The sequence below is a fragment of the Balaenoptera physalus genome, assembly GCF_965194825.1.
Source record: "Balaenoptera physalus genome assembly, chromosome: 4".
In the NCBI taxonomy this organism is placed as follows: Eukaryota; Metazoa; Chordata; class Mammalia; order Artiodactyla; family Balaenopteridae; genus Balaenoptera; species Balaenoptera physalus.
Genome location: NC_138891.1, coordinates 103548510 through 103620598, shown reverse-complemented (window position 1 = coordinate 103620598; position 72089 = coordinate 103548510). Strand labels below are relative to the sequence as shown.

The 72089-nt window shown below is 37.5% G+C and overlaps 1 pseudogene across 1 annotated transcript; it reads right to left on the bottom strand.

Annotated features, from left to right (window-relative positions):
- Positions 1–18623: 18623 nt before the first annotated feature.
- LOC309660100 (ras-related protein Rab-28 pseudogene) lies at positions 18624–33361 on the bottom strand (annotated as a pseudogene). The gene has a single exon. The product of its transcript is annotated as a ras-related protein Rab-28 pseudogene (transcript).
- Positions 33362–72089: the final 38728 nt, after the last annotated feature.

Genomic DNA, 72089 nt, shown 5'->3' with positions numbered 1-72089 from the left:
TGTTACGAGGAAGGAATGTGATAGTATAATAAACTCCCTCTTTAGGGGCATTTGAATACAGAAAAGTATACCGCAGAGGAAGGCAAGGCTTTACACGAAGAAATAAACTGCTAGTGATAGAATTTCAGGAATCAGTTGAGATATTTATGGGCAAAATGGGTTTCCTAACATACCTTACAATTAAATAAATGTATTTGTTGAGCTTATACCATGTCCACAACCAGTGCCAGGCCAGGGTGAAACCAGCAAAGTTCCTAGGACACAAAATTTAAGAAGGCATCTACTCTCAGGGCCACGCCAGTATAGAGAGTGAAAGCCATCTTAAATTTTGTGCCCCACACCTATATACGATGGACTATTACTCAGCCATAAAAAGAAACAAAATTAAGTTATCTGTAGTGAGGTGGATGGACCTAGAGTCTGTCATACAGAGTGAAATAAGTCAGAAAAAGAAAAACAAGTACCATATGCTAACACATATATATGGAATCTAAAAAGAAAAATGGTTCTGAAGAACCTAGGGGCAGGACAGGAATAAAGACGCAGATGTAGAGAATGGACTTGAGGACGTGGGGCGGGGGAAGGGTAAGCTGGGACGAAGTGAAAGAATGGCATGGACATATATACACTACCAAATATAAAATAGATAGCTAGTGGGAGGCAGCCGCATAGTACAGGGAGATCAGCTCGGTGCTTTGTGACCACCTAGAAGGGTGGGATGGGGAGGGTGAGAGGGAGAACAAAGAGTGAGGGGATATGGAGATATATGTATACGTATAGTTGATTCACATACAGCAGCAACTAACACAACAATGTAAAGCAATTATACTCCAATAAAGATGTTAAGAAAAAAAAAAAATTGTGTGCCCCAGGCACCCTGATTTCAGCCCTTGTTTGCAGCATTATGCAGACCATAGTACTTACTGATATTTGCTATGACTGTGGCAAGATGCTGTTGGTTGCAACACAAACAGCCATTTCTTTCCTTTTGGTCATGCTGATACACACCGAGTTCTGTTCAGTTGCCTCCACAGAGCTCTGTGTTCACAAATGGGTCCCTGCCCTCCTTTACAGAGTGAGTCATTATCTTTCTGAGGCAGGGTAAGTCTAAGGCAAACATGCTGCCCATGCCTCTTGCCAATGATTGGTTCCCATGAGCATGTGATCTAATCCTGGAGAGTGGGACCTGGAGGAATTATGCTGGTGTACTCCAGAAAAGGTACCCTCCCTAATCAAAAGGAATACACAGGAGGAAAGCCTCTGTTCTTTGCTAAACACAGTCTTGTTGGTAAATGATGCCTAGCCCTGCTACAACCATTTGCAATCGGGAGGAGTAGATTGTGGACATGCTAGAGATGGCAGATCAGAGCAATGTCAAGCACCTGAGTCCTTAATGGCAAGGCTGACCTGTTGAATTATTAACCAAAAGTGAGCTATACCTCTGGACTTCGAAAATATGAGATAAAGTTTTAAGCCACTTTTAGTCAAGTTTCGGTTAATTGAAGCTGAAAGTATATTTGATGCAACCGAATACTGTGAATTTGCAGAAAGAGAGTTTTTCCTGTGGGGGAGACTGCCACTGCTTTAATGCTTTAATTAAACAGCATACAGAATATCTCCTTTCATTTCAAGCATGGTTAAAGAGACAGCAAACAACTTACGAGATCTGAGATCTTATGAATCTATGTAATTTAATTTGTGAGGTGAGCTGCATAGCCACAGGCTTGATATTAATAAATGCAGAAAGGAACCTGCAATCTTTTGTTATAGAGATGGTATCTCAGGACACTGGGGTGAGAAACACAGGTACTAATAAGCAGAGTACCTCTGTTCTATATATGGGCACAAGAGGAGCAACATAGAAAATTGGTGGAGAAAAACGAGCCTCACTTATATTTAATCTACTGAGATACACATCAGCAATGATTTAGAAAAGCTTACTAAGTACTCACTTGATGGCCACTTTGCTATAGAAATAAGTCAAGAAGAGACATGTTCTGCTCATGGAGAGTTTATTTTTAAAAGAAATCAGAGATATAAGAAGACCAGATCTCTGCATTGGGAGTATGAAATCAGGAAGGAGTTACTAAAGGGAGAGCAGGGAAGCTAGAGAACTGGATAAGGAAAATACAACTCTAGAAACTATGAAAGCAGAAGAACAAAAATAGAATGCATTATGAAGGAGAGATGAGAGAGAATTAAAAAGACAGGGCAGCTGAGTGCCTGGAATGTGATCCAGGGAGAGCTGTGGAGCCCATTGTCAGTGTGGGCACTGTGGCTGCAGGTCTTACTGTGGCAGACATAGCCTGTGCACCAGGTGGTGCCACAGGAACACGCAGCAGCTAGATGCTGAGTCTTGGCAGTTAGGTCCTGGGCAGGAGTGTGCAGTGATTTGTTTCCCTGCAGAAGTGCCCTAGCTCTGCCCACTCCACACTTAAGCTTAGCATCAGATCTGGGGCAGACAGGTCCTGGGAGAAATCTTCCACAGAGGCAGTCCAGGGCCCAGGCAGCAGCACAGCCACCTAGATTCCTGCAGCCACAATGCCCTGAGCTCCAGCCTACTCCACACCACAGCTTTGCACTAGATCTGGGACAAACACAAGAGAAAGGAACATGACCTTGGATTGCTTCTGAGGAGAACCATAAACGCATACACAGGTGGCTCATAGGTTTGCTGTGACTTCACGGGCCTCACTTGCTTCAACAGTCACCACCCTTGGGGCAGGACATGTACTCAAGGGCAGTGGAACCTGATCAACCTGATCCTCAAGGCTTCTACTCCAACAACTGGGAAGAAGACCCTGCCTCCAACAGTTCATTGATAGCCACAGAGCAAAGAGGAGGCCCTGCCTCACATCCAGCACAGGCTCTGGACACCACAATGCCAATTACACCCCCTATCCAGGGGGGTAATGGCCAACACACTCTGAAGAAAGATGTAGCTGGCATCCATACTAAAAACAGCCCTTGCACCAAAGATACTGGACACACATAATCTGCACAGGGACACTCCCACATAAAAACACCCCTTTAAGACTACAGTAGATAACTATTTCTCCTAAATTCATAGAGACAGAGAAAGTTAAGTAAAATGAAAAAGGAGAGGAACTACTCTCGATTAAAAGAACAAAATAAATGCCCTGAAAGAACAAATAATAAAACAGACCTCTGCTAGACCGTGAGTTTAAAAAGGTTATAAAAATGCTAAAGGAATTAGGAAAGATTGTTGATAGAAATGCAGATCACTGTAACAAGAAACTAGAAACCATAGAGATGAACCAATCAAAATTAGACAACTCAGTTACTGAGGAAAAAACCAATAAATAGCTGACTAAATGACACAGAAGAACAAATAAGATAGAATAATGGAAATCACCCAATCAGAATAGCAGACAGAAAGACAAATGAAAAAAAATAAGAAAGCAACATAAGAGATCTATGGGATAATATAAAGCATGCCAACCTATATATAATAGGTGTTCCAGAAGCAGAAGAGGGAGAAAAGGGGATCAAAAATGTATTTGAAGAAATTATAGCTGAAAACTTCCCAAACCTAAAAAAGAAAACAGATATTCAGGTACAGAAAGCACAGAGGGTCCCATACCAGATGAACCCAAACACACCCACACCAATACATATCATAATTAAAGTGGCAAAAGTTAAAGAGTAGATTCTAAAGGCAGCAAGAGAAAAACAAAGAGTCAGTTACAAGGGAACCCTTATAAGGCTATCAGCTGATTTCTCTGCAGAAAATTTGCAGGCCAGAAGAGAGTGGCATGATATATTCAAAGTCCTGAAAGGGAAAACCCTGCAACTTAGGATACTACACAGCAAGATTATCATTTTGAATAGAAGGAGAGATAAAGAACTTCTTAGACAAGGAAAAACTAAAAGAATTTAGCAATACTAAACCTACCCAAAAAGGAATATTGAAAGGTCTTTTCTAAATAGAAAAGAAGCAAGAATCTATAGGAAAGAGAAAATCATAAAAGGAAAGGCAAATATATAAAAGGATTGAACATCACTTAAGTAAGCCAATACATAGATTACAAAACAATGAAAAAAATTTTGTAAAAGGGGTTACAGCTACAATTAACAGCAAAAGAATAAACATGAAGATGTAAAATAGGACATCAAAATCACAAAATGTGGGGAAGGGGAGTATAAAAATATAGATCTTTCAGAATGTGTTTGAACTTGTATTACTATCAGTTTATAGCAAGTAGGTATAGTTATGGATCAATATACTTGAACTCCATGGTAACCACAAATCAAAAACATACAATAGATTCACAAAAATCAAAAAGAAAGGAACTCCAGTGTACTATAAAAGAAAATCATTTAACTACAAAAGGACAAACAAAATAAGATATGAACAAAGAAGAACTACAAAAACAACTGGAAAACAAGGTTTAAAATGGCAATATACATACCTATCAACAATTACATTAAATGTCAATGGACTAAATACTCCAATCAAAGGACGCACAGTGGCAAATTGAATAAAAAAAACATGAACCTACAATATGCTGCCTACAACAGACTCATTTCAGGGTGAAAGAAACATACAGACTGAAAGTGAGGGGATGGAAAATGATATGTCATGCAAATGTCAATGACAAAAAAGTGGGAGTAGCACTACTCATATCAGACAAAATAGACTTTAAAACAAAGGCTGAAAAGAAAAAGAAGGACATTATATAATGATAAAGGGATCAGTACAAGAAGAGGATATTACACTCTTTAACAGAATACAAGAGCACCTAAATATATAAAACAAATACAGACAAAGGGAGAAACTGACAGGAATACAATAATAGTAGGAGACTTTAACACCACACTGACATCAATGGACAGACCATCCAGACAGAAAATCAATAAGGCAATAGAGGTCCTAAATGACACAATAAGCCAGTTGGACTTAATTGACACTACATCCAAAAAATGTACAATACACATTCTTCTCAAGTGCACATGGAATATTCTCTAGGATAGACCACATACTAGGTCACAAAACAAACCTCAACAAATTTAAGAGGATGGAAATTATTTCAAGCCTCTGTTCTGACCACAAACTTGGCATGAAACTAGAAATAACAGAAAGGAAAACAGGAAAAGAATGACCACATAGATTCTAAACAGCATGTACTAAAAAACCAATGGGTCAACAATGAAATCAAGGCATAAATCAGAAAATATCTCAAGACAAATGAAAATGAAAACACAACCTTACAAAATCTATGGAATGCAGCAAAAGCAGTTATAAGAGGGAAGCTCTTAGTGATAAAGACCTTCCTCAAGAAAGAAGAAAAATCTGAAATAAACAACCTAGCCTATCACCTAAAAGAATTAGAAAAAGAAGAATAAAACCCATAGTAAGCAGAGGAAGGAAATAATAAAGATCTGAGAGGAAATAAATAAAATAGAAATAAAAAAAATAGAAAAGATCAGTAAAACCAAGAGCTGATTTTTTTAAAAGATGAACAAAATCTTGGTGAGCCAGGCTCACCAAGAGGAGAGAGAGGACCCAAAGTAAGAAATGAAAGAGGAGAAATAATGACCAATACCACAGAAATACACAAAATCATAACAGAATACTGTTAACAGTTATATGCCAACAAATTGGACAATGTAGAAGAAATGGTGAAGTTTCTAGAGACATACAGGCTGCCAAAACTGAGTCAAGAGGAAACAGATAATTTGAACAGACTGATCACTAGAAGTGAAATAGAATCTGTAATAATAATAATAATAATTAAAACTCTTTGCAAACAAAAGTCCCTGCAGATGGCTTCACTGGGGAATTCTACCCAATATGCAAAGAACTTATACCTATCTTTATCAACTATTCCAAAACATTGAAGAGGAGGGAACACTCCCAAAAGCATTCTATGAATCAAATATCATCCTGATATCAAAACCAGACAGTGACACTACAAAAAAAAAAATTACAGGCCAATATCTTTGATGAATATACATGCAAAAATCCTCAACAAAGTATTAGCAAAATGAATCCAGCAGTACATAAAGATGATCATACACCATGATCATGTTAAATTCATTCCAGGGTGGCAAGGATGGTTCAACATACATAAATCAACCAATGTGATACACTGTATGATCATCTCAGTAGTGGCAGAAAAAAAGCATTTGACAAAATTCAACATCCATTCATAATAAAAACTCTCACCAAAGTGGGTATAGAGGGAACATATCTCAACATAATAAAAGCCATTTACAAGAAACCCACTGCCAACATAATGCTCAACAGTAAAAAGCTGAAAGCCTTCCTGCTAAATTCAGGAACAAGACAAGGATGCCCACTCTCACCACTTAAATTCAGCAGAGTATTGGGAGTCCTAGCCACAGCAATCAGACAATAAAAAGAAATAAAATGTATCCAAATTTGAAGGGAAGAGGTAAAAGTGTCACTATCTGCAGATGACATGATACAATATAGAGAACCCTAAAGTTGCCACACAAATACTATTAGAACTAATAAATGAATTCAGCAAGGTAGCAGGATACAAGATTAACATACAGAAATCTGTTTCATTTCTTTATACTAACAATGAACTATCAGAAAGTAAAAATCCTATTTAAAATCACATCAAAAAAAAAAAAAAATCACATCAATAAAACCCCAAAAACAAAAACTAGGAATAAACTTAACCAAGGAAGTGAAAGACCTATAATCTAGAAACTATAAAACATTGATAAAGGAAATTGAAGCTGATTCAAAGAAATGGAAAGAAATCCCATGCTCTTGGATTGGAAGAATTAATATCATTAAAATGACCATAATACCCAAAGCAATCTATAGATTTAAAGCAATCCCTATCAAAATACCCATGACATTTTTTGACAGAACTAAAACAAATAATCCTAAAATGTATATGGAAGAACAAAAGACACAGAATTACCAAAACAATCCTGAGGAAAAAAAAAAAATAAAAGCTGGAGGCGTAACCCGTCTGGACTTCAGACTATACTACAAAGCTACAGTAATCAAAACAGCATGGTATTGGGGGGGGAACAGACATAGAAAGCCCAGTAATAAACCTACACACTTATGGTCAATTAATCCACCACAAAGGAGGCAAGAAAATGCAATGGAGAAAAGACATTCTCTTCAATGAGTGGTGTTGGGAAAGGTGGACAGTTACATGTAAATCAATGAAATTAAAACATTCTCTAACACCATATACAAAAATAAACTCAAAATGGATTAAAGACTTAAATGGAAGACTGGATAGTATAAAACTCCTAGAGGAAAACAGAGGAACACTCTTTGACATAAATCACAGCAATATTTTTTGGATCTGTCTCCTGGAGTAATGGAAATAAAAACAAAAATAAACAAATGGAGCCAAATTAAACTTAAAAGCTTTTGCACAGCAAAGGAAACCATAAACAAAACAAAAAGGCAACCTACCAACTGGAAGACAATATTTGCCAACAATGCTACTGACAAGGGATTAATTTTGAAAATATACAAACGGCTCATACAGCTTAATATTAAAAAAAAAAAAAAAGTGAAAAAATTGGCACAAGACCTAAGTAGACATCTCTCCAAAGAAGACATACAGATGGCCGACAGGTACATGAAAAGATGCTCAATATCGCTAATTATTAGAGAAATGCAAATCACAGTCAGAATGGCTGTCATCAAAAAGTATAAATAATGAATGCTGGAGAGGGTATGGAGAAAAGAGAACCCTCCTACACTGTTGATGGGAATATAAATAGGTGCAGTCACTATGGAGAACAGTATGAAGGTTCCTTAACAAAAAATAGAGCTACCATATAATCTAGCAATCCCACTCCTGGGTATGTAACCAGAAAACACAAAAAGTCTAATCTGAAAAGATACATGCATCCCAATATCTGTAGCAGCACTGTTTACAATAGCAAAGACGTGGAAACAATCCAAGTGCCCATTAACAGACAATTGGCTTTAGAAGAAGTGGTATATATACGCAATAGAATATTACTCAGCCATAAAAAGAATGAAATATTGCCGTTTGTAGCAACATGGATCCATCTAGAGATTATCATACTAAGTGAAGTAAAATCAGAGAGAAAAAGACAACATATGGTCTCACTTACATGTGGAATCTAAAAAATGATACAAAGGAACTTATTTACAAAACAGATAAAGACTCACAGACATAGAAAACAAACTTACGGTTACCAAATGGGAAAGGGAGGGGGAGGGATAAATTAGAGTATGGGATTAACAGATACAAGCTACTACACATAAAATAGGTGAGCAGCAAAGATTTAGTGTATAGCACAGGCAACTGCATTCAATATCTTGTAGTAACCTAGAATGGAAAATAATCTGAAAAAATACATATAACTGAATCACTTTGCTGTACATCTATACTTCAATTTTTAAAAAATAGAGCAGGAAGGGAAAGAATGTTTATTGTCTACCTACCACATGCCAGGCCCTTTAACATGCTTCCTCATTTAATTTTCACAGCAATCTTGAAGGTATTTTAACCTCCATTTTACAGATAAAGAAACTAAGATTCAGTAAGCTTATGTGACTTGCCCATCTGGGTGATAGTATTGACAGTCAAATCCAGGTCCACTGTGTCACTTTGCCACAAATAAAAAGTCTTTGAGTTTATAAAGTGGGCTGCAAAGTCTGGGAGATAGGAGGAGAAAAATTAAATCTGCTACTAAATAAAACCTATATCTAGAATCCTTCATGTTGTGAGTGAAATGCAAGACCAAACAAACTGACTGATCTGGGGCAGTGGGACAGGCAGAGTTGGGAGAGGGAAGTTTATGGCATGAAGTGAGGGGAGAAAGAAAGGTGGGTTTCTCGGAGATGCAGATTCGACATGAATGTGGTCTTGAGTATTTCAATTCCATTTGAAGGGATTCTGCTATGAGGTAGGGAGACAGGAAAACAGGAGAGACCATAAGATGTGCTGAGATTGAGAGTATGGTTGGCCACCACATTGAGTCAATACCTGAAGCTGTCCCTCATGCAGTAGAAACAGGGAGACAGAAGTCATTGGGTGTGGTTCTGGGAGGCACCACATTTTATCTGCAACACAATCCTATTGTCCTCTCTTTGTCCCCCATCTGGAGCCCAGCTTTCTATCAAAGGTGGCAGAGGCTTCCTAGGAGGAAACCCATCAACTGCAAAGGGGTTATGTTTCTTCTTGGATTCTCTGGGTTAGTGCTTCCAGGGGCAGGTAGCCAGGAAGAGTTGCCACAAGCTATCAAAACAGGAGGAAGATGGTCGTCAAGAGAAACCCCAGAACATCAGTCTCATATAACCTCTATCTGCCAAACCATTTATCTTGGATGTTTCATAGGCACCTTACTTTCAACATGTCCCCAGCTGACCTCATTTTCTTCCCCTTTGCCCTGCTCTTTCTTGTCTTCATAATCATAGGCAATCATATCAAGGCATGCAATGCCCAAAACCATGGCATCATCCTGAACTCTTCCCTCTCCTTGTCTGAAATGTCACAGGTCCCTCCAGGCTTATCTCTTCAATCACTGGCTCACCTATTAACTCCTTTCATGCACACTGCCATTGCCCTGCATCATATCCTCACCATATTTCATCTGGACCCTTCTAGCTGGTCCCATCCTTCTCATCCAGTTCCTTTTCAGTTCATCCCCCACATTACCCAGAGTGAACTTTCTACCACACATTCCTGTTTTGATTAGCTCCTTGTGACCTACAGAATCAAACCCAAGCTCTTTAGCTACTCAGCATAGTACATAAGTCTCTCCAATATCTGGCCTTAGGTACTTCTTAATCCTTATCTTTTCCTACTCTCTGCTTTGAACTTTACTATTTAGCTATATGTAGCAGCTTGTGGTTCTCAGAACACACCGTACTGGCTAATGCCTTAGGTCTATGTTCATACCTGGATGCTTTTTCATGATTTACTGCCTTGCTAATTTAGTCATCCTCTCCAGTACATTAGTCATCTTCTTCTGCAGGAATCTTGAAGCAAAGATGAAGCTAAGTGCTGCCAACTCCTCCTTCACGTCTGTGCTCCAAATACAGACCTCATTATATCTCTAATTTAACACATTGAAATTATCTTTTTATGTGTCTGCTTTCCTCAGAAGATTATAGATTAGATGGCAGGGCCTGGGACTTGCTTAGTTTTGTATCCTCAGGTGCCTAAAATAACCGGCACATGGTAGGCAGATAATAAGTGTTTATTAAACCAAATGAAAATTCTCTTATACTTGTCAAAGTTCACTCTTTGCATTCACCATACACACAGTACACACACTCCATAAACATACTTTGAGCTGGAAGGATATTTCTAGGCTAGAGGCCTGGGCAATACTTGTTACACCATCTAATTAGTAATCCTCAACTTCTTATTGTTTAAAAAGAAGCAGACGGAGGTGTTCTTTTTAGAAATACCTTTTTAAAAGTGTGCAAACAAAATTTGGGGGACTAATGTCTAAATCACTATAAGAGGATATGCTGAAGTTATTTCTTTGTTAAATTATCACCTGCAAATTATCTCAACAGTGGACCTCCAGGGAACATCATTTTGAGGTCACTCCATATTTCCTTGTTTCTTTTTCCTTGTTCACCTCAAAAAGCTAATTTGAGCCATACCACATTGCAGACTAAATGTCAAGTCTGTGGGCTAGGCTTGAAGTCTTTAACAATCTGGGAAAATATTTTTTCTGAACTTTCAGTGGACTAATTTACATCATTTAGGCCTGTTGATAAGGCCTTTTGGACTGAGTTTTAAGAGCTTACAAAGTGGATGACTTACAGCCATCATGCTTTCCTTGATATCAAGTGTAGTTGAAAAATGGATGTTTTCTCTTGCAAAAATAGACTGTTTGCACACTATGATACTGGAGGAAATGAATTTTGTACAGTTTATGCTGCAGGCACAGGTATAAGGTGTTTTTTTCCATTTTATTTAGAAAGATTGTCTTTTTGCCAATCTACATGTAGGCTTTCAATTGGTTTCTTAATAGGTGTGAAATTATATCAAATAATGATTATACACCCAGAGAGCAGTGAGTGCCCTGAGTATATGTGGACCCAATAAATGTTGGTTGTTGACAGTGCAATGTTTTTAACCCTCTCATTACAGTGAGTGGAAAGTCACTGGAGTTGGAAGACCTCATTTCTAGCCTTGGCTCTATAGCTAATAAGCTTTGTACCCTTAGAAAAGCCAGCTCTATTCTCTGGGCCTCAGTTTTTTCATCTGTAAAATGCAAGGTTTGAACTTTATGGCCTAAAACTGTCTCTCTGGTTATAAAATTTTATATTTGATAATAAAATATTAAAAGTTTTAATGCTTGGATGATGGATTTTTTTTTATCATTTTTATTTTTCTACTTTTCTGTATTTTCCAATTTTTCTCAGTATTTTTTATTGGCTTGTTCTAGAAAGCAAAAATAATTATGGAATTACATCGCTTCTATGAAAAAATTTAAATAACATTATTTAAAAATCATTATATATGCCATGGTACCAATACATAAATTATCCCATTTAATTATCACATCTACACTGAGAGTTAGAGATTATCATCCCCACTTATGGTAAGGAACTTAAGGCACAGAGAGATGAAATAACTTTCCCATCACAACTAGTTAAGTTACAGAATCAGGATGCTAAGCTCTACATAAAAATTCCTAGTAGACTATGCTGCTTCTGTTTAAAACATTTTAAGAAAATGACAATTCCTTATACATATTTTAAAATAAAATATACACAGAACTGGAGAATAAGGACTGGTCTAAGGAAGTTAGCTGGACTATTAAGGACAGTGCTAAAATAGGCTTTGATTAAAACACTCTAGGGTATTTTCTGTTTTCTAGTGGTCGAATTTTAAAAAATTAGCAATATCATAGCTGGCTGAAAGTACATTTGCCATCTGTTGTTAAAATCTCCATCTTCTGGCTGTCCTTTTCGAATCAAGTAGTGTATGCAGGTCTCATCCTTAGTGATGTATGCTGTGCTTTCTATGAGCCACCGATCTGCCATCAATCCAGCTTCTCTACTAGCTGTTACCCAGCATCAGTGACAGATTTCAAGCAAAATTCTACAGACTTGGCCTACTACCAGTTCACGCTGTCTAACTTTAATTGCTTCTTAATCCTTTCATTAATCTCCTGTTGATCCTCTAACACAGTCTGCAAAAGAGCTATTCCAAACCTTCACTCACTTCCAATGCAGGGTCCAATTCTTCCCTCTCATTCTGAAGTGGACAGCTTCCCTTCTTTAATCAAGAAGTTAAGAGACAATCCTATGTGAGCTTTTTAAAATCTCCTCTCCACATTACATGTCCTTTTATCCTTTTTTTTTTTTTTTTTTTTTTACAGTCTGAGAATAAAAATTGCCTTTCTTTAGGACTGACGCTTCCACTTGAGCCCCAGGTGTCATGCCTTAAGCACCTATCCCTAGAGCATCATTAGTCTTTTTCTCTCTACTTCATCCTTACTTCCACCATGTTGAAATATACATTCCTTAACCCTGCACTCTGCATCACCCAACTTCCGTTAAATATCTCTTCTGTCTTTAACTTCCAAAAATTGTTCTATTTATCTGTATTTGTTATCTCCAAATTTGCACCATTCATCCCCTCTCCAATTCCTAACAATATTGATTTTGAAGTTCCATATTGTAGTGAAGCTACTCTCTCAAAAGGCCCCAGTGACTATTTTCCATTTTCTTATGAGATATAATGACCTTTAATAGTTCTTCTTTTTGACATTTCTTAAGCATTTGACTTGGTTTTTAATTCTTTTCTTTTTTTAATTTTATTTATTTATTTATTTATTTATTTATTTATTTATTTATTTATGGCTATGTTGGGTCTTCGTTTCTGTGCGAGGGCTTTCTCTAGTTGCGGCAAGCGGGGGCCACTCTTCATCGCGGTGCGCGGGCCTCTCACTATCACGGCCTCCCTTGTTGCGGAGCACAGGCTCCAGACGCGCAGGCTCAGCAATTGTGGCTCACGGGCCTAGTTGCTCTGTGGCATGTGGGATCTTCCCAGACCAGGGCTCGAACCCATGTCCCCTGCATTGGCAGGCAGATTCTCAACCACTGCGCCACCAGGGAAGCCCCTTAATTCTTTTTTTTATGAGTTTTTTCCTCATTTCCAAGACTTTTTCATTCCATCCAAAAATAATTTTTATTCCTTCACTATTTTTCATTTTCCTCATGTCTTGAGTGATAGAAATAGCACCACCAGTGCCCCATTTACCCAAGTTTCTCTTCATTTGAATGCAAGCAACTATCAAACACCTATCTAATTGCACTGGTTTTCTATGCCTCATAACAAATTACCACACATTTAGCAGCTTAAAACAACATACATTTATCATTTCACATCTTCTCTTGGTTAGGACTCCAGGCCTGGCTTAACTGGGTCCTCTGCTTGGAGGTCTCATAAGTCTACAGTAAAGATACTGGCTGAGAGTGAGGTCTCATCTGAAGACTCAATTGGGAAATGATCCACGTCTGTGGTCCCACAGTTTGTTTTTATAATTCAGTTTTTTTTGGTAGTTTTAGAATTTATGGTGGCTTAGTTCTTCAGTGTCAGTGTGAAAGTGAATTTGCTAGGAGATCTGTTATCTATCTACCTATCTTAATCAAGAAAGTAGCATCCAGTCACTCTTAGCATATTCTTTTGGCTAGAGGCAAGTCATAGGTCCTGCCCACATGCAAAGAATAGGGATTACACAGGGCATAACACCAGAGGACTACTTAGAATTTAGTCTACCATATTGTTCTTTCTGTAGCACTCAGGGGAGGGAAAGAAATATCTTTTATCCATGCTATAGGAGCAATTTTGGAGCCAAATTGGATAAACATACGAAATACACAAAAGAGGCTTTAGTTCGCTGTTGTGATCCTAGGAAGGGAATAAAACTGGGTTTAGAAAAACAGGTAAGAAGGAATAGTAGGAGGTGAGAATGAGCCAAAGAGGAACTGCCATAAACACTGTCTCCAAATGGTCTAATTCTGTGTTTAAGCTACCCGTAGGATTTTTGTTTGTTTTTTTGTTTGCTTTTAACACATCCAATCTATTACAGACCAAAACTTTTGTAAAAGTAAAAAACCGAAACAAAACCCAAAAAACTAAAAAAAAGAAATAAAAAATAAAACAAAGGCATATAAAATGAGTCCAACTTCTTTATATTTGATAAAAACAGATGTAAAATTACTGTTGCATTGCTATAAAACTTTCCAAATGCTTACTTTTAATATCTGTACTTATTCCATTGAGGACAGGTGACAGTTTGAGCAGTACACAGTGTGTGCAGTACACACTCTGAGCAGAACTGATCTAATGTATTCCCACAGCATATATTCTCCTGGGTATATAGTATTAATTCCCTTTTCTAGATCTAAGTCCGGATCTCTTTTCTTTTCTTTTCTTTTTTTTTTTTTGCCGGTTATGGAATTCTGGGTAGACAGTGGTTTTAAAAATTTTTTAAATTTATTTATTTTTGGCTGCATTGGGTCTTCGTTGCTGCGTGCGGGCTTTCTCTAGTTGAGGTGAGCGGGGACTACTCTTCGTTGAGGTGTGTGGGCTTCTCATTGCGGGGGCTTCTCTTGTTGTGGAGCACAGGCTCTAGGCGCGTGACTTCAGTAGTTGTAGCACGCAGGCTCAGTAGTTGTGGATCGCGGGCTCTAGAGCGCAGGCTCAGTAGTTGGGGGCACACAGGCTTAGTTGCTCCGCGGCATGTGGGATCTTCCCGGACCAGGGCTCGAACCCATGTCCCCTGCATTGGCAGGCGGGTTCTTAACCACTGTGCCACCAGGGAAGCCCCCAGATCTCTTTTCTGAGCTGCTTTTGTTCATTCATTCATGAATGAATTATTGAGCACTTACTGTGGGTCAGGCACCACACAGGACTAGACAAAATGCTAAATAAATTGACGGCTTCTCTTTGCACACCTTTATCTCAGGATTCAAATGATCTCACACACAGCATGTCAAAGAATGAACTTACTATCCTACCTCTAGCCTACTACCCCTCCTGTATCTTTTAGTTTTACATTTGTCACTTCCACCCACAAGTTGCCAAAGTCAGAATGTTACTTATCTACTCCTTACTCCCTCATATTTTCTTTCCAAAATATCAAATCCATTTACATACATCTCCAGTGCTCCCACATTTGTTCACCCACCATTTCTCATTGGGACCTCTATATCAGTCTCCTGAGTGTTCTCCTTGACATCATTCTTGCTCCTCTCCATTTAATCACCACAGTACATTTAGGAGGATCTTTCTAAACTCTAAACCTCACTGTGTCACTGCTTTGCTTAAAACTCTCAGAGGTTCCTCATAGCTTAACAATGAACCTGAAAATTTATCAAGGTCTACATGTCCTTTATGGACTGATTATGTCTTCTTCTTTTGTCTCACTTCCTCTTTGAAGCTTTACTCAAGCCCGAGTGAATTATTTACAATTCTTAGGACTTGCCATACTGTCTCTTGCCTCAGGTCTTGGTGTTTGCTGCTTCTCCTCCCTTGACACATCTTTCACATGTTCTTTTATCTGGGTATTTCTTTTGGCTTCAGCAATGAATCACCTTTTTCCAGAAAAACTTCCCTGCTGCATCCCCATTCCCTGTCTGTATCTACCTTTATCGGAGTGCTGTCAAATAGGGTTGTAATACAGAGAGGAGATGGCTGAAATATTTTCTCATTAGACTGAATACTTGAAATTAGAAACTCTATCACATTTTCATTGATATTTTGAAATGGATAAATGGAAAGGATTCTAGAGAATGAGTAATTACACATATTTTGGGGACAAGCCCAACCCATTTAATGGGGCCAAATTGGCCTGTCCTTCCTCTTCTGTTCTTTCTGTCACCGCCCCCCCCACCCCCCCAGTTTAAGATCTTGTCATAGCATTTCTGGAGTAATACTACAATGGTCTAATTTCCTCCTGGACTCTACTCACTTCCTTGGAATCCATTTAAATGCCTTTTCTGAGGCTTTAACTCTGGATTCAGAGATAATCAAATAAATGTTTGGTTAAATACATTTATTTTTTCAACAACAACAAAAAATTTGAGCATCTACTCTGTGCCAGTCACTCTTCTTGATGCTTGGGCCACATCAGTGAACAAAGTAGAAAAAAAAAAACAATAACTCATACTCTTGTGGAACTTACATTTCCTTTATTACGCTTCTTTTCATGAAATTTCACTTATTCTCTACAGCTCAAGTTATATAGATGCAGTAGCATGATACTAGTAGAGAAAGCCATGGTTCCCCATGCATTTGCAAATGTTATGTCCACTATCTTATATCAGTTATGTATCACCACAGCAATACACTGTAACTGTGAATAAACCGTCTCAAGCTTAGTGGCACAAAAGAATAAACTAGTATTATTGCTCATGAGTCTGAGTCTGAGTCACCTGGACAATTCGATCTGGCACATGGACTCTTTTGGCATTTCCTACTGACCAAAGCAAATTATAAGGCTAGTCCATATTCATGGGGTAGAGAAATTGGTTCTACCATTGGAAGGGAGGAGGTGGTCACATTGCAAAAGGCATGAATAGGTGGTAAGGAATTGGGAACATTTTGGCAATCAATCTACCACTGTTTCTTTCTCTGCAGATTCAGCATCTGATAGAATGAATGCTTATACAGAGGTTTTTGCTTGCCAGTTATTTTACACAATTATCTTATTTCTGTATATATTTCCTAACTTTCTGTGATGCATAAAACTAAAAGATAAAACTTTAGGTTTCTGTGAGCTCCTTGAGGACAAGGAACATACCTAATCTGCCTCCTCATCTCCATGGCACATAGCACAGCACATTGTACAGAACAGACTATCAAAAACATTTGCTGAATCAATTATTCACTGAATCACTTATATGAATCTGCAATAAAGAACAGAGGAGTGTCATGTTGAGATGTCCTTTCACATCTACTTGGCTTAAAAGGAACATGAAAACATTGTAACTTAAAGTACTTTCCCCATATTATTTGGATAGCTGATATACTTCCCTATTTGATGGGGAAAAGAGCTGAAATACATTAAACTTGACTCACTAACAGTAATCTGGTGATTCTGAGAAGAAATAAGGATTGATTTCTTCAGATAGTTAAAATGCTGGCTAAAGAATAGCAACAAAACAAAACCAAAACTACCAGGAAGGGAAGCAGAGAGGCCAGAGGTCTTGTCCTATGCCACAGTCAAGTTAAACTAAGTAGAGCTAACCCATATAACCCTGTGCTTGGGGGAAGAGTGAAGGGGTGGTAAAAAAAAATTTATCAAACACTTGCCTTAAGTGAACTAAGCTAAGGACGTTAATAAAGGTGAAACAAACCTTTCAGGAAAAGCATCTAAAATACTCTCACGAGGCCCTAACTATCTGGAGATAAGGTCCAGATTAAAAGATAAAATACAGGTAAATTAGAATTTGAGGGAATGTTATTACTAGAAAACTCTGATATTAATGAAGGAGGTTTTTTTTCTCATTTTTTCCAAGGATATTTTATTTAAATATATTCACTGAGAGAAAATGGAAAAAAAAAAAAACAACAGGAAAGCTTTTTAGCTGTATTTGCTTTTTGCATTTGTAAATGTAACTGTCAACTTTGAAGAGTTGGAAGGAAATGAGATAGATATGTATGTTTTAAAAAAAGTAACTTTAGAAGAATTGGGGAGATGAATAATTTTTAGTTAGATTTTCGTTTATTAAAGAATATTCTATTTTTAAAGGATAGCCTATATTTTCTCATATTACTTTACAAGGGAAGATTGGGATTGTTTAAATTAAATTTGAATTTTAAGACTTTTTTTTAAAGCAATTCTTATTTATTTATTTATTTACTTATTTTTGGCTGTGTTGCTGCATGCGGGCTTTCTCTAGTTGTGGTGAGCGAGGGCTGCTTTTCGTTGTGGTGCATGGGCTCCTCACTGAGGTGGCTTCCCTTGTTGCGGAGCATGGGCTCTAGTTGCTCAGGCTTCAGTAGTTGTGGCACATGGGCTCAGTAGTTGTGGCTTGCAGGCTCTAGAGTGCAGTCTCAGTAGTTGTGGCTCATGGGCTTAGTTGCTCTGCGGCATGTGGGATCTTCCCTGACCAGGGCTTGAACCCATGTCTCCTGCATTGGCAGGCGGATTCTTAACCACTGCACCACCAGGGAAGTCCCTAAGACTTTGTTTTAAATGAAACCAACACCTAGGTATATTAAAAAAGGAGATTAGAATCTCTTTCATGGGTAGTATAGTATAATTATTACAGAGTATTAATTTAATCACAATAATCTGTAACATAAATGGAGTAAAGTGATAATATTGATGTAAACTATTGTATTCAAAGAAGTTCATCTTCCTTTTTTAATAGCATGGGCAGTCAGGTTTAGGTCTTACAATTCCAAATTTGTATTTTGCTCAAGCAATCCAGATCTTATTACATTAGGCAAACACTATTCAGGAGAACAGTGGATCATGTAAATACCTTTAATATTATTCATGAATTTTTACTCCCACAGTTGGTTGGAAATATGCTACAGATATTCTCTTATGAATGACCTTATTTAACTTCTGATATTGCATTTCTGCATTTTTTCATTACAATTTAAAGAGGCTCTGATATACTTCCCTGCTACAGATTTAGTGTTATTATGTTACCACTTTTTGCTCCAGTTTTCTTAACTATGTTCCTCCTCTGTATTTACCTTCCTGCTCTTTTTTCTCCATCCTTACAGGCCTCTTGGCACCAATTCATATCAGCATTCAGGGATGCAGGCTAAAGTTAATAAGTTTAGTGTTAGACAACACACAGACTTTAGTGTGTGTGTGTGTGTGTGTGTGTGTATTTTTTAATCAGCCTGTAATTTATGACTACTTCACAGTGTGTCATCCCCTGGCAGAAATGAGACCAGTAATGAGGCCACACAGCTTTGCTAAGCACTACTGCTCATATGATATTTGTAAGTATATTATTATCTCAGAAGAATGAAAAAAGAATATACAACATCGAAAACTAGACAAAACTACTTTTGTACTTCACATATTAACATATTTCCTAATCCCTATAAATAAGTTTTCCACTTTAGTAAAATAATATTCAGTTAAGCTGAGCATACTTAGGCAATAGGGTCAGGAATTCGAGTAAAGATCTAAAAAACATGTAATGAGATGGATTTCCCTTTATAGTTCAGTTATCCACAATCACATTCACTCATGCCATTCATTCATTCATTTATTCAATAAATATTTATTGAGTAGCCACAATGTTCCAAGTACTGTTCTAAGCACTGGGGATGGAACAGTGAACATAAAACCTTTTTTTTTTTTTATCTCTTGCAATTTATAATTTTAGTTGGGAGAAAAGAAATAGCAAATTGATCAGATGCTGATAAATGCTAAATGAAAGTAAATCAGGAGAGAGGCACACAATGACAGGTATGATTTTAGATAGTTTGGTCCTATCATTCCTGACAGATGATATTTGATCAGAGACCTGCATGAAATATAGGAGTGAACAATGTGATGTTCTGGAGGGAAGAGTGTGCTTCACAAAGCCATGTCCTTGGTGTGTTGAGAATGCCAGTTTGGCTGGAGAGAATGAGTGAGGGAAGAGTGGGAGGTGAGATAGGATGGTGGGTGTGGAGGTTGGTGTAGACCTTGTAGAGGGTAGTGGGGGTCGGTCATGCTTAGCCCTCTGGGCCATGGAAAAGGTTCAGGATTTTAGAGAGTACATTTGAAGTCATGGGATAATTTTTGAGTAGAGGAATTTCCACCATGATTTTTTTATTTTAATTTTTTTTTTTACCACTTCTAAGTGTGTAACTTAGTAACTTCAGTAGTATCAACTATATTCACATTGTTGTGCAACACATCTCTTGCAAAACTGAAATTGTATACCCATGGAATGAACAAAAACTCCCCATTTTCCTCTCCTATCAGCCCCTGGAAACCACTATTCTACTTCTTTTTTCTATGAGTTTGATTACTTTAGAACCTCATCTAAGTGGAATTATAGAGTATTTGCCATTTTGTGACATTTATTTCACTTTAAGATGATTTATATATATACATATATATATTTTATGTTTTTGTATTTTTTCTTTCCTTTTTAAAGTATAGTTAATTTACAATGTTGTATTAGTTTCAAGTGTACAGCAAAGTGATTCAGTTATACTCATATATATATTCTTTTTCAGACTCTTTTCCATTGTAGGTTATAACAAGATATTGAGTACAGTTTCCTGTGCTATACAGTAGGTCCTTGTTTACTTATTTTATATATAGTATTGTGTATCTCTTAATCCCAAACTCCTAATTTATCCACTCCCCCCCATCCCCTTTGGTAACCATAAGTTTGTTTTCTGTGTCTGTGAGTCTATTTCTGTTTTATAAATAACTTCATTTGTATCACTTTTTAAGATTCCACATATAAGCGATATCATATGGTATTTGTCTTTCTACTTCACTTAATGTGATAATCTCTAGGTCCATCCATGTTGCTGCAAATGGCATTATTTTATTCTTTTTTATAGCTGAGGAATATTCCATTGTATATATCTTCTTTATCCATTCATTTGTCAGTGGACATTTAGGTTGCTTCCATGTCTTGACTATTGTAAATAGTGCCACTATGAACATTGGGGTGCATGTATCTTTTGAAATTAGAATTTTCTCTGGATATAGGCCCTGGAGTGCTAGATCATACGGCAGTGCTATTTTTAGTTTTTTAAGGAATACTGTTCCCCATAGTGACTCTACCAATATACATTACCACCAACAGTGTAAGAGAGTTTCTTTTCCTCCACACCCTCTCCAGCATTTATTATTTGTAGACTTTTTAATGATGGCCATTCTGACTGGTGTGAATTGATACCTCATTGTAATTTTGATTTGCATTTCTCTAATAATTAGCGATTTTGAGCATCTTTTCATGTGCCCGCTGGCCATCTGTATGTCTTCTTTAGAGAGATGTTTATTTAGGTCTTCTGCCCATTTTTTGATTGGGTTGTATTTTTTTTGATGTTAAGCTGTATGAGCTGTTTGTATATTTTGGAAATTAACCCCTTGTTGGTCACATCGTTTGCAAATATTTTCTCGCATTCTGAAGGTTGTCTTTTTGTTTGTTTATGGTTTCCTTTGCTGTGCAAAAACTTTTAAATTTAATTAGGTTCCATTTGTTTATTTTTATTTCCATTACTCTAGGAGATGGATCCAAAACAGTATTCTGCCTATGTTTTCCTCTAGGAGTTTTATAGTATCCGGTATCCCATTTAGGTCTTTAATTTATTTTGAATTTATTTTTGTATATGGTGTTAGAGGATGTTCTAATTTCATTCTTTTACATGTAGCTGTCCAGTTTTCCCAGCACCTTTTATTGAAGAGACTATCTTTTCTCCATTGTGTATTCTTGCCTCCTTTGTTGTAGATTAATTGACCATAAATGCATGGGTTTATTTCTGGGCTTTCTATCCTGTTCCGTTGATCTATATGTCTGTTTTGTGCCAGTACCATACTGTTTTCATTACTGTAGCTTTGTAGTATAGTCTGAAGTCAGGGAGCATGATTCCTCCAGCTCTGTGCTTCTTTCTCAAGATTGTTTAGGGTATGCAGGGTCTTTTGTGTTTCCATAGAAATTTAAAATTTTTTTGTTACAGTTCTGTGACAAATGCCATTGATACTTTGATAGGGATTGCATTGAATCTGTAGATTGCCTTGGGTACTATAGTCATTTTAACAATATTGATTTTTCCAATCCAAGAACACAGTATATCTTTCAATTTGTGTCATCTTCAATTTCTTTGAGATGATTTTTATATTTTTACTTAATTATTACATTATTTTTATGTTATGGCTTCTGTGTGAAAGGGATATAGACTAAGAGAGGGGCAGAGGTGGAAGCAGAGGTACAAATTTTGAGGCTATTGCGGTTCTATAGGCTTGAGATGACCATACCTTGAACATGGCTGTAGCAGTAGTGATGGTAACAAGTAGATAGACTCTGAATAGATTTTTAAGGTAAAGCCAATGGGATTTGCTGATATTTACACACATGTGACATGAGAGAAAGAGGAATAGGATATGAATCATTATATAGTGAATTTTTGAATAACTTAATCATCAATCCTTTATCCATCATTGAGAGTAATAGTTGTAAAATCCCCTTAAATGCTACATGCCTTCTATAATATTGTGCTGGTGCTAAATCAGCCTATTTGATGGCTCAGGATTATTGTTTTGAGCTTGAGTTTTTATATAGGTGTGGATAGTATAAAACTTAAGGTGTGGGTATGTCAGAAAGATATGGAAATCTGCCAATAACGAACATATCCATGTAGAAGAAAAGAATGTCTGATTTTGACAGCAAGTTGGCTCCACCCCACAAAATATTTTGGAATTTGTCTAGGTGCTATATTGTAAACTGCTTCCTCTGTCCTCCTTATAAGGTCTATGCATCATTATCTGAGTGTGATGAGTTTTTAGAAACTTGAGACCCAGTGAAGCTAGAGAAAGTGGGGAAAACAGAGGGAAGAATCCTACTTTCCTCTTGACTTTTAGGTTAATATAAGAGGCAAAAGGAAAAGAAGAATTCTATAGCCAGATTTTTTTTTGTTAAAATGTATAAGAATATTAAACATAACCATTGAGGAATATCTCTAAGTGCTTAAAAGCTATTGTTTATTATTTGAAACTATGCAATGAAAAACCAATTCTATGAGGTTTGAGATTTTTTAAAAATCTGGTTATTTGTGGCATGCCACATTCTTTATGGGACCATAAGAGATGTAATGAAAGAGCACATGGCCTCAGGCTGTGCTTCTCTTCCTATGTCATCATGTCCTGTATTTTCTTGATTGACAAGAAGAGACTCAGTGTGTGTTGGGGAGCTGTATGCAGGTCATGTGTACTTTTTTTTTTTTTTTTTGTAATTTAAATAAATTTTTTTGCCGGAGAAAAACATCTGAACCTCAGGTACAGTTCACAATGATCCAACAATGGTCATAACTCATTCTGGGAGTACTCTTACACAGTTTGCAGGAGAAAGTCCACATGGAGCATCAGCTGAACATTTATCAGAATTCACAAAGCCATCTAACCTGAGTATTACACAATACATAATGACCATGATATAATAAGAAAAATACAATATCAAATACTCACTACTTTGTGAGCTACAGCTAAAATGTAAAGAATTTAGGCTCTTTTTTAAAAAATGAAAAAAAACCATTTCTATTATACCTTTATTTCAAGCATTTTCAGCTAGATACAGCTTTATATATTTTCACTCACAATAGACAGCAAAAGAATGCCTTCTTAAGTATCTGTAGATAAAGTATATTACTCGTTTAAATGTTTGCACTATGAAGCATACTTTGCCAGGTATGAGTTCAGGTAAGAGTATGAAACTGTGCTGTGGCAAAATCCTGGCTGATGATCAAGACTTGGATAGTTTTCATATTTGTTTAAAAAAACTTACATCAGGGAAAAAAGAAGTGAGGACATAAAGAGAACCAACATTATTCTTTTTCAGTGAAGCAGTCTAATTCCAGAGAATGGGCTTTCCATTTTGAATTCAAAGTGTGTTGTCCCAAAGTTGAATTCTTTGCAGCTCAAGGAGCTGCCTACGGCTGAGGCAGCATGCAATGATGAAGCGAGTTGAGAGGAAAGCGTTAACTGAACTACAGAGATGGTCACTGATAAAACAAATTCCTAGAGGTCCTCGGGCCCACACAGAGGCGAAGAGCAGCCAGAACTATCAATACAGAAGAAAAATGCGCTCACTGAACTGCACGCATAGAGCTTCTAGGAGGGTTAACAGTTCTTGGCATAGGTTCCTGGTTGTAGTTTACAATATCTTCCTTCACCACCCTCTGTGACTGTTCTATTTCGGCTTTGTTTAACTTAATTCCAAGGATTTCAGCAGCAACTTGCTGAAAACACAGGAAGACAGAGTCTCCTGTCTTTGCTGAGACAAAGTGGCTACTAAAACCATTTTCCTGGCAAAACCTTAAGTGTTTTTCAGGTTTTACCGTTTGCATATGCTCCAAATCAATTTTATTGCCCACCAAGGCAGCCATTGGCTGATTTTCTGATTCCTCCCTCACTTTCTTCACCACAGAATACCAATCTTCTAAATTCTCAAAGCTTTGATAATTTGTAATATCATATACCAAGAGGATTCCCTGTGCTCCATACATAAATTTATCCAACAGCCTGCCTCCCATTGTCTGCCCTCCTACGTCCCAAACTTAAAGAGTAACATTCAAGTTTCCTGGCAACGTTATTCTTCTCAAAGAGAAATCCAGTCCTATAGTTTGTTTGTACTGTTTCCCAAAAGTTTCCTGAGCAAAACACGTAGCTAAGGAGGTCTGCCCTGAGGTGCCGCCCCCCAGCACGACGATTCTCAGTTGCTGGTCCGGGCTCTCCTCTTCAGAGTCCGACATGGTGTCCCAGGAACCAGGCCCGCAGGAACTAGGCGTGCCTCCCCTCCCTTCCCTTCCCACCCACCCCTACCCGAGGTAGGAGGAAGGGAATGGGGGGGGTCTCTGGGGGCAGGGGAGAGGAGGAAGGGCGGCAGGGCGGGCAGCACCCCCTGCCCCGGTGGCTCAGCAGTCGCTGGAGGTATCCGGGGAGAATCGCTCACCGAGTGTCATCTTGCCCACCTCCCTTCCCCCTGCGCCCATGTGTACTTTTTTTTGACCATTCTTAAAGCATGTCAGACAGAGTTTTGTAATTAGCTGAAAAGGCAAGCAATTCAGTTTCACTTTGCTGAACCCAATCTGTAGGATTGACAGCATGCCTTTAATAGATTCCTTCAGTAGATAATTAGCCCAGTTTAATGCAAGTACTGCATGAATTAACATTTGCACTTGAGTATGAACATTCAGGGCTACAGTGTTTTCTGCAGTGAGTTGTTTCCCTAGAATTTGCAGGCGTGCCTATTAGGTGCTTGTAATGTATTGATTAGTACGGAATGGCACCAATTAGAGGGTGTGGGACCATCCCTGGAGTCAGAGATGATATGCTTGTTGGTGATACTTAATGCTTTTTCCTGTAAGCTCTAACCCAGACAACAGATAGCCTGCTTCAGTTTCGATGTGAATTTTACTTTAAATTGCCAGGTAGAAAAGTACTAAGATTCCTGGCCTTTCCTGGAATTATGCCGTCTGTTCGCTTTTCCACTCTTTATGAGACTTTTCATTTGTAAGATTAACTCAAAAGATCATATGCTCTAGGTGTTATAAATAAATAATGGAACAAATAAAAGAATCATCAGGCCATTGAAACTTGCCTTTTGTAGTGATAAAAATTGCTTTGGCACAGCTTGCTAGTATATCAAATATTGATTCAAAATTTTATTTGCATTTATTGGGGAATTTCAAAGAACTTTATGCTATATTCAAAATCAGCTCTGAAAAAATAAAAATTTAAATGTATGTACCATTAGGATAAACCTTGTCAGGGAACTTGGAGGTGGAGGGAGGGAGGGACTGGGTAACTTAGAATAAATCAAGTTAATGTCTCTGTATGTGGATTTAAAAGAAAAATTAAATTTTAATTGTTTTCTGAAAACTGAAAGAGGTTGTATAATATGGTGGTTAAGAGCATGAACTCTGAATCCAGAATGCCTGGGTATGGAGAAAGCTTTACCACTCGTTTACTAGCTGTGTGACCTTGGGTCAGTTACCTAACCTCTCAGTTCAGTCTGTCAATAGTATGATAACAGTAGTACCCACTTTATAAGGTTGTGAGGATTAAGGGAGTTTCATATATGTGAAACACTTAGAGCAGTGCCTAGTACTATGTAAGCCCTATGTGTTTGCTCTTTATATTTGCTCATTTATATATATATACACACACACACGTATGTATGTGTATATATATATATATTTATACAGTATAGATATTTTGAAATGATCTTTTCTAAAGTATATAAAACATTGAATGTAAACTTTAAATATTTCAAATAGTTCTTACTTGTAAGAGGTGACAACTATTCACAGTGGAGTAAACCTTGGATCTCCTTCCCTTCCAGGATTAGCAAGTTCCTGAGCCTTGTCCTCTGCTCCTGTGCCCTGTGCAAGATTGAAAATGCATTTTTTTGAAGTATAGTTGACTTACAATATTGCATTAGTTTCAGGTGTACAACATAGTGATTCTGAAGGTTAATGTTAGGTCTAGCTCACAGGTAGTATGTTCATGGTTTGGAAGGCAACCAGATGATTTGAAGTGTACCCTCTCCATGATTTTCAACGTTCCAACCATTCATTTTCGTAATGCAGCAAAGGTGCACATATAGATTGTGTATGAGTACCAGCTTCCAATCTGTGTGTTGTCCTATCCAGGGTTTAGGGATTTGGATCAAGAATTGGAAAGAATGTTGAAAACTTTCTGTCTGCTGTAATTGAAAATGCCCCCAGGCCCGCATCTCAGTAAGAGAAGACCCATGCTGCTGTCAATAAAAGTGAGAGGGAAAGTAGAACCCCTCCGTGGAAAAATAAGTGGATTCCCTACACAGCAGAAATGAAGAGTTGTGTTACTGCTGAGGTAATTTAGGAATAGCCTGAAGGCCACCTATTCTTTCTTTATGGAATTTTCTTTATGGGTTTTCTAAGTGTTACATAAATAAAAGTTGCTCAAATTGAGTTGGTGAGAGACCTCAGTTCTCAGAGTTCTAATGAACACTGTCTGCCAGTGAGAGCACAGGTGTCCTTCTTCTTATATGTTCTTCTAATTAAAGAATTCTCACTTTTTGAAACACTGCTTTTGCAGACATGAGAGCTGGGTGAGGCTGTGTTCCCAATACATCTAAGAGAATTGAAGGGTGCTTTCTGACCAATACAAATTACATTAAACGGAGTTTATCTGTGGCTTTTTAAATTGGGATTCATCAGATATAGTATAATCATACCTTTTTTTTCTTTAATAGTGCACAACGAATGCCAGTGTCTTGTATCTGTAGTGAAGTCATTCATTTTAACCAGCATACTGCACATTGTTAAATCTAAAACTCCTGCTCTTCAGTAAAAATAGTGCCATGTTATTCAAGTATTTGTTTATTTGGGGAGATTTCTTTTAGGGGGTTGAAACAATTGATTTTATACAGGAAGTGCTTCAGTTGAGATGAGTGCTGTGATAATAATACAGGATGAGTGCCATGGGGTATTCCAGAGGTCTTCTGTGAGAAAGGCACAGAAGGTACCCTCTGTGTGTGGTGGGGAGGGACAGGAAGGGGGACACTTTTAACTTGGTCTCAGATTGAAAATAACCACCCTATATGCATCAGTGTCAGGATTCTGGAGGATGCCTTTTGTCAGAGCCTGGTTAAAACTGATTTCCCACAGCATAGATAAATAAGAATGAAGATTTGCTTTTCAAATATCTGTCAGATGAGATGAGAATGTCAGCATCACTTCTGCTCTTAAATTTTTCTCTTTAGTCTTATATGTGCAAACAGAAAGAGAAAACTTTCTGTCTCCCAAGTGTAAATCAGCTAGGATTTTTCTAGTTTCTTTCTCTTCTGACTTTAATTTTGCCATTTTGTAAATTGAATTTGTGAAATATAAAAACGATTAGCATTCTGTGAATTTCAAGAATTTCCTATAAGAATTAGGGCACTGCATATATTTTAAGAGCACGTTGTGATGTTGGAGGAAAAGTAGGAAATATATTATTAAAATAAAGAAAGATAGGGAATTCATAATCAGCTGATTTAAGATTTGGAATTTGTCAATGCTGCCTTATTGTGGGGGGAAAAAGACTGGGGAAAACTTGCAAAATTTTTATGTTGCTCTGCCTACTTCATTCAAATGCCAAGTTAAAGAGTAACCATTTTTATAGGAAACTTAACTATAGCTGTACACTTCAGCATGATACTGCATTGAGTATTATAAGGGGATAATTCTCTTTTAAAAATGATGACTTTATGATTAAATTCCAACATGAAAAAATCCGAAAGTGTGATCAACAAAGGGAATCTAGAAAGTTGGAACAAATGAAGCCATCCATTTATTTCTAACAAAAAGTATGTGCATTCTCCTCCTGCTGCTCCAGTTTCATTAACACTACGTGTGAGAACAGATATTATAACTGACAGCTAAATCTATTACTTAAGATTTTGTCTTTCATATGGGCGTGTGGGATGCGAGTTATGTGTTAGAAATTGTCATTATTGTTCTTAAGTGCATATTCCCCGATGTACAGCATTGTTTTCTAAGCTCTCATTTTCCCTTTTATTTTTCTCTCCCATTTATTTCTCAAGGTACATACTCATTAGTAAGTTAAAGTTGTTTTTCTTTTTTTTTTTTAATTTAAGGCAGAATGTGTACCTGAAAATATCTTTTCCGTAAGCCTATTTGAAAAGTTTTATGTATGAAACTTTGAGAAGTTTTACAAAGTATGAATGGCCCCTGAGTTGAAAATTATGTGAAAATGTTACAAAACAATATCCTCATTTCCTTCCTGATTGCTTCATGTGTTTCCCTGTAAAAGATGTAAATTTTGAACCAGGTATTTCTTCCAGACCTGAGACTAGGAGTACCTTGCATTATAGGGAACCTAGCAAGGTCATGTATCACTAACATGTGGAAATCTGGTGGAGAACCTCAAACCTGAATGAGAAAAAACATGATGTCAAACAAATCAGCCTGCACATTTCAGGGTCAAAACTTATTATCTAGGTAACCTTGGTCAAGATACTCAACTTTTATGAAACACGGCTTTTTCTGTGATGTGGAGATGTTATACTACCCCTATTTCCTAAGATTGTTATTGCAGATTGAATGAAATGCCTTTGGCTAAGCGCTTTGCATAGTGACTGATCCATTACAGGTACTCAGCAAATGGTAGTTAGTCCCTTCTTTCCTCCCAAGGGAAAGAATTTGAACAAGGTTGCTGCTGGTGTCAGTACTCTTGTGTTTTCTAGCTTCTATTTTTCTTAATTAAAATTAAAAAAATTTTTCTTTTGTTTTTATGGGGAAACCGGAGAACCATTTTAAGTGAATGGCAACTTGACTATATTGTGGGTAGGAATACATACTGGTTCAACGTTTGGAATGATACTCTGGCAATATGTAGTAAGAGACTTAAAATCTATGTCTTCTTCAAACTCCTTAAACTAAGGAATTAATCAGAGAAGTAAATAAATGTTCATATAGCATTGTTTATAATATTGAGGAGTTGGAAGCAAACTAACTGTATATTATTAGGGAATTAGTTAAAAATATTTAATGCATGTCCATAATGAAATATTTTGTGGCCATTAAAAATAATGTTGCGACATTCATAAAGTTATATGGAAAGATGATCATTATGTATTATTAAAAGAAAGAAATATATAACAAAACAATATTAGCCAAGTTAAAAGTATTTTCACAATTTAAATAAATATGTACATACTAATGTTCTCAACTGACATCTCTAGATGGTGGAATTTGTTTCTATTTTGTATCTGTTGGTATTGTCTGAATTTTAAAAAACAGTAAGCAGGTGTGGCTTGTGTTTACTTAATTGAAATGATGTTCATTATTTAAAAAATTCTTTCATGAATGTATAAAATTACTAAGGTAGCACATGCTATTTGGAAATTCAAACTATAAAATATATAAAGTAAGAAATGAGAGTTAATGCCACCTCCCCTATATATTTAATTTATAAGCAGTAAAAAACACTAAAAATTTTCCCATTAATAAAAATAATCAGATCCTTACTAATCTAAATTGCTATCATGAGAGCAAGCAGCAGAAATAGAGCACAGTATAGCAAGTTTCCTCCTTAAATGGTTTGGTGGACAAAGCCAAGATTTCTGAGGAACCGTGACTATCATTGTTAACTTTTTCCTGTGATATTTACCATTGTAACCTCATTTGATGCTTTAAATGAATTCAGAATAAAAAACCTGTTGCATTGGCAAACAAGAGCCTTTCCTAATATGTAGAACACACATGCCCGCCCATTGTGTGAAATTGCACTGACAAGATTCTATTGGAAGCTTGCTGTGCCACAGTAAGCTGAAATGTATGCCAATCTACCTAGACCAGACTGAACTCAGTGGTGCTATATGGAAAGGGTCTGCAGGAGATTTGGCTAAACACAGCCAGGAAATCACACCTGGTTTAAACATCCATAATCACAATTAAGGTTGCTTTCTCTTAATTGACACAGAACCATCTGAAAGGTGTCTGTTATATAATCCTCCTGAAGAGCAAATTCTTCAAAGTACACATGGTAGGGAGCAATGTTTATTTTTGTTCTTAGATTACAAAAATGGATCTCAAGGGATTTTAATCATGAAGGAACAGAAAATTATGCTTTTTAGCAGCTTTGAGAAGTAAGATAATAGAAATTTCATCACTAGTTTCTTTGAGCAGGATGCAATCACTATCAGTAAATGGTATTTTACCACATTATCCTAATAATTAGGTTTCACTCTCTTTGAGCCACCTTCACTTGAGGAGCATGAAAAATCTGTAGTATTCATAGGAAGCTGCCTAACAGGAGAATGGGGTCTTAGGGGCCCTCCATATCTTAACAAGGGAGATGGCAAGGGAACTGCTGAAGTCACCGAGCTTGGGATTTGCCTTTCCACCTTGCACAAGCTCCTCCACCTCTCTATTTGGAAAAGCGGGTTGACTTGTACCAGAAGTGGGGTTCGAACCCAAGAGGATGTAATTCATTGGATCTTAAGTCCAACACCTTAACCACTCAGGCATTCTGGTACCTGCTGCTCCTCCACCTCTCTAAACCTTGGCTTTCACGTCTGTGAAATGTGGATACGTTGTTGCTATAATATTTATTGAGCTCCTACTATATATCAGGCACTCCACTAAGTGTAAGAAAAGAAAGCAAATGCAACAACCATAGTCTTTATCCTCAAGGAATGTAACTGTGTCAAAAGGCAGCATTAGGCAGAGGTTATGGGGATCCTAAGTATAACTCCTTAGTTCATCACTCAGAGTTGTGAATGGGAAGAACTCAAGTACTTAAAGCATCAGTGTTTTATTTATCCTCTTTCGATGGAAGCTGTAAAATAACCAACAGTATAAGACAGCATGCTATCAGTGCTCCATTGTTTTGAATATAAGGACTTCTCATAAATTTTGTGATGCACCCAGCATGGTTTGGAATTGTAATAGAAATCTCAAGAAATGGGTTGTTGGGAAAATTAACTGCCCATAATCTCATTAAGTACTTAGTAACTTGCTCTCTGCCATGTTCACTATTTTCTCATTGCAAAAATCTATTATATAGGTTAAGGTCAAAGAATCTCAAACATAGGAACTAAAAATAAATCCACGTACTTATGTAGAAGACCTCCCTAATATATAACATTTTTCATGATTAAAGTGTATAATATCTAGTTGAGCTAATATTTGTGAAGGATGTAAGGTCTGTCCCTAGTTTCTTTTTTTTTTTTTTTTTGGCATGTAAGTGTCCAGTTGTTTCAACACTATATGTTGAAAATACTATCTTTGTTCTATTGTACTTCCTCTGCTCCTTTATCAAAGATCAGTTGACTGTATTTATTTTCATCTATTTCTGGGCTCTCTATTCTCTTCCACTGATCTATTTGTTTATGCTTTCAGCTATACCACACTGTCTTGATTACTGTAGCTTTATAGTAAGTCTTGATGTCCAGTAGTGTAAATCCTCCAACTTTGTTCCTCTTTTTTCAATAATGAGTTGGCTATTCTGGGTCTTTTGCTACTCCATATAAACTTTAGAATTGTTTTGTTGATAGTCATAAAATAGCTTGTTGAGATTTTGATTTGGAGTGTGTTGAATCTATAGATCAAGCTGGGAAGAATGACATCTTGACAATATTGAGTCTTCCTGTCAATAAACATGGGATATCTCTCCATTTATTTAGTTCTCCATTGATAGCTTTCATCAGAGTTTTGTAGTTTTCCTCAAAGATTTTGTACACATTTTTTATAAGATTCATACCTACCTAAGTATTTCTTTTTTGTGGGAGAGGGTGCTAATGTAAAATGATAATGTGTTTTTGATTTCAAATTCCACTTGTTCATTGCTAGTATATAGGAAAGGGATTGACTTTTGCACATTAACCTTGTATCCTGAAAACTTGTGATAATTGCTTATTCTGGAAATTTTTTGTTCAGTTCTCTCAGGTTTTCTACGTAGACCATCATGTCATCTGTGAATAAGGACAGTTTTATTTCTTCATTCTCATATGTATACCTTTTATTTCCTTTTACTGCCTTATCACATTAACTAGGATTTCCAGTATGATGGTAAAGGCAGTGGTGAGAAGGGACATTCTTGCCTTGTTCCTGATCTTAGCTGGAAAACTTTGAGTTTCTCATCATTAAGTGTGATGTTAGTTGCAGGTTTTTTTGTAGATGTTTTTTGTCAAGTCAAGGAAGTTCCCCTCTATTCCTAGTTTGCTGAGACTTTTTAAAAAAATCATGAATGGGTGTTAGATTTTGTTAAATGCTTTTTCTGCATCTATTGATATAATTGTGTGATTTCTCTTCTTTAGCCTGTTGATGTGATGATATACATTAATAGACTTTCAAATGTTGAACCAACCTTGCCTACCTCAGATAAATCCCGCTTGGGTATAATGTATAATTCTTTTTATGCATTGTTGCACTTGATTTGTTAACATTTTGTTGAGGACTTTACACCTGTGTTCATGAGAGATATTGATTTATAGTTTCTTTTCCTGTAAAGTCTTTGTCTAGTTTTGCTATTAGGATAATGCTTGCCTCATAGAATGAGTTAAGAAGTATTCCCTCTGCTTTTATCTTCTGAACAAGATTGTAGACAAATTACACCAATTCCTTCCTTAAATATTTCATAGAATTCACCAGTGAACCCATATAGTCTGGATGCGTTCTGATTTAAAGGTTATTATTTATCAACTCAAATTTCTTTAATAGTAATAGGCCTATTCTGATTGTCTACTTCTACTTCTGAGCTTTGGCAGATTGCATCTTTCAAGGTATTGGCTGATTTTTAACGATATTGCATTTAATTTAAAGCTCAGTTGGAGCATAATTGACATAATTATAAGAGTGAGTGTCTTTATCCATCAATATGGTGTATCTTTCCATTTATTTAGGTCTTTTAAAAAGCCTATAGCAATATATTATAATATTTTTATGGTGATCCTTTCTACTTTTGTTACATTTAGTCCTAGAGACTTTATTGTTTTTCATGAGATTGTTTAACATTTTTAAACATCTATTTTGTTATTACTGAATTATGAAATGCTGTTGATTCTATATGTTATGCCGACATCCAGAAAATTGATTGAACTTATTATTTCTAAGGGTATACCTGTTTATGCTATTTCCTTTTTGTATGCTGACAGTTATGTTGTATCCAAGAAAAAAAAAATGGTCTCTCTCTTTTATTTTTTTTAAAAAAAAAAATTTTTTTTTTTTAATGATATTCTTGTCTGCTTACATTCTTTTTATGTATGTATGTATGTATGTATGTATGTATGGCTGTGTTGGGTGTTCGTTTCTGTGCGAGGGCTTTCCCCAGTTGTGGCAAGCGGGGGCCACTCTTCATCGCGGTGCGTGGGCCTCACACTATCGCGGCCTCTCGTTGCCGCGCACAGGCTCCAGACGCGCAGGCTCAGTAATTGTGGCTCACGGGCCGAGTCGCTCCGCGGCACGCGGGACCCTCCCAGACCAGGGCCCGAACCCGCGTCCTCTGCACCGGAAGGCAGACTCTCAACCACTGCGCCACCAGGGAAGCCCGGTCTCTCTCTTTTAGTTATTATTTTCTTTATTTACTTTTATTACACTGATTAAGATTTTTAGACAGTTAACAAGTTGCATTGTACCTGGCTTTAATGTATCAAAAGTTTTGTAATTATTATGTTTGTTACAGGGTTTTGTTGTTGTTGTTGTTGTTAGATAAATGCCTTTTTTTAAAGTATGCTAAGGTTTTTTTTAAAAAAAATCATGAATAACTTTTGAAAATCATGAATTAAATTCAATTTTATTTAATGTTTTTGGTGTAGTTTTCTGATTTAATTATTAGTAATAAGGAAAAAGCAAATATTCCATGTGAAGAATATTTTAAAAACCCATGAAAAGAGTGTAACTGTTAGAGAGAGAACAATGATTATAGCAAAGAACAGACATAATCAAGAATGCTCATGTTGAAGAAAGTTCAGGTAGATTAGTGTTTTCTAAAATGTAGCAGGAATGGTGATTGAAGCCTTCAGATGACTCCAGCTCCTGTAACTGTTTGATCTTAGCCACATGAAAGACTGAGTGTGAGAACCACCTAGTCTAGTCCAATATCCCCAGAAGCCTGAGACATAATAATAGTATTATTGTATCAATGTTTATTTTTTGAGGTCATTAATTGTACCATGGTTACATAAGATATCAGCATTAGGAGATGTTCAGTGAATGGTATATAAAAGCTCTCTTTGCTATTTTTGCAACTTTTTGTAAGTTAAAGGTAACTTCAAATTAAATCCCCAGAACCATGACGCATAATAATAAATATTGTTGCTTTATGCCACTAAGATTGGAATGGTTTATCCACAGCAAAATGTATAACACAAAAGTAAAGTATTGTCAACTGAAGCTCATGGAGATAGGGGTGAAGATGGATTTATTATAAATTAGCTTTTAATTTGAAATCATCTTACACTTACTGAAATTTGCAAAAATAGTGCAGAGAGCTCTTATATGCCATTAACCCAACTTCTCGTAATGTTAACACCTTGTATAATCACAATAAAATTAATGACATCAAGTAATGAACATTTATACGGTGATGTTATTAATTAATCTAGAAACTTTGAATTTTGCCAGTTGTACCACTAATGCTGCTTTTCTAGTTCAAGGTTCAATGCAGAATCGCATTTTGCCTTTAGTTGTTATATTTTGTTAGCCTTCTCAATTCTATTATAATGCCTCTTTGTTTGTCTTTCATGACCTTGACATTTTGGAGAGCATGGACCAGCTATTTTGTAGAATGTCACTCAGTTTGGGTTTAGCTGATATTTCCTCACGTTTAAATTTAATTTATTCATTTTTTAGCAATAATATCATAGAAGTAATGTTGTAACCTTCTCAGTGTATCATATCAGGAGGTACAGCCTGACATGTCTTAACTCATGATGTCTTATTATGCAGTTTTAACTTTTATCACTTGGTTAAGGTGATGTCTGCCAGGTTTCTCCACTATAAGGTTATATTTTCATTTGTAATTAATAAGTATCTTGTGAGGAGATATTTTGAAACTATGCAAATGTCTTGTTTCTTATCATATTTTTATCTACTAATTTTAGCATCCATCTGTGACTCTTGCCTGATATAATTATTACTGTGGTGTTTGCCTAATGGTGATTTTCTATTTTCATAATTACTTCCACATTTATTAATTAGAATTTGACTGTAACAAAACCTGTCCCATCTCACTCATTTATTTATTCACTTATTTATTTATATCACTATGGACTATGGATTATAATCCAATATATCATTTATTTCATTGTTCAGGTTGACATAGATTTGGCCATTGAAATTCTCTAAATTGTTCTTCAGTTTGCTCCCATTTTCTTCCAGCATTTTCTTTCTTTATGCCACCACAGTATAATCGAGGATTATCTGGTATTTTCCCTGCCTCAGCCCTGGAGTCCACCATTCCTCCGGGAACCCTGGCTCCTTTTAATGGAGGACAGTATTTAGAAACTAAGATCTGGGAACTAGGTGTTCTCATTACTACTAGAACAGTATTGCTACTAGGGTCTCTAAGTGGCCAGAGATGTGAAATATACATATTTAAACTATGGTCTTCATATAGACATTTCTGTATTTGTTTCTATATCTACCTGTCTATGTTAAAACTGATATGTATATCTCTGATTCCAATCCACCACCACAGATTTCATCCTAGACTTCTTTCTTTCTTTATTTGTAAACTCATTTTTCTAACAGTGATAAAATTCACTCTCATTTCCACAATATCCTTACGTATGAAAATTGATTTTTGTTGGCACTCTCTTCTTTTGCCTCTCTATTCCCTACTTATAACTTGACTACTTTCCTTGCATTTCTGATCTCATAAAGGTAATTTTGTCAATAGAGACAAATGGAGACTATCAGTTCTGTAGAGTTATGCAGTTAAACAGTGCATAAGGATCAGGGCTGATAAACAAACATAGACATTTAATTAATGTTTTTAGCTAACTCCATTTTACTAGGCTAATTTCATACTGGTTTAAGAAAATCAATCATTTGATGGATTTTGTTGAGTGCAATGCTAACATGCTTCATCAGGATTTACAATAAAAATAGCAAATTGAGACTGAATATATTCAGTAATATATGTCAGACATGTCCTAGAAACTGAAAACACACAAAATTAATATTATACATTATTTTAATTTTGTAAGGGACGTTGGAACACTATTTCTGTGAATGATGCCATACAAAACCAGTTTGTACTGTTCTGGTTATATAGTGACAAGAATAAATAAGTATCAATTAGACGTGTTTTTCTTTTAAGCTTAAAAAGTTAGGTATAAAATTTGAATAATGTATGTACCTATTTTAACTAATAGTCTTATTTTTTTCTGCTACTTAGTTTAGAAATGATAATTTTAACTTTAGAGCATGTCTTGATTTGCAAATTTGTTATCCAGTCTCTTTTCTTTATAAATAGATTTCTAAATATCCATAACTTTAGAAGTAAAGTACTTCTGTTATGTTCATGACAGTCCTCATCAGTGAGTTGGATATCTTGCATGATTTTTTTTTTTAAATATAGAAACAATAGTTGCCATGGCAAGTGTGAGTTTTAGACTCAATATTCCTGTGAAGATCATCTTAGGAACTGTCTTCAAATACATAAAGGGTGAATGCTGGACAAATTGTACCGGCTTTTTGCAGATGGTTAAAGTATGCACAAGAGAGCCTGAGACTTAAATTAGAGTAAGGAATTTAAATTTAATTCTTAGGAGCAATTTTCTGATAGTGAGGGATGTTAAACCTCAGATATGCTCTTGAAGGTGAGGATTTAGAATTTTTTCTCTCAAGGTCTTTATAAACTAATAAATTTGTAATTCCAGGATAATTTAGGTGTGATCTCACCTTAATATAGAGACATAGACTTAACAAGTCCCCCAAAGGCCCCATCGTAGCCTTAAGATTCTAAGAATGCCATCTGCACTGAGAGTTTACATCGGAATGGGACCAAGGAGCCCATCTGATTCTACCTGTCCACAGAGAAGTGACACCTACAGAAATGATGTGAGAGCGCTCCCGTGTACACACCCACACGCCAGTAGGTTTGGGACCAGAACTCCCTCTGGTATGCTGGAATAACAATAGCAGTAAGATCTTTTGTGTAGTATGCTGCATAATTCTTAGGATTATTTTTTGAGAGGTGTATATTTCATTAACCATTATAACAACTATGTGAAGCACAGAATATACTATCTCTACTATGCCTTCAGGGAAACAGGAGCAGAGATTTTAGAGTCCTTGTCTAAGGTCAAGAAGCAGAGTTGGGATATGAATGTTTATTTTTTGACAAAAGCCATTGCTCTTTCCAGTTTCCTGATGCCTTTCGTTTGAAAATATTTGGAATGAAATGTGAATACCAGACATCAATGAAGAGTCCATGTGTTTGGACTCAAAGATATAGCTGGGGTGGGGGGGGAAGAGACATGACATTTCAGTGGCTGAATTTAGACCAGCACTTTTCAAAGTGTCCTCTGAAGAACACTGTTCTATGAGATGATGGTAGGTATTTACAGTGTATTAGTTAAGGGTTTGATTTAGCTTTGAGTAATAGAAAAAAACCCCTAAAATCTCTGTGCTGTATATGAGATTGAAGATTATTTCTCTCTCACTTAACAGAGTCTGGAGGTAAGGCAGAGTGCGGCCACTGTGGTGGTTCCACAGTGGTCAAGAAGCCAGATTCCTGCTGTCTTGCAACTTTCTTGTCTTGACTGAGTCTCCTGCTGTTTCAACTGCTAAGGCTGTAGCCATCAGTCTACATTCTGGCCTGCTGAAAAGAGGAAGAGGTGTGGCACAAAGAAAGGAGTGCTTCTTGCCTTTAAGGCTATTTCTAGGTTGTCACACATAACATTTCCACTTACATCTCATTGATCAGAACTTAGTTATAAGGCCAGGGCCCACAGCAAGGGGAGCTAGGAAATAAACCTATTGGCTAAGCAGCAGTGTGCCCAGATAAAACTGGAATTACTATCAAGGAAGAAGGGATGAGTGGATATGGGAATGGACCCTATCAATGAGTGCTACATACACCTATAAAATAGGCTGTGTTTAAAAAAAGAATTCTGTGGTCAAATAACCCTCAGAAATGCTAGGTTAAATAAGTTAAGCAGATCTCTTTAACACCAAGCTTCTCAAAGATGCTAATGCATATTGTGACAGTTTTAGAGTGGGATATACCATGTACAGTTCCCACTATTTTCTGACCTTAGAACTCTTGACTCATGGAGCACCTGTTGGGATGAATGGTCCACAAATATATATTCCTCAAATATACTTTGATGAAATGTTGCTGTAAACTGTAGAATCCAGGATAGGTAATTCTTATCTGTTCCCTGCTGCCAAGTACTGATGGCACAAAGTATTGTGCCTCCTCTGATTTACTTAACCTGATTTTATTCTATGTGTAAGTCAGGGATGGTGAAGCATACATAATGAGCATGACTGTGGAACAATTTGCAAATATAAAGGATTATGGACATGGCAAGTAATTGGACATTAAAGAGGAAATTCTTAAATTTCTGCCTAAAATATGTCAAGCAATTGTCCTGTAGATAATTCAGTGTTCTCTAATACCTCAATTAAGGGAGGGGGTGCTTTCAAATAGCACAACAATAATATCTACAGTGAACCTTGGGTGCAGCTGGGCAACCCACCCTGGACTGTGGACGCTTCCATGGTCCTGACCAGGCACATCCAGTATGTCTTTAAATTTACCCTGACAATCGCGCTCTCTTTGTCTAGTCCATTTATTCTCTCAATCTTTTACATGACTGTTTTACAACATCTTCTCTCACCTCTACGTTCCAACTCCTCCTTCCTCATCTTCTCTTTCTGCATATGGATCTGTTTCCTACCTCACTGCACACTCAGGAGCACTCAGAGGGAACTTCCACACACTTCCCCTCATCTACCTGCCTAGCCGCCTTTGTATCTGCATACTTTATTTTCTCACCTCTTACACGGAAGAACTACACACATCTCATTCTAACGTCAATCCCTCCCCTTGGGCACTAGATTTCATCCCTCTTGCCCACTCAAGGGCATTACCTCTGCGATTATTACCAGTGTCTCCTACATTGCTAATTCTTTTCTCTTTCATGCAAACCTGCTTTTCCCCACATCTTAAAAAAAGGGAAGGAGAAAAAGAAATATTTGCTCTTGGGACTTCCCTGGTCGTCCAGTGGTTAAGACTGTGCGCTCCCAACGCAGGGGGCCCGGTTTTGATCCCTGGCTGGGGAACTAGATCCTGCATGCCGCGACTAAGAGACAGCGTGCTGCAACTAAAAGAGCCTGCGTGCCGCAGCTAAGACCCAACATAGCCACGTAAATCAACAAATAAATATTTTAAAAAAGAAGAAATATTTGCTCTTGACTCCATTTTTCTGCTCTAGTTTGTAATAGGCTCCTTGCTGCCTCCAAGTTTTCTCGTCTCTTCACATTTAACCTCTCCAGTCAGACTTTCCCCCCACGACCACTACTCTGAAACTGCTCTTGTCTAGGTCCCCCATGATTGTCATGTTGCTAAAACCAATGGCCGATTCAATTCTCAGGACTTATTCTTTTTACTCAGATAGCAGCGTTTGGTGCAGTAGATTGCTCCCTTCCTCATATACTTTTTTCATTTGGCTTTCAGCACATTGCTCTCTTCTGGTTTTCCTCCTTACCTCACTGGGCATTTTGCTCATTGAAAAATATAATGCATTAGTCATTCAACATACCAGAATGGGATCTCAAACTAAAGTCTTTTGGGAGTTTCAAAAAGACTTCAAAACCCAAAAGGGAGTAACACAGAACAGGTTACTTGGACTCTCTGAGTTAGTTTCTTCAGGTAACATGTTCTACGTGTTTGAACTGCATGGTCTTGAAGTTATCTTGCACTGCCCTGATTCTTGGAAAGTATTATAGGGTCTAAAGTATCCCAGATAAAGCGACAAAATACCCGATGTTGTAGTGTACAATCCATTCTAACCATATTGGGGCTTTAAGTTAATCTCATAGCTTTTCTGAGCCCTGGTCATCTCATCTGTTCCATGGGAAATAATAACATCTTTTCTTTCTAAAAAATGGTTATAAGTATCAAAACAAATGAAATTCTATGTATGAATTTACTTCAAGAACGCTGCAGTGCTATGTGACAAGGAAGGGGATGGTTACTTCCAGTCTTAGAATCAAATTCAAAACACAGTGGAATATTTCACTGTACAAATTTTATGATGTGAAGTTCATTCCCTCTACCAGTCTTCTGCATCACAGAAAATGGCAAGTTCATCCTTCCAGCTGCTCAGGCCAACCCAACATAGGGATGATGTACTTTTTTCCTGTTGCTCTTACAGCCAACTGAGTCAGAAAATACTTTCATTTCTTCCTTCAAAATCTGTCTGCAATCCAACTACTTCTCACCGCTTTCACCGAAACTCGCCTCCACCTTTCTGATACGTGCCACAATCATCTTTCACCAGGATTGTTGCAGTAGCTTCCTGGTCTCTCGCTTTTGTCCTTACCCCAGGTAGTCTGTTCTCTACACATCAGCCAGACTGATCCTGTTAAGGCACATTGGAGATTATGTTACTTCTCTGCTCAAAACCCCCCATAGGCTTTCAATTTCACTCAAAACAAAAGTGGAAATCCTCACAATGGCCTACAAGGGCACACATCACTCTTCCTTACCTCTTTGAACTCATCTCCTACTGTCCACCTCTTCCTTCATAAGGCTGCAGACACACTAACCTTTACACAATCTGTTTCTTCTGCCAGAAACACCCTTTACTCAAATTTCTACAGGATTAATTCCCTCCTCTCCATTTTTTCCCCTCAAATGTCATTTTCTCAATAAGATCTACTCTACTCTCCCTATTTAAAATTGCAAACCGTTCTACTACTGTGACTCTTCTAATCCCCTTCCCTGGTTTATATTTTTCTGTATCATTGTGACCCTCTAACATACTACGCCATGTACTTATTTATTATATTTGTAGTTTATTGTCCCTATCCCTTTACCAGTTCAGTGATACGGGGATTTTTGTCCATTTTTTCCCCCTCACTAATGGATTCCAATCACCCAAGATCATACCTGGCATTATGTGTTCAGTATTTCTTAAATGTTAAAGAATTGAGTTATGAAGGCAATACTACTAAGTGGGTATTATGTTTATCTGCAGCTACATAAACAGAGGTGTGGAAAGGCCAAATAACTTCGCTAACACCACTCAGTGAGGAAACTGCATGGCCTGGATTCAGGCGGCAGTCTTTGCATTGTACCGGTCCAGTCTCCTCATTTAGTATGTTTTCTGATTGCTGTGTCCAAAGCCACAGGATGAGAATGTTTCAAAAGCAGGGGATTGTCAGTGGGCTCAAAAGCTTTCAGAAATGTCATAAAGAAGGAAGAGTGAGGGGGAAAAAAAGGCTATAGTTCTTTGTAACTGGGTGATAATGACCTTTGCAAAAGCTATTTCAGTAGCAGTGGAGCCAAAGCCAGAGAGCAGTGGATGAGGGAGTAAATGGACTGTAGTAACACATCTCTTTTTTAGGATGAGCAAGACTTGAGCATATTTATAGGAGAGGGAAAAGAGATAAAGACAGGTAAAATTATAGGCATGAATACAGAGTTAAATAGAAGGAATTGCTTTCTAGGAAGAGCCAACTCAGTGGGTAAAATGATGCATCAATAGCCATGGAATTTCCTGGCTGTGTTGTTTTGGCTGTATTGTGAGGCATGGGGCCTGTGGGAAAGCAGGTGTTAAATAATCCCTCAACTTCACTTCTCCTTGTCCCTTGAAAGAAACTCTTCCCATTTTTCTCAGCTAGTTACCACTTTCTTCAATTCTCCTACCTCAGTTCCAGATACCACTGTCCTCTCCCTCTTAAGCAGATGAACTAAACACATTGATTATTATTTTAGAGAGAAAAGACAGACTAGCAGGTACGAGCCCTGTCAGCTCATCTCCTGACTTCCGATCTCACTTGCATCATCACTGATTCTACCTTCTTCCCTCTTCTCTCAATAGAAGGCATCTCTATTTTTCCCCCAAGTTTCAGATGTAAGCCTAGAATCATTATATATCCTTAAAGACCATCTTCATCAATTTTTCTTTTATTCTAAAACTCTACTCACCAAGTTCTTTATAAACAAGATCTCCTATATATAGAATATTCTCTCTAGACATCCACTTTCCTGAATTTCCAACCACAATGTAAAATAATTTATTATACACAAAAAGGATATGTTTAACTTCTGCTGCACTGAGCATTGTTTTTGACATTGGGAAATCCTAAGATGAATAACTTCAGGCAAATAGACTGAGGAAGACAGACGCATAAACAGATTATAATAATAATATAAACCATGTACTAAGTGTAGCAATGCAGATTTTTCACGGTAAAATGGACATCTCTTCCCATGGGATGCTCTTCCTATAATTCGTTTTGGAGTAACATAGATTGTTTTTATTCTTCTAAGCTCTTTGAGTTTGGTTTCTGTGGCTTGGAGAAAAGGAATACTGATTAATAGACTCAAGTTATCTGACTGGTGACAGGGAAAGCTTCCAGGAAAGCTTTGTGGAAGAAGTAATGTGTGAAGTGAGTAAGAATTAAAAGAATAAGAATCAGGCTCTAATCAGAGGAAGTGAGGGGACAAAGGTGAGTGTGAGGAGGCAGTCAGGGTAGGGAATGGCACCAGCAGAGCTTCTGAATGTAGACACAGCTTAGTGCCTATATAGGAAAATGTCAGTTTGTGTTTCTGGAGAGGGAGGTGCATGGCAGGGAACAGCAGGTGAAAGACTGGAGAAATGTCCAGGGATCAGAAAATGGAAGATCTCAGTAAGCCATGTGAACAACTTTGAACATTGTCTTTAGGCAGTGGGGAACTGAGCAGGAGAGTCACATGACCAAGTTTCTAGCTGTGGAGGACGGACAGGAGGAAGACAAGTCTTGAAACATAGCATCATCAATCTCTAGCCCATTTTCTGATTGCTCCGTTAAACTTCCTTTTGCTTCAATTTCCTTCTTTTTAAATTAGCTAGCATTTGTGGCTTCCTGCTGCTTAAAGGTGGTGACCTTTCTTCTCCCTCCCCCTCAACATTTCATATCAATATTTTAAGTCATATTCATGGAAGTTTTTATTTGTAATTGGAAGAGGAGAAAAAAAACTTGGGATGAGAGCAAAGACTGAAAAGAAGAAAAATGAAACAGGGTAGAGGGCATTTATCCCCCTCCAGTTCCCTTGGACTGAATTTGAGCCCCATTTTGAGAATGAAAGACATAACCAGAGTGCTGGACCTAGGTAGAAGACATTTTGTTCAAGATGGTTGGGACCTGTAGTGGCTTAATCAAAAAGTTTTCTAAAATAAGAATAAAAATCTTAAAAAAGTGTAAACACCTTGCTTTCTATTTTAACCTAAATAAATATACTGTACACAAAAATGATTTGTCAGTCTTTTGATTTAGGACCAGTACCTAATTATTTGCACTGATTAGAATTTCTTTTTGTCTTTTTTCCCTTTAAATCACAGCCTCAATTTGTCACATTTAAGTTTCTTTAAAGTGAAGTAAAAGTTAAATTAATTGTGAAGCAACCTGAGAATAGAATTCTTCTAGATTATCTCCAGTCTTTTACAGTTGCTTCCATAGGTCTCGTTTGATAGCGATATTTGGAGCAACTTCCCTTTGGAGGGAAGTGGGTATGGCTATGAAAGGGCAACATGGGGGATCTTGGTGGTGACAGAAATGTTCTGTGTTGTGACTGCTTTAATGTCCATCACTGATTGTGATATTGCACTATAGTTTTTCAAGATGTTACCATTAGGGGAGATTGCTAAAGGGTACACAGGATCTCTCTGTATTATTTCTTACAACTGCATGTGAGGCTAAAATTATCTTAAAATAAAAATTTAATTAAAAAATATTGAGCACCTGTTATGTGCCAGGCACTATTATAGATACAGAAGATACTACAGTAAATGAAACATAAAAATCTCTTCAATGATAGAGCATACATTCTAATGGAGGAGAAATTCTAGTGGGTGAGCCCACTTTTGCCCAATGTTCAGACTTGGCATGGAACTCATTGCCATTCTGTAGGTTGTAAACATGGAAACCTTAGAGTAATTCAGACAGAGTATCTTTGATATGGTCATTGACAAGGCACATTCTCGTGGCAGATGGGGAAGTTGTTCCAAGTTACTTTGCAGGCAGCAGATGTGGGTGAGTGGGAGCCCAAGCAAGAGAGAAAGAACATGGCTGGTGGTTTGTAATGACTCTAGCCGACTTACTGGCTTTGGGAACATTAAAAAAAAAAAAAAAAAAAACTTTGGGGAGGAAGCTGAGGATCTGTTGCTATCCCATGGAAGCCTATTGAAACAATTGACATTTGAGCTGTATTTTCTGCCTTGGTCAAAAGCATCATTATCTACTTTGTCCCTCAAGCAGAGAAATCTTAACATCCTACTTGTCTCTTCTCTCTCCCTAACACTCCATATCTAATCTGTCCACCCCCTATCTCCACCTCCTCACTTTCTCTTCAATCAATTTTTTTCTTTCTCTATACTTCCAATACAAGTTAGATTATTATGGTCTCTTGACTGACTCCTCAGTATTTAGTCAGTAGTTTCATTGGTTATCCAAAATCTCACCATCATGATTTATATTGTTTTCCGACTTACCTTTTAAAATAAAAATTTCAACATGTCACACTTCTGCTTAACATTAGTTCCAAGTCCAAACTCTATAGATTGGCTTACAAAATACTTCAGTATTTAACCCTATCATACATTTCAAAACTGTATCCTAAGCTGTCCCCATAATACACCCTGTCCTACTCATTATTAACTTCCTTATCATTCCTAAATACCCTTGCTTGTCTCTGCATATGCTTTTTTCACCATCTGAAGTTTCTACCCTGTCATTCTGCCCAAACTTCAACTGATGATTTATCGTCTACTCTAACATAATCTCTTTTCTGGAACCTTCACTAAAATCCTCTCTTCTCAAAGAAGGGATTCTCTCTTTTACCACCATAACAGGTTTCTGTACCCATGTAGTACAGCATTTGCCACATTGACTTGCAGTCGTTTCTTGCTAATACCTCTCTACTACTAGTCCTGCTCCTAGGTAATATAGGAAGAACTGGGAAATTTTCAGCAGATAGATCCCTTCCTGTAGTTATCTTGGGAAGGAATTTTTGTCCTTGTGCATTTCTCCTTTTCTGCTTATGTATTCCCAATCCTTAGATGTTTGATGTTCCAATTTCTCTTGGAAGTGTAGAGGAGGAATAATTTTCCCCTACCCTTCTAGTTTCTTTGGCTGTTCTATTTTCTTTATCTTTTTTTTTTTTGGCTGTGTCGGGTCTTAGTTGCGGCATGTGGGATCTCTCGTTGCGGCGTGGGCTCTTTGTTGTGGCGCACGGGTTTCTCTCTAGTTGTGGAGTGTAGGTTTTCTCTCTCTAGTTGTGGCACGTGGGCTCCAGGGGCACGAGCTCAGTAGTTGTGCCGCGCGGGCTTAGTTGCCCCGCGGCATGTGGGATCTTAGTTCCCTGACCAGGGATCAAACCCATATCCCTAGCATTGAAAGGCGAATTCTTTATCCCTGGACACCAGGGAAGTCCCCTCTTTGGCTGTTCTAATAATCAAATTAACACAAGACAGATTAACAGGAGAAAAATTAATTACATACATATGTGGTCCCCATAAGAATGTGAGGCCCAAAAACAGTCAAGCAATTGACGCCTCTATGCTATTCTGAGCTAAGGAGAAGGACATGGGGAGCTGGGACTTCAAATGAGAGGAAGACACTTCACTCAAGGGGAGATGGGAAGAGCAAAGGTTTGCTAAACAAATGTTTGCCATACCATGTAGAGAAGTCTTTCTGATGTAAAAAGAAGTTAATTTTGGTAATAGCTCTCTTCCTGGTACAGCCTCTGTATATAAATTCTTTTAGGCAGTTAAAGGGGAGGTAAAAAGAAAAACTTTCTGAATCTTCTATTTCTCAAAAATACCTAGTCCCAAATGATCCTCATGCCACATATACACGTTTTGAGGTGGCAAATTTTGGTCCCCTATAGAAGCAAAACAAGATCAAACCCAGCAGCACCCACCTTCCCCCAGCTCCGTAACTCCTTGGTGACTGGGCCCTTCTTTAGTGCCCAAGAATGTGCCTTTGTGTCACCCAGATCCATACTGATCTGCTTGAAAAAATCATCACTGTCTTATTTGCCTCATTTGCTACTTCTGTTGACCTTGTGCTAAGGACAACAACAGTTATCCCAAGCATGTCCATACTTGAACCTTTGATTCAGGGAGATTTGTGTTAATCCAGGTATCGCTGTGCTATGAATACTGTCTCAGAGATCACCAGTTTTTAAAAACTACTTGTACAAAGGACACTACTTAGCTTGAGATCTCTGTCTATAAATTTGGTTGTCATCTATACCGCGCTTTGAGTTTCTTTAACATGGGAAAATGTATAATGCTCTTATTTATCTACATCCTTTCTACATCTACCAAGTAGATGCTGCGTTGCCATGCTGATATATTCAAAGCATTTCAGAGCCATGCAGACCTTTACACTACTCTGCAAAATAATTATCAGAGCTTCTTGCATTTGCCAGTGCTTTCGTGGTGATACATGGATAGCAGTGGATATCAAGGTCCAAAGAAGGACAGTTAGAGTGCCCTGAGAAATACTTTATGTTTTTATTAACACCTTAACTCACCCATCCCACATTTATTTCAGGCCTTCTACTATATTATTGTGAATATTATTATTTTGGGTCATACACCATAGTCACATGCACGCACACACTCGCACACACACACACACACACACACACACACACACAGACACACACAAAGTGATGGTACATATATTTCTATTGTGCTCCTGAAAAGCCCCAGTATTATGCATATTATTTCACGCTTAAAACACTTAACATCACTAAATTGAAAACAGAAGAAGCAGGGGAGGGAACAGAAGGTGATAAATGAAGAGGAGGAGGGAGAGTGGGAAGGCAGTGTGCAGCAGGAAGAGGCAAGGCATATGGGGAAACAGGGATATGTCAAATTCATAGAAAATAGCAAGCCAATCCCTGATTGATGACATGCATTTGCTGTGTCTCTCATGGTGCTTCAATTTAAGGGGTGCTGTTACTGAGCACAGGGGACTGTCTCACAGTGGCAGAGACCTCTGTATCTATAGCAGCCATTGATATAAAATTACAGACATAGAAGTGTTCTTTAAAGACTGGAGCACAGTATATGGCTTCCTTATCTTTTATTCTTTCTATTCATATTTGGGAGGAAATTCCATCCTTTTCGTCCCAGGTTCCCTGAAGGGCAGATTCATACACCTGCAGTTTCTAGAAGAATGTCTGATTATAATCACCATATAAATCCAAAATCCCTACACTCAACCAACAGAAAAAAACAGTTCAGAGAGCAAATATTCAGAGCCTACCGAACTGCACACTCAGTGGACTTTGTGCCTTTTGGACGCCAGACCACGCAGATGTGCTCAGTGGAAAGAGGGGCTTTGAAGTGACACAGACCTGATTGCAATTCTGGCTCTGAAATAATGTGACCTTTGGAAAATTACTTAACTTTTCCAAGTCTCTGTGTCTTCAACAAGATAACTGTAAGGACTAGTTGAAAAAGGGATGTGTCAGCATTAATACCTGGCATAGCAAGTCCTGTAAATGTAAGTTTCTTTTTTCTTTATATCCATCTTAGCTGACCACCATTTGAGAAGCTCAATTTGGACAGAAACCTACTCCCTAAGATTCTGACTTGTCTAAACACCTCTGTAGACAGGGCAGCCTCTGCCAGCCATCATAGTCAGCAGCAGGAGGCATCTTGGGCAGGAAGCTGTCTTAGTGGAGGAGGTGGCTTCGTTGATATGATAACTTCAGGAGTAGCTATCACAAGGAGCTATAGCAGGGAAGGGAGAAAACCAAAGGGTTATTGTTGAAAGAACTATGTTGATATCCTAATATGCAGGCATTACATGTAGGCTGAAAGAGTAGTTGGAGACAGTTCTAAAGCAAGCCTGGAGGTGTAGTGTCACGGCAGAAGAAATACTATTTTGTGCTGCTTATTAGGGTCCTGAATTTACCTAAGGCTAAAACAAACCAGAAGACTTCTCCTGCATAGCAGGTTACTGGCACTGGTCAATTTTGCCCCACATACTGCCTTACTCCAGCATGATTTCATGTGGATTGCTAAAGACTTAACATCTTAACAGTACGAAAGAATCCCAAAAGGTTTTCAAGCCTCCTTTTGGAAGTATGCCATAACCTTGGTCAGAAAATATTTCCTAAATATTTGTACTGTTTGCTATCGTGTGGCTGGTGTCCTTAGGAATCACTAAGGTTTTGGAGCAAGAAATTCGAAATATGATCCTAAGAAGACATATCTGAACTCTGTCTGAAAAATGAAATCATGGGAAAGTAAACCTTGAAGGATGGGCAAATTTGAGTAGAGAAAAATGGGCAGGCCAATCTTAGTTGAAAAATGAACAAACTCATGACAGTGGGGATGATCTTGGCTTATTCAAAGTTTAAAGACCCGGTAGTGAGGCTTCAGCTGCAAGTGAAGAGGCAGGAGAAATCTCTGTGAGAAGACCTCAGTGCCCACAAACTTTTCAGCCCCTTAAAAATATGCGTTTTCAAGCACTAAACAACTTACTTTATACCTACATCCCAAGAAATCAGAAAGCAGTTAAGTGTTCAGACTATTTCCAGTCAGTGCTTTAGTGGTCACTCCTCATGTGAGAAGCACAAAGACCTTAGAGGACATTGGACTTGAAGCTTCTTACTTGTTTTGTTAACAACAGGGTTTGTGAGTCACTGGGAACCCCTCTGAGGTTGGTGATACTGTGTCTCAGAATGTCCTGGTTGGAAAAAAGGGACTTGACAGATTTCTGCTTTCATCTAAGAATTATTTATTTGTTTTTTGTACTTGACACTACTTTGAAGGTACTGAGGAACAGCAAAAACAGCACCTTGCAAGGACAGTGAGATATCAATTACTTTTAATTACTCCCCAGCTCTCTCCCTTAATTACCTACTATGTTAGCTGGGATTTATTGCAGAGTAATAATAGTGACGCGTTGCATTTACATAGTTCCTTTCTGCAAGGAGTACAAAGCACTTTATAGATATGACTTCACTATTAATGTAAAGAATAAAAATGTTGAAAAATACTTCTACGAATAAGGAAACTGTAAAGTAGCTATATTCTCATTTTTCAGGTAGCACATAGTCTAGTTTACAGTAACAGCCAAATTTGAGAGACCCTGATAATAAACCTCCCCCTCTACTCTATATTTTACATGTTTATTTATCTTACATGGCTCTCATGTTTGCTGATTAAAAAATACTTTCCATAATATATGAAATAAGAATATCACAAGATATTAAATAATAACAATCCTACCAGAAGTGCAATACTCTGCTCACTCTAAGATTTAAGAAATGGATATTGACTTATTTTTAGTCTAAAAAAATCTTTGTATAGTAGTAAAATATTTTGAAGATGCCAAAAAGATAGATCTTGCAATTTTTAAGCCTGTTGATTATAAAATACATAATTAGAAAATTTACTATTAATTTTGTTGGAATATTTATTATTTCATCCATTATCCTAAAAATTATATAAGTGAGGGTAGCTCTAATTAACCTCATTCTGTAAATGCAGAATATTATTCACTCAATTGCATTTAATGTGCTTATATCCCTCTTGCTTCAGACCTTGTAACCCTATTGCTTCTCAAAGGTTTGCCTCCCAATGTTGAGAACAACTGACCTAAGTTTTAAAACCAATGTTTTCAGGAACAGTTGCTCATACACAGAATAATTATGTTGAACTTAAAATGAAGAACTGAAGAACATCACTCAGCATGCAAGAGCTCCTCCATACTTGGTGAGCTACCCTTCAGGGTTAAAACTACTTATACGTTAAAACAATGGCATTTACATGCTTCAGAGGTTTTCTTTCCCCTTATCTTGTCTGTTAGAATTAATAGGTTAGAAGCATTCAGCTCAGAATGGAGGCTTGATTGCATGCCTTTTGCTAAGGATCTGAGACGTGAGGAGACTGCACTTTGAGATACAGAGTAAGCACCTTTTGGACCTGAAACTGCCTTGCATAGTTTCCATCTTTATATCCTATTATTTGTATTTAAATACACTCTATTGCTTATAGAGATATACTAAAAATTGTAAGGTTTTTACATCTAGGCTAGAGATGGTAATGAAAACTAAGTGCTTTGTTTTTAATTTGTCTTCTTTGAATAGTAAATTATGCCACAAAAGATCAAAAAGCATTAGTATTATCTTCTTTTAGAATTTTGTTTAGTAGTCTTCATCTCTGGTTGTTGTAGATACGCCTAGAAAGCAAGTCAAGTTTGGAAAAAGGCAATGGAATTTTGATTAGGAGGCATTTATTCTTAATTCTAGTTTAGGTTTTACCTTATATTGTTTTGAGATAGAATTACTATACGTAGCAAAAAAAAAATTTGTTTAACATCTTTCTTTTCAGGAAATTGAAAGGTTAGAAGCAACATTTTATTTATTAGGTCGGATATTGAGAAGGAAATTCTAAATCAGTGATTGCCTCTGAATCAGTTACTTGATTATATTAATTATCTCTTATGCCTTGGTTCTCTATTTACAGAACGAGGTTAATTACAGCTACCCTCACTTATCCCATAGGATTTTTTAGGAGAATGGATGGAATAATAAATATACCAGTATATCTAAAGTGAGATATTCAAAATACAAAGTATAACACTGTAGCACTTTTTTAGTACAGGAATGTATTACAAAAATAAGAATTTTTTTTTAAAGTGAGAATATTTACTATAAAAGAAAGATCCTCAGAATTGAATGAAAAGAGAGTAAGTGGATGGAGAGGGCGGAGATGAAAAAGGATAACAGGGAAGGACGGGGATTAGATGATTCCAACAAGAAAAAGAATTTAAGGTCTCTGCTGTGTCATTTAATTGGAGAGAATTCCGGTGTTGAGTTTGGGCTTTGAGAATGACAGGGCAAGTAAGTGGGGCGGGGGCCCTGGATCTCTGTGGCCCGTGGAATTCTGAAGGGCGGGGATAGGGTAAACATTATTGGGATCTAAAGTGGGTATGTCTAAAGCTGAAGTTATTGGCTGCCCCCATACACTAGCTTCTGCTCCATTGTTTCTCTACGTTGTTCAGCGAGATGATAATTCCACTCTAAACCCAGAAGTGAAAGCTTTAGTCATTGTTCTCTTTTCACTCTTCTTTATCCTCCATATCAAAGGAGTCTTCAGATGCCATCAGATTTCCCCCTACAATGTTGCTTCCAATTCTGTCTGCCTCTTGACTCTCAGTGCTGCACTGTAGTGCTGCTGCTCTCATCTTATACCTGGTCTCCAAGTCTCCAGTCATTCCCTTTTCTGATAGAGAATACAACAAACCAATCACTCCTCTTACAGAATTACCATCATAAGGTCAGCTGTTTCTTCATGAATCTTTGGTGAATCCTCACTTGGTACTGAATGAAGTTTAGACCCTTTAGTCTACTCTACTTGAAATTGCCAAACGTCCAAATCCACTTTTCCAAACTCACTATTTATACTCTAATCACACTGACCTCACACCATCTCCCTTAATACTTCAGAGGCTTTATTCCAGCTATACCTCTGCCCTTGGAACTTCTACTCTCTAACATTTTTTTCATTTCAGTCAGTCTTTCAAAGTTCCTTTCAAATTCCGACATTGGTGTGCTGGAGCCTGAATCAAGTGTTCGCATTTCTTCTCAACTCTATGTTCAGTGACATCTCATTAGTAGTCTGAAATCAGCCATGGTGGGAATATTTACACAATAGTGATTGGCAAATAGTACCCCTCCCCAACCAGAACCAGTTTTAAGCCAGCACATCACTGCTACTACCTCTAAATCTTTGATTGTTCCCACTGACTTACTTTTTGTATCACTCATTTGAACCCTTCTTTATGTACTAAAATAAATACTTTTAAAAATTGTTTAATTTATGGCTTGACTTTCCCACCTGATTGTCTCCTGAGATTCATTGGGCAAGTCCCATGTTTTCCTTTATATCTTTGTCAGTCTGAAGAAAGATACTTACCAAGTGAAAACAGAAGCATTAGTATACAACTCTTCTTGGCTGCTCTGTCTCTGAAGATTATTGCCTTTTATAAATTCAGAAATTATGTCTTATTAATTTTTTTCTTTCTATCCATACAGTGCCTAGTGTGATGTCTCGCTTATCATATGTATCCAGAACTTTATTTGAATCACCTCTGTATGCTCACGGCGAATGCTAAATAAATACTGACTTTTACCTGACAATGAAGAGCCATATTAAGATGTTTTTTTTTTTTTTTACATTTTATTCCAAACATAAACCAAACTGAAGGTGTAATTTTATCTAATAATCTTATAATTTTAATACTGAGCCAGTGTCTCTGATGTTGATTAGAATTTGTAAGTATTCCACAGATATAATTGGGATGTTTGGTAGGTGAATAAAGGTACCAACTAGCTAACATGTATTGAGCATTTACTATGTGCCAAACACTATGCTAAGATTTTTTACATATATTTTCTCATTTAGTCCCAACATCATCTTTCGAGGTGAGTACCATTACTATGCTCATTTTACAAATGAGGAACCTGGCTCCAGTATAGTTATGTGACTGTACCAAATAGCACCAGCTTATTAAATGGGGTGGGTGGGGTGGCTCCAAGTTATTCTGACTCCAGAATTCTCATCTTAACCACTGTATACCTTAATTCCACATAAGAACAGCTCTTTAGTGGTGGAATTGTATTATATTTTCAATGTTTGCCCATACCAAGTCAGGAAAATTCTGAATATTGAACTGAATTTTTTGAACTAGTCTGTTAATAATACTTCTTTTGATTAGTGAAACTTTATTTTCATCCTACTCTACTATCCCATTTTAAGGTAAAAAAAATATTGTTGGTTAAGGCATCACTTAGGAGCCTCTAAAAACAATTTTTTAATGGAGGGCTTACTTTGTGCCTTAGTGCTATTCCAGGTGGTCTGGGAATTAAAAGGGGGTAGGGGAAGATATGATACCTTTCCTAAAAGACTTGATAAGCTACTTGAGAAATCGCAATTAGCACACATGGAACAATTAGAAGACAGGTGGTAATCTCTATGGTACTAACTGATAGAATTTAAAAATTAGGAGGTATCAATAAAGGCAAAAAATACAACAGCTTCAAAGAGGATGTGGAAGTGGAAGCTTGCAGGTTGATTTTGGAGAGGGGCAGATGAGAGGATATAGTAAAGAGGAGGAAAAAAAGTGAATGTGCTGAGGCAGAAAATGAACATGATACATTTGGAGACTTACTGCTGAGGCTCTGAAATCTCTGAATACTACTGAGTTTTAATGCCATCAACTCTCAATATCATTTGTACAAATCATAGAACTTCAAGGTCATGACGTATTTTATCCAGAAGAAGCAGTTGCCTTACTGACAAGGAAAGTCAAATTAAATGCAGTGTTTACATTTTTATTTTGTTATGCATGTAGACTCCCAGTTACTCATAGCATTCATTTTCCTCTCCTTGCTCCTTGATCTTTTGATGGTGTCTGGCAACTGAAAGCATTTGGGCCTTTGACAGAAGGCACTGAAGCCTTTCACTGGGAGCCTGTCCTGCAGGCTTGAGACTGTTGTTTTTGAACCAGTCATTGTCCTTTTTTTTTTTTCCCAAACTCAGTTTATTACCTTTGAGTCTGTGATCTCACACTAGAAAGACAGTCATTGTCTCCACAATGTTTTAAAGTCATTTTACCTTGTGATTCAGCAAATGCCTGACTGCCCTTCTGCTCTTCTCCTGTTTGTCTTGTTTTGCTCCTAGACCAGATTCCTGGTTCACCCTCAGATTTGGTTAAAGGTAATAAGTGCTTCTCTATCTATCCTATGTAGTCCTTTCTCTGCTTTACTCTTGTTGGGTAAACGAATGTCCTAGTTTCATTTACAGTAACAGACTTTTGTAAAAGTGTTCTTCTGTGGAGCCAGCGTAGGAGCACATTCACTGATCTGGAAGGGGTTGCTTTTCAGATCAGTGGGTTGCTTTTCTTATTAACACTCTGAGAGGTTGGGAGGAGAGTACAATGAAAATCTTCTGTCCTCCTCCTCATTCTGGAGCATTTCCCCTTTTTTTCTGGTACATTTTAATTCATATGGTAAACCAACCATAGCTATGGCCAGCACTCTTTTTTAGGTCTCAGATTTCTTCTTGTTCATTTTTAATTTGGGAGATAACTGTTTATCAACCTCTGGTTGGATTTCCTCCCAAGTTCTCAGTACTGAATCTGGCTCTATAATAAATCTGAGTCAGTATTGCCTTAAAGAAATTTTATAATAGGAGATAAGTCCTTTCAAGTTGTAACACTCTCTTAAGACTTTTCACAACAGGGGTTTCACCTACATGCTAGATGTAGCAGGTTCTTTTTGTTCCAAATGGGGCTCTCCAGTTTTAGCTCATAGCAGCTAGATGTTGGGATGCATTTTCTTAGGCACTGGTGCTGAATTGAATCTCAGAGACAGAGTTTTGGGTGAAGTAGAAAAGAATGGCTTTATTGCTTTGACAGGCAGAGGGGGACACAGCAGGCTCCTGCCCTTGAAAACTGTGTGTCCCAAACCAGGAGGATTTGGTGAGGAATTTTATAGCAGTAGTTCAGGGATGGGGTTGCTGATAAGATTAGGGTGTGTGCAGGGCCTGTACTTCTTTTATCTGGCTGCAGGTAACCTCTTGATGAGCTTCTCTGGCTCCTCTTAATCTGGCCTTAGGTGGTCTTCTCTGGAATGAAGAATGCTGATATCTTCCATTTATTGGGAGGGGGTTTAGTTCTATAAAGAGCTCAAAAAATATTGTTATGTGTATCCCTTGAGGTGGAACCAGGACGCTGCTCCAAGGCTGCGCTATTGTTTCTTGGCTTCTCCTCCCTTGTCTCTGCATCCTCTCTCTTCCCTGATTGGCAGCTGTTTGAATCTGCCCTTTGTAACTCAAGAAATGTCATGGAGGCTGGAGTCTGTTCCCTACAAGCAAGGAATGGGGGACACAGAATGGCTTCTCTTGTGCCCAAGAGATCCACAGGGTCCTGCTCGATTTCAGTATGAAACCTGAATCACCCTTACCAGGCTCATGGCAAAATATGCTGTTGCTGGCTTACGCATCTCTCAAGAACTCTTCCCTACACAACATCTTCAAAATCCCTGAGAAATTAATTACAGGAGAGTTTCAACTTTGGAAAGAGCCATGCTCTCCATTTTCCTTCATTATTTCTAAACCAACATGAGAATATAAGTAGAAACAGTGGGACCTCTTGATGACTATAAAAGTATGTTTGTGTGGGTAGAGTGTAGTTAGAGTTGATGACCATAAGAAGTGTGCTGGTGTTTTAAAATGTACCTGAGACTTGTTTTAATCAGACATATATGGTAAGACACACAGACACAGAAATGACTGTCATGAAGGAAGAAGTTTTTATACTCACAGACCCCTAGAAATATGAAGCATGGTGCTCTATGTAGGGCCACTTAGCAAAATAATAGAGCTGGTCAGGAGGCAAAGGGAAAGGAAGGCAATGTGGGCAAGAGCCTTTATTGTAGTTTCTGAGGGAGGGAAATGGTGAGGCAGGGTAAGCAGGTTTAGGATTGGCTAGTTTGAGTAATTTGGGTGTGCTCTGGGACAAAGAGGCTATCCCAGCCCTGGAGTAGATGGATAGTGGCCCTGAGTATAAGAGCTAGGGAGAGGAAGTAGTTGTGGGATAAGGGTTTTGGATTGCTTGGTTTGCATTTGAAAGGCACACTCCCCAGTAAATTGTTTGCTATCTCTAGGAATTAGCTAACCCTGGGAGGGGCAGTCTCTACCAGGGTCAGCAAAGCACCAAGATGTTAAAGCATAAGAATAAAAAGACACGCTTAATACAGCTGGTAAATGTTTAAAAAAAAATGGCTCTTGGAAAAACAACAAAACACAGCCTGATTTGTAGCACTTACTGAATTCCATAGGAGCTTGAGCAAGGCTATGACTTAATAAAATCCATTTTAAGGACAACTTCTCTGACATGGCTATGCCAGGGGGGCTTAGATAAGGGAGAAATTAGAGTTAAGATGATATGCAGGGGGTCATGATGGCATCCCACTGTAATCAGCAGAGGCTCACCTTGGTGTTGGGGATGGATTTCAGTAATGATCAAAGTTTAGTATTTCCTCCCTATGTGTGATGACTCATGTGTATCCCCTGTGCAAACCACTAATGTATTTACAGTTGCATGTATAGTGATTAAGTATTATGTAAAATAGATTAGAGAATGAAAGAATGGAGTTAAAATTTTCCTTAAGAATTTTAGGAAGTAAAGAACGGTTTGTGGAGAATTTTACTTTTCCCAGCTATAAAGTAAGAAAACAAACCAAACATTTCACTCTGAAGTATCTTTAAACCATGCCATTTAGACCTGTTAAAATAAAATTTAAAATAATTTCACCTCTAATAATTCATTTCACATTTTTAAGTATGCTTGTAAATGGAAATCTCAATATCTTCACAAACTCTTAAGTACCTCACATAGGTATTTTTTTTTTAACTAAAGAAGAAGAAAAATAGATAAGAAAGTTAATTTTCTGATAAAAATGGTATTTAACTAATGTTTGGAGACAATTTTCCATGGGTTTCTTACATTTCTGTACATCTTTTAGACAAAGGCCCTAACTGCCTTTTTTTCTCTATGTTTTCCAGAATATCTGTGCAGAAAATAGACTTGGAAGATAGATATAGTGTTGCTACTGGAGCAAAGGTTGGTCAGGCTTATTGTCCATTATAAAAAATTTGGGTCCCTGAGCTTTTGCAGCACAGCCCACTGTATTTATAAGCATCCATCTGGCCCTCTTTGTGTCACTTTGTGGGAATTGATGTTCAGGGAACCAGTGCAAATACTGACTCTCTGGCTACTACAATTGCTGTGAGTGATACATTGCCCTTTGCTTCTGACCCAGGAATCTCATGTCTTCTACCAGCATTCATGAAATTTTGGTAGGTTGACTTGTTAGCTTGCAGGCAGGGTATAATCTCAGACCCTCCACAGTTCTTGATACCTAGAGAAACTTTTACACATTTGTACCAGGGTACATTATAAGAATATTCAGAGCAGAATTGCTTGTGATATCCCCAAACTGGAAACAAACCAAATATCACAAAATAATACATCCTAATCAGAACAGACACAAGTAAACTATATTTTTAGAGATAAATACATTGGCAATAGTAGTATAAAGAAAAAGAAAAAATGTATAATAAAAGTCATAGTAGTGGTTATAAACAATGGATAAAGAGGGGTAATTTCAAGAAAAAACTCACAGGGGACATCTACAAGGCCGTCAGCACCCCATGTCTTGACCTAGGTGGTAGATACATGGGTGTTTGCTTTGTACTTATTCACCATACTATGTATTTGTGCTTAATGTACTTTTTGTGAGAATGGTATTTCACAATAAGAATGGTTAAAAATTACTTTAGAAAGAATTCCTTAATCTATTATTCTTTGGATGAGATAACCCAACATATCTACTCACTGTGAAAAATGTAAACAAAGAAAAAAGGGAATTTTATATTAAAGATTAACTAAACCTTTACAGTCATTAACCGCCAAGTTTTTAATGCTTTGTTGAATAAGATTTCTTGAAATGCTACTCTTATAAATTTGCCAGACTATTAAGATGGAAATCAGAGTTTGTTTTGAGAATGATTTTTATGTGTTTTCTATAGTGTTTCACTTTTGAGAGTATGTACTGTGATTGTATACATAAGGAATACATCCCTTTGAAGTGCTTTACAGAAGGCAGTGGGGTATATTACCTATTTTCAAGAATATATCAGCATAATTGCCTTTTGTTTATCTACTGTTTAAGGAAAAAATGGCCCATTAACAAAGTAGGTATTTGGAATTATTGATACTGTCTCTGTGTGTTATGCTTTTGAAAGAATACAGAATATATGGCCATTTGATAAAATGCATGTAGTGGTTAAGAAAAATTTTGTTTTTCAACTCCCTTATGTTCATTCCTATGTATGAAATATCAATATTTCTTTGATCTGCCAATGTATGCATCTCTAATATATCCCCTTTGCTGGTCGCAGTATTCCTTTCTGTTTATTAAAAAAATACAGAAAATATACTCTTTTCAATCTTAAATATTTTTAAAGGAAGGGCAGTTTTCCCCAATTTGTCATAAGATTTAAAAGAGAACAACAAGTAATAATTATGAGACTGATTTAGCGGTGTAGTACGTTGAATGGCTGAAACATTAGGGCTTTCTTTATGTTTTAAATACTTTGAAATCTTTTCATCTTATAGCTGCTGAAAATTATACTACAGTTTCACCGATCAGTTATAGGAGGTGCTATGCTCTAGGGATGAGGAAATGAATGCCAAGCAAAAGAAGGCATTAACACAAGGCTACTGCATTGAGAGTAGGATTCAAAACCAAGAAGTCAAGATTCAAACCCAAGTTCAAAGCTCTTTTCTACTAAATCACAAGTTCCCACTCCCAAACCAAAGCCATCAGTACTTCAGGAAATTCTTCTATGGCACCTGCTCCATTTTTTCCTTCCTCAGGCCCCCAATTTGTCTCCTTACACTAGTCCATTGATGTTGAATTCACAGCTCTCTAATTTTAGTCTCAGCCCCTTTCTCTAGCTTGGGTGTATGAGGAGGGGAGAAGAATGAAAGATTTCTGGAGCCCTGAGGGCGGATTTTTCATTAGTATAAATAAAAGCAACGAGGACAACAGAGGACTCAGCAGCAGATAGCTCATAAGATCTCCTCTCGTTCAGTATATTCAGAAATGAATTAATTTTTAATACTGCATATTAGCAGTCATCTAATACATAGGTAATCTCCTTCATTCCCTTCCAGGAAGCACAGATGCTGTTGATAGAGTAAATGGAAGTGTTTTTCCACCTTTTCCTGGGATAGGCATTTTGGTCTGAATTTTGCTGGCATGTACTTATAAGGCACTCAATAACTGTTAGCTCTATTAGGGTATGGCTGAGTGAATGGATCATGGTATAGTGGGGAAAGTACTGGACTGGAAGTCAGAGAAATTGAAATCTGGTTCTTGGCTTTTTTGCTAACCAGTGGTGTGAGTATAAATAAATCACTATCTTAATTTTAGTTTATTTATTTGTGTAAACAAACAAACGAATGAATATGAGGTTTTCTAAGATACTGTTAGCTAGTTCTCTGTTTCTCAGACATTGTGAATGATGAATACTACTCATTATCTTCAACTATTCAAAGTAAAAAGATAATAACTATGTTTTTAATTCAGTGATGTAAATAGGGTATATTCTTCACAAAGGCCAGTTACCTGACATTTTTATTGTACATAAAAATAACATACAATTTATAGAGCCCTTAGTATGTTTCAGATAATATATTAAGTACTTTACAAATACTACCTCATTTAATCCTTTATGAATTAGTTATCATAATTTTATAGATGTTGGGACTCAGTCTTTGAGAGTTTGAGTAACTTGACCAAGTTCCAGAAGCTGCTCCTGATTGGTAAGACATGACTTCGACTCATTTCTGTGTTACTCCAGAGGCTGTGCTCATAACCACTGCACTTGAATGGTACCTGATAATACAGGATTATCAAGGGGAATTACTGGCTCAAGATAGGAGGGTTTAAATTTTTTTTAATTTTAAAATTTATATATAGTTATGTTCTTTGTGCAAAATTCAAATAACACATGGCAAGATGTGAAATTTCCTCTTTACCCACCCTTGCACTCCCACTCTCCTTCCCAACAGCATAATTGCTGTCTGTAGGCTAGTTTGGGAGGTGTTGTTAGTGACCAAAAGGAAACACAAGGGACCCTTTGAAGTGATAGTTGTGTTCTGATTCTTAATCTGGTACTTGGTCACCCAGATGTGTCCATTTTTGTGAAAATATATCAGGCTATACATTTATGGTTTGTATACTTTGTTTATGTACATAATATTCCAGTAAAAAGCTTATCAAAGAAAATGCCATATTGCATAAACATACTGTACTACTAGTTGTCCAGGGCCTCTCTTTTGGGAAACTACAGCAAAAGCTTTATAAAAATTGAATTCTCTCTTTATTTCTTAAGGATTGATGATCCTACCCTATAATTTCTAGGATCCACTTTGGTTTTACCATTTGTTGGGAGTCTCCTACATACTCAGCAATCTCTGTACAATGTGTTTCTCCATGTGAGGCTGCCCACATTCTCAGAAGAATACCTAACTTCAAACTGTGCTTAATTTTTAATCTTAGTTGAACTCAAATCTTAGATTTTCACAGTGGACCTTGTCAGGAATAATACCTCTTCCCCATTCACCTGGTTTCCATGGGGAAGGATTTTACTTAAAGTAGCATTATCTATCTATGTGAGACTCTGAGTGGCAACTTTTGGTATATGTAGCCTAACACCTCCATTTTCATGTCTCTTAGGAGGCTGCATGCCGACACAGAGCTCTTGCCCACAGTTGGCCATAGAGGTGCTCATTGTTTCTGCTCACCAACATCCAGTACTCTTCTCTGGACATATGGGGCCATATTATCAGTTTTGGCCACTGGGTTGGGATTGACAGTCGTGTGATTCACTTTTGGAGCAGAGCATGTGATTGCCAGAAAAAGAGAGACTTTCCAGAACCCTGTCTTATCTTTCTGCAATAGCAACCAGCAACGTATGAGATGGTAGTTGCTTCTTCAGTTTGGGCCCCAGAGAGAGGACCAGAACGTAGAGCAGAGTCTCATCTGACCTGTGATGGACATGTTAAATGAGCAAGAAATATGCCTTTGTGGCTTCAAGCCACTGACATTTTGGAGTCATTTGGTGTTGCAGGATAACGCAGGCTCTTCTGATCTGCAGATCAGGAGTTAAACTTAGCAGCTGAGGCTCTGCCCATGGGCGTGAAGAGAATTATACGGTGCTGCTTATATGGGTGGGTAAACCTAATTCTCAGGTTTAGGCTTCAGGAATTCATTTATTAAAAATTCAGAACTTGGGACTTCCCTGGTGGCACAGTGGTTAAGGATCCGCCTGCCAGTGCAGGAGACACGGGCTCGAGCCCTGGTCCAGGAAGATCCCACATGCCGCGGAGCAACTAAGCCCGTGAACCACAGCTACTGAGCCTGTGCTCTAGAGCCCGCAAGCCACAACTACGGAAACCCACGCACCTGGAGCCCGTGCTCCGCAACAAGAGAAGCCACCACAGTGAGAAGCCTGCACACCGCAGCAAATAGTAGCCCCAGCTCGCTGCAACTAGAGAAGGTCTACGCACAGCAACGAAGACCCAACACAGCCAAAAATAAATAATAAATAAATAAGTAAATAAATAATTCAGAACTTTGTTTTAAGGCTATATCCTTCCATACCAATGTAATATGTGATAGACATTTTTAAAAATTTCTCTCATTTACCTTGCTCTTTTGCCTAAATTGTTTGTTTAGAAATTGTATAGTGTAGAGGAACGTTGTTTACTAGACCTCTTCCTTTATAACCCCATCAGGTTCCTGAAGGGGGCCAAGTGACCTAGAAAGGAACTGAAGAGGTGGGTAGAGGCAAGATCATGCATGGTCCTCTGGGTAATGTTAACAATTTTGTCTTTAATCTAAATTCCATTAGGAAGTCACAGAAGGTTTCAGGCAGACATGTGACAAGATAGGATTTGCATTTTTATTTTTTTATTTTTTTAAAGTCTCTCTGGAAAGTAGTGAGTTTCCTTTCACCAGAGACTCTTTTTTTTAAATTTATTTATTTTTATTATTTATTTAGTTTTGGCTGTGTTGGGCCTTCGTTTCTGTGTGAGGGCTTTCTCTAGTTGCGGCAAGCGGGGGCCACTCTTCATCGCGGTGCGTGGGCCTCTCACTATCGCAGCCTCTCTTGTTGCGGAGCACAGGCTCCAGATGCGCAGGCTCAGTAGTTGTGGCTCACGGGCCTAATTGCTCTGCGGCATGTGGGATCTTCCCAGACCAGGGCTCGAACCCGTGTCCCCTGCATTGGCAGGCAGATTCTCAACCACTGCGCCACCAGGGAAGCCCAGGATTTGCATTTTTAAAAAAGCAGTCTGATTGGTGTATAGAGAGTGCTTTAGAAGGGTATGAAAACAGACCTGGGGACACTGGTTAAGAGCACATTGCTGGAAATCCTGATAAAGCATGGTCATTACTCAAAGGAAAAGAAATTATGTCATGGTTAAAATGATGAAATAAACATATCCTTTTTTCTTATGGTCTGGCTTGATCTGGGGGTACATTTTAGAATATTTAGAGGGATGGAAGCATGACATAGCCTTCAGACAATCTTCCAGGAGTAGTATTCTCTTTCTCAATCTCTCTCAGTATCTCTCAGTCTCTCTCTCTCGCTCTCTTGTATGTGTGCATGCGCGTGCACGCGCACACACACACAAACTCACACGTAAGCTTTTGATTTGGGATTACATTTTCTGATAATAATTTTAAGTTCCCAAATTCTGTATGTGCTTTAACAATCAATTGATATGTCTTCTCTCATTTAAGCATTAAAGAGGACCATATTACCTCTATTCTTTCAAGAGTGTCTGCAGCCCCCCCTGTGTCACCTCTGGCTCACACCCCCTTTGTAACAAGGTATCTCTATCTAGAGCTCTACTGTATTGCAAGGCACCCTAATCACAATCTTCCCTGTTTTACAAGGAACCTCATACACAACACAGATTCCCCTGTTATAGGAAGCCTATGACCACAGAGAAAGGAAAAACAGTTCTTAGAGAAGGAGATCCCTAACCACAGAGGAGGCCAGTTTTCATAAAGGGATCTCTGACTGCTTGCTCAAGCTGAGAACAGGTCTATAAAATGCCAATTCAAAGGTACAAAAAAAAATTAAAAAAATAAAAAATAAAAGGTACCAAATTGGTACCTTGGAGGTGAGGTACTGCTGGATGTTCCTCTTATTTCTACTTGCTGCATAAAGGTTAGCAATAAAGGGAGAATCTTCTTTTCCACACAGTACATACATCTGATGCAAAGTCCACATGATCTTGGATGCATTTGTGCTTGATGAAATTCTGTGCATGAGGCCAAGATTTTCCTAGCAAGACAGTTTGGGTTTACCCCAACACTCAGATAGGCGATAGATGCACTAAAGTTCTACATCATAGAACTTAGACACAGTGATTTTAACCTGGAAAGATTTCAAGGGGTAGTTTACTAATTTTCATTGCTGCAATTAAAAACAATTCTCAAAAAGATATTCCTAAAACATCTACTTTTGAGCCCTAAAAAACCAGATATAAAGTGTATACCAGGTAACTAAATTTTATTTTTTACATAGGAAGAGTTTGAAATCATCCAGTTTGATATTGGAGAGTCTGCGTTCATAAAAGGTGAATTTTGTTTTGGGGTAGATTTTTAAATAGCAATAAAATAGTGAAAATTGTTGTATGTTGAAGCTGTTCCTATTATAAAAGGGAGAGAAGAGGAAAAAAACTCAGTGTATTTATATAAAGATTTTTTTTTCTCTAAGACAAACATATGGCTCACTTAGAAGTGTTACTGAATTATTAAGTTTCACATTAAAAAGAAGAGAGTGTGAACTCATCCCTGTTTGCTTCCTCAGAATTATCTGGCTGACCAATAGATGGTACACTGATCTTAATTGTGGTGGAGATTTAATGATGCAGATTATAAACTGTGGATGTTTATAGAATTAAAGGAGGTTCACCATGACTCATTCATTCATTCATTTTACAAACAATTAATGAGTGCCCATTATGGGCTAGGACTGTATTAGGTCTCTTTCCACAGGGTCAAAGACCACTGTAAGGTAAATAAAAGCTTCAGTTTATTTCTTTACAAAGAAATAATAGTTGTTCATATTGCTATGTATTAAATGCCTTCCAAGGTTAATGGCTTACAATAATAAGGATTTATTACTTCTAACCATTTTGTCAGTTGGCTGGGTGGGTCCTCTGCTGGTTTCTCCTGGGCTCACTTCTTCATGTAGTTACGTTCAGCTGGAGGTCCCCCTGGGCTAGAAGGTCTGAGATGGCCTAATTCCCGTGTCTGGCAGTTGGTGCTGGCTGTCCTCGGGGGCACCTACATCTGCCTCTGTGTAGGCTAGACCTGTTTTCTTACATGGCGATTTCAGAGCAATGCTTCAAGTGGGTGAAGACAGAGCCATAAGGCCTATGAGACCTACCTAACCTTGTAAGTTACATCATGTGACTTTTGCTGCCTTCTGTTGGTCAAAGTAAGTCCAAGCCAGATTCAAGAAGTGAAGAAATAGACTCACTCTCTTGATGGAAAGAGTGGTAAATCACATTGCAAAGGAACATGCATCCTGAGATGGGAGGACTTAAGTGAATAGTAGTGGAATAGGCATACATAGATCCTGCAGTCTCCTTGTAGAAACATTACTGGAGAAGCCTGGACTTGCCATTTTTAAGGAAGAAAATTGGGTATGTCTTTAAGGCAAAATGTCTTTTGGGCTAAAGAGGCCAGTGTTCTGGTGGAGAGTAAAGGATTATATGGATTTGGATTATCCGTCACATATGCTCTGTGGATCCCTTCATTATTAGTCTTTTCCATTATTCCTAGATACTTAGTTTTCTTTAGAAGTTGACTAACCTTGTAAGAGTCTGTTAACTCTTAATCTTCTGCAGAGGGTAGGATGGAGATAATGGAATGAGATAGAATGAAGTAGTGAGCTACACTGGCAAGGTGGTGTGATGTGATTCCAGTATTTGATGGTATTATGCATGATCAGATAATTAACTTTTCTACAGCAATGTTCAATAAGTACACAAATATATTTTAGAAGTTACATCTTTTTTTTGGTTATTGTTTCAATTATTAAATCTCTACTGTGTGTCAAGTCTTTTACATATGTTATCTCTAAATGTTATAGCGATCCTGAAAAGTGTCAGTTCCTATTTTACACATGAGAAAACTGAGGCCTAGGGAAGATAGGTGAATTTCTTACAGCCAAATATTAACTATAGGACAGAATCTGGACATCCAGGTGCCTACTTAATATCCATTCTCCTTTCTGACCATTGGAACCCCAATTTTGCTGAAGATTTCAATGTGCCTAGCTAAAGCTACATTTCACAGGCTCCTTTGCATAGTCAATAGAAACTAACTGGCTGATGAAATGTAGCTGGAAGTTGTTTTGTAGGGCTTTGGGAAAGTGCCTTAAACAGAGGGCTGACTCGGTTAATACGTACATTCTTGTAGTTGGTCCTTCCTGCTGGAACAGGATATGATGCCTGGAGCTCCAGCAACCATAATATAAGCATAAGCACCTAGCCAGACTATTAGGATGGTATAGCAGAGACCTTGATGAAGCATGGGTCCCTGAAGAAGTCATGGAGCTGTTTTATCAGCTCTTATGTTAGAGGAAAATAAAATTCCCATCTTGCTTATTTTATTTTTCTTATATAGGCAGTTATACACAATTCTTACAGTTAGACACCAAAATACAATTCTACCTCCCTCCCCATTGCTTTATCTTAATGCTTTATTTAAAAGAAAAATTATAAAATTAGAGTTATAAAAGTAATAAAATAATTATTGCAGGTCCAAAAATGTCTGTGCACAATCACAAGCCTCTACCTCTGCAGAAGATTAGGAAGAATCTTATTTGCTTGGAGACATCTGAACTCCTTGATTCTCAGCCCCTGCAAACTTGTATTTCCAAGGCTTGCTTTCTTGTTCTCCAATTTCAGTCTGTGGCTTCCAAAGTAACCTTTCCATGCTTCTGCCTCTGAGAATGAGAGTCCTTGCCTTTGCTTGAGTTTTGTGGCACTAAGACTCCTGCAATCATTGCGGTTTCAAATTTCAGCTGCATGAGAATCTCATGGTATATTTGTAAATTAAAAAATCTGATTTTCAGACCTACCATAGAGATTTTTGAATCAGTTGTTCTGTGGCAGGGTCCAGGAATTTGCATTTTTAACAAGTACTCCAGGCAGTTCTTAGGTATATGATACATAAGTTGCCTTTGAGAAACCCTGCTAAACGTTTCCCCCTAACCAGTGCCTTGTACTGTGTTATCTGACACAAACTTGAAATAAGGTGGGGGGAGATATTTATATGGAGTTATGTTTTCCTCTCATGTAAGCCCTGCTGTGGTATGAATATCAAAGATGACTTCTGAAATTCAGTAAGTTGGTCAGGGTAATATAGCTTAATTTTTACTTACTATAGAAAATTTCTTGTAAGTATTAAATTAGTACTAATTGGTATGGCTGGCACAAATTGAACCAGATGGATAGGTAAGTCTCCTACTTTTGCAGAGTTCCAGTTCCAAGTTGCCTTTCCTGTTCTTAATTATTAAAGATTAATTTTATTTTGCAGAACATTCACAGAGAATTGCCAATACCTTTCCTCAAAGGACATAATTTAAAAACTTTAAAAGATTAAAATTTTTAAAAAAGTTTGAAAATATTGCCACTATCTTTACAGAAGCTATGAAATGGTTTCAGTTCAATGCTACTTATTAGAGGCAACAGTTATGAGAAAGTGAACCCTAGGCCACACCTTGAAAGAACACATCTCCATAGTGGCCACACAGGTCATTTTCTGCTTCACAGGGGATGTGTTCCTAAAAAGTGCAACAAAGTGCCAGGTGTAAAATTAAAACAATCAACCTGTATGTTTTAAGACAGAGCTATACTTTTTACAAAATCTGCAATTTTACCTGACTACTTAATTATATGCTACTAGTATTTCATACATGCTCTTATGTTCATACCTGCTCTTATGTTCAATTTGTTGTTTCCCTTCACAGTTTTTCTTTCTTTCAGCCAGGTTTAAGTTAAGTTACTCTCTTTTGTAATAGGATCACTACTACTGCTGCTGCTGTTACTATTACTACCACTAACACCACCACTACTACTGCTAACTATTGCTACTACATTATCTCCAACTTTCCCCCAGCTATTTATCTTTTCAACATAATGTCAATATTGTGGGTATGCTATCAATTTCATCTTTTTAATGACATATCTCTCTGCTCCTATGTAGACTGGTTGATCTCTGTACTATATAGATAGGTTGATACACAGTTACCGTCTAGACATTTCTGTTCTCCATTATCCTGAGGATTCTCTTTATTTCTCTTTCATGCTGGATCCTATTTTTCTAGCTCTCTGGTCTTTCTTTTCTCATTATGATGGAACATATTTCTAGTAGCATCCTGAAAAAGGTTGTGTGGTAGGTAAACTTTCTGAGGCCTTGCATGTTTGAAGGTGTCTTTTTTATACCATCCCTCTTAATTGCTAGTTTGGCTGGGTTTAGAATTCTAGGTTGAAAATTATGTCCCTTTGTAATTCTGATCACAATGGTCCACTCTCTTGAAACTGCCATTTTAGTATTGAGAAATCCAATGCCATTGTAATTCTTGATCATTTTATGAACTGTGATTTTTTGCTCTTAAAGCTTTTGTGATCTTTTTGTTGTCCTCAGTGACATGAAACATCATACAATATACATCTTAGTCAACTTTATCTATATGTCAGAACTTTGATGAAAATTTTCAGTCTAGTGATTCATGTTTTTCACAGTTTTGTGGACTTGTCCTGAATTGTTTATTTATTTTTTCTTCCTCTCTTTTCCCTGTATTTTTCTTTCTGGAACTTCTGTTATTTCAATGTCAGACTCTATGGATTGACTTCTGGTCTTTTTAATGTTTCTGTTCTAGTTTCTATCCCTTTGCCTTTTTCCTATACTTTCTCAGTTCTATCTTCCAACTTTTACATTGATTATTTAATGACTGCTATTACACTTTTATTTTCCAAGAGTTATGTTTTTGTTTTCTGAACGGTCTTTTGATTTCTTTCTTTCTTTCTTTTTTCAATTGTGTGGTGCAGTCAGCTATCCAATATAGATTTGTATCTCTTTCCTTAAGATAGTGTTGCTGATGGAAAGTGACTGCTCAGTTAGAGACCATATTTCCAAGCTCCTCTTGCATCTTGCTAATAGAAAGTGAACAAAAATAGCATATGTTTTTCTAGGCCAAAGGGTTAAGAACTAGGTATTTCTCCTTTGCCATTTCTTTCATCGTTGGTCAGATGAATAGATAGAACTCTAAGGACCAAAGAGATGGAGAAGTCACAAATGGAAGGAGCCTGGGACCCTGAATAACTATGTGGAACAGAGCCCCTCCCTCCATCCTATTGCTAATTGAACTTTATATAGGTGAGAAATAAATATCTATGATGTCAAGCTATTGAGATGCCAAGGTGTTTCTTTTGTAGCAGTTAGTATTACTTTAATTAATGTATCATTCTTTTTTGATTGATTGATTGATGTAATATCTTTTATTTCTCTGAAAATATTAATGCTATTTTAAAACTTCACTTTTCTTCTTCTAGTGTAGTCTTGTTTTCCCTCAGGTTGCTTTTTTGGGTATTTGGTCATTTTCTGTCATTTGGAGGCTTGCCTCAAATATCTTTATTGCCCATTCATATTTAAGAAGAAGGCACCAAAAAAATCCTGTTTGGAAGCTGTGTGCATGTGTGGGGTGTGTGGACTGTGGGCTACAGAGTAGAGTGATTTGACCAGTATGTTTCCTTGGGAAATCCTTTATGACAATGTTTTTAAGGCTCTTCTCTTGGAATTGCAAGGCTGCCCAGAAAAGGTGCTTCTGACTTCCTGTCTGGAGGGTATAGTCCTCACAGCCAGTATTCGAAGAGACAGGGTTAGAAAGAGGGGTTGGGGGGGGAATAGAATGCTGGGGGTCTCAACATTTAGTATGGGAACTTTCATTTAATTCCATTTTTATTATGGTACCTCTGCCTGCAACTCTGCCTAGTGGCACTCTAGCAGAAATACCCTCATTTTTACTCTGTCTGCAGAGTAAATGTCTAGTCTGCCAGAGAGAGAGGAGTAGCTGTCCAGCTTCACCACCAACTTCAAAGTTGGTGAGGGTTCAGGAGGTCTAACTGTTTCTCAAAACTTTCAAACAATCCTGCTGTTTTTATCATCACTTTTACCCCCAGCTCTTCCAGAGATACCTGGTTCACTAAATCCTGGGTCTTTGGGGAACTCTGTTGCATATATCAGGTTGCTTCTCAGCCTTTGCTACTGCTGGGTTAGAATTCAGCTTTCTCAGATTTGCCAAGCAATTTACACATATCCAGCTGCTTTCTAGCTTTCAAAACTGTGTCGTTTTTGTCTCCTTTCCAAATATTCTTTGTCCATGTGAGTTTATGCCTTTATTAAAAAATACAGCTTATTGGGCTCTTAGGAGACAGCAGAGGCCTATAAGTGCATTAATTTGCCATCTTCACCTGGAAACTTAAAAAAAATTTAAATTAAAACCCACTCCGTTTTATAATTTCCCAAATAGTAGGACATCCAGTATTTTTACCCCTCTCTTCTGAATTGTTCAGTGACCCCAGAGGATTACTCAGAGGGGCAGATATTGCTTACAGTTGCCTCACCAAGAGAGAATTGGGGAAATGGCTGGTTTTCTAGTGGGACTCATTTTGCTGCGGCCATTGTACCTGTAGCTGGTATACAGTGTTGCTCTTGTAAATTGGTTTGGCACAGCTCACTGCTGCATTTATGCTTTGCTGGTCCAGATCCTTGCACAGGTTTTCTGATGGAGGTTAACCTCACTCCTTCAGCCAAGGGTGGTCCATATTTTCTCTTAGAGTTGCATCTTTTTAGTTCATGCTCACATGCTCAGCTACTGTTTTCAGAATGTGGCCCATATTGGCTAAAATGAGCATCCAACTTCAGTTACATATTGAGCCAGAACGAAGCCTCACTGAATAAGCCTGGGTACCCAATTCAGATTCCTTGTCCATAACAATGTGCTTCTTAAAGGACCCTAGAGTCTTTTCCTGCCAAAAGTCATTCTAGAAACTGGAAGTCTGGACACTGAGAACTTCTAGCCCCAGACATAGGAGAGAGCACAGATTTTTCTGATTAGCAGCACTTGTATGAGATTTGGAAGGTAAGAGAGAAGCGGAAATCCATTATTACTCCTCTTGGCAGTCATGGTCAGATGATGTGGGTCTCAGCTGATGTGAGATTTTGCAGGGACCTCCGGTATTGTCCTGTAAATGACTCAGCTTGGTCCTAGAGGCAGCTCTGATCACTGTCAGCATTTTCCCATGGTTATTGCAAACTTTCAAATCTCTGAGGGGTAATGGCAAACCATGAATGCTAGTGGCCCAATTTCCTGACCTCTATTCCTCCAGCATGTCTGACAGTTTGGTAAGCACGTAACTCCTTGTATTAATTCTCTTTGTGTTTAAAACATGAGAGTGGCCTGATCATGACTACTATTGTGCCTATCTTCTCCTGTCACACATTTTTCTCAGGGCTTTGAGTGCTTGTTGTCTATACTGTGATGAACATGGTAACTTTCAAATGGAGATTCCCATAGGGGGGCCTTGTTGGTGGGTTTTGAGTTAAGTTCCACTGAACTAGGTAGGCACCCTGCTCCACACAAAAGTGTGGGAGAAATCCAAGAGTCAAGTGTAAATTATTTGAGGACTGCCTTTATTCTCCAAAGGGGACATGAAATATGATTAGAGAAAAATTAATTTCTTTAGGTAAACAGGTAAATGAAAACTTTTAATATTTTCTTCAGAAATCAGTCACATTGGTAGGCACTGTACAAATGGTATAGCAACCAGAGCTATAATTCAGTGGATCCCAGCCTATCTAATTTAAATTTATTATTGTCCACACCGTCATCCTATGGAAAAATTAGAAAACATTTTTTGGTTTCTTTTTCCCAAAGAGCCTTGATTATTGGATTTCTCTATTCATTATGGAAAGATTCTCTTTTACATTAAATATACTAATTTCTTAGTGACTCAGTCATTATTTTGAATTACAATTACTTCTGTCTCACTGGAAGTTTAGACCAAAAAATCTCTGAAAGTAGAGAATACATAATTCTAAGAGTATAACCTTGCCACATCATGTTTATGTATAAATTTATAAAGTCACTATAAATTGGAAGATATCCATCAAGGTCAGGTAATTGAACCTTTCAGAATAGTCTTTTCACAGTAGTTTAAAGTATACAGAATATTTTTTATTTTCTATAATTTTTATGGGACCTGTTGATAGATTATAAAAGGATCCTCTGATTGACCCAAATATATTCTGATCTCAAATCATGAAAAGATTGTAGTAAAAATCTCATGCAAAAGCCAGTTGTTTGAAACTTGTAACATATTTTCCCAGAGAAATATAATTTATTTTGTTTATGTGATATTTATACCCTACCTACTCTGGAAAAGACTGGGAGAAGCTCATGTGATTAAGTATAAGACAAAATAAGAAAACTTCAAAATTGAAAGGAGCAGAGAGATAATAAATGTCTCTGGGTACCCAAGATTTTCTTAAAGGGAGACAGGTCAGTATAAGTAAAAGAGAAATTAATAAAACATAGATCCATGTCCTAATCTTTCTGCTGGAAAAAAACCGGTTGTGTGAACTTAATCAAGCTTCTGAATCTCAGCATCCACGACTATGAAATGGATATAAAGTACAACTAACCTAGCCAGTGAATGTATTCCGTAACAATGCCTTACTGGAAGATTCCTTCTTCCTCAGATCTCCTTTGCATTTCCTCTAGGATCCCTGGCTTGGGGAGAATGAGGAGAGTTCTGAAAAGTGCTACCTGCAGTCTCTCTACTTCTGTTTTTGCTACATCAGCTGAACCAGTTGCACCAGCCTCTGCCTGTGCTGGTGCTGAGCTCCTTTGATGTGCTAACTCCATGTCACTCACAGGACCTCTGTGCTGCTGTCAACCACCTTCACCTCCCTGACTCTTATTTATCTTCTCTTCCAGTAGCCAG